The 64601-nt window shown below is 43.6% G+C and overlaps 3 protein-coding genes across 3 annotated transcripts in view; 2 read left to right on the top strand and 1 right to left on the bottom strand.

The window, feature by feature from the left end:
* Nucleotides 1–365, top strand: part of si:ch211-218d20.15 (uncharacterized) — a 2266-nt gene extending 1901 nt beyond the window's left edge. Inside the window, exon 5 of the mRNA XM_068746781.1 lies at nucleotides 1–365. This exon is cut by the window's left edge and continues 41 nt beyond it. Coding sequence (XP_068602882.1) covers nucleotides 1–68 — 68 coding nt within the window. The 3' untranslated portion in view covers nucleotides 69–365.
* Nucleotides 366–4655: 4290 nt separating this feature from the next.
* si:ch211-269e2.1 (cohesin subunit SA-2) lies at nucleotides 4656–19617 on the top strand. Its single transcript, XM_068746142.1, has 33 exons — nucleotides 4656–4684; nucleotides 6061–6075; nucleotides 6500–6593; nucleotides 6868–7029; nucleotides 8042–8138; nucleotides 8202–8278; nucleotides 8362–8433; nucleotides 8536–8740; nucleotides 8825–8961; nucleotides 9044–9117; nucleotides 9204–9327; nucleotides 9429–9527; nucleotides 11342–11421; nucleotides 11504–11611; nucleotides 11675–11795; nucleotides 11882–11993; nucleotides 12236–12342; nucleotides 12430–12522; nucleotides 12618–12704; nucleotides 13209–13409; nucleotides 13632–13708; nucleotides 13805–13892; nucleotides 14001–14081; nucleotides 15077–15169; nucleotides 15247–15421; nucleotides 16091–16110; nucleotides 17463–17579; nucleotides 17845–17946; nucleotides 18565–18716; nucleotides 18806–18934; nucleotides 19014–19204; nucleotides 19283–19355; nucleotides 19436–19617. The coding sequence occupies exons 1-33, from the start codon at nucleotides 4656–4658 to the stop codon at nucleotides 19566–19568; spliced, it is 3525 nt and encodes a 1174-aa protein (XP_068602243.1). The 3' UTR covers nucleotides 19569–19617.
* Nucleotides 19618–20418: 801 nt separating this feature from the next.
* ppp2r3b (protein phosphatase 2, regulatory subunit B'', beta) lies at nucleotides 20419–34673 on the bottom strand. The gene is made up of 13 exons (XM_068746333.1): nucleotides 34338–34673; nucleotides 27165–27350; nucleotides 26783–26886; nucleotides 26097–26199; nucleotides 25115–25189; nucleotides 24928–25014; nucleotides 24530–24686; nucleotides 23939–23987; nucleotides 23755–23844; nucleotides 23496–23671; nucleotides 22875–22993; nucleotides 22704–22810; nucleotides 20419–21201 (listed from the first exon to the last, which is right to left on the bottom strand). Exons 1-13 carry the CDS (start codon nucleotides 34671–34673, stop codon nucleotides 21063–21065), a joined length of 1728 nt encoding a protein of 575 aa, XP_068602434.1. The 3' UTR covers nucleotides 20419–21062.
* Between the last annotated feature and the right edge of the window lie 29928 nt (nucleotides 34674–64601).

The following is a 64601-nucleotide window of genomic DNA, read 5'->3' as shown; positions in this document are numbered from 1 at the left end:
TACTACCGGAGGAGCTGACAGAAGACCTTCACCAGGCTGTGGCCTTCATCTCACAGCTCCTGTTTTGACTCATCCTCGTGAACCGCGCTGCATCCATGAATCCTTTCGTTTGAATCCATCAGGTTCCCTTGCCTCGAAATGAATGGATTTTGTTTTGACTGTGAAAAGGTGCTACACAACGTGATTCAGTTGATCGGTGGTGGGATTGGACAACTTGCTTCACTTAAAATTCATGCCGGTTGTTTTTTTTTTGTCCCAATGAATAGAGCTCTGTATGTCCGTATGGTGCGTTTGTTGTTTGGAATGTGATGCCGATGAATCCGCCCTGAACTGCTGTTATAACGTTGTGACTTTTTACCTGAACAATAAAACTGAATTCAAAATGGAAACGTGATGGCTCTCCTGTTATTGCCCAATCTCTGCCTTCCATTCAGGTGTTTGTACTTTCCATGACGGGCAAAAACACACACCACCACCAATATTATTTGCGGCCTGTATGTTATTACAGCAATAATATAATAGCACAGAGTAGAAGTTAACAAATACTTCTAGAGATTAAGCACTGACATTCTTAATTTGAACACCTAAGTGAATATTTCTTGTTCTAGACTTCAATCTCTGTCATGTTGCACTAAAGCAATTTTGCACAGCTGTTCTTTTTTTTTTTCTTTCTTTTTTTTTTTTCTTTTTACACAGCTGTTCTAAAAGCCACCTTGAATTTTTGTCCTGTGGGTCGGTACAGTATATTTATATGGCACCTTCAAGCCAGTGTTTCGAGTTGCTTATGCAGATTTAATCAAGGACGCACAAAAGAATGTTTAATTTTTATGATGGTCATTATCAATGTGTTTTTATAATAATAATAATGCGTTGGTCTTATATAGCGCTTTTCAACATACCCAAAGACACTTCACATTGTGCATTATTCATTCACCCCACACTTGGTGGTGGTGAAGCTACTACTGTAGCTACAGCTGCCCCGGGGCAGACTGACATCCTCCAAGATGTTTTCTATGCATTTAATACAGTATTCTGCAAATGCATTTCTTTAACACGGAAGAATGTTATACTGTAATAATCAAGGCATTTTAAGCCTGAATATACATTTTAGATGTTCCAACATTAAACAGACTGCAACCTGATTGTTAAATACAGTAGTCCCTCATTTTCCGCGGGGGTTCCGTTCCAAAAACAACCCACAATAAGTGAAATCCTCAATGTCATCTTTATTTTTTTTTCAATTATTATACATGTACCGTTACATGATGAATAATGATGAATATATTTATTAGATAGAATGTTAGAGTACAAGTACAGTCACACAGTAGCATGTATTACAGTACAAATAACGTCAAACATCCTGTCTAAGAGGAGCATTTCAAAAAAGCCCTTGCGGGCTTGTTTCCGTTGAAAGTCCTTCGTACATAAATCATCCACAAAAGACAATACAAATAAAAATAAATCCAATATTAAATTACACATAAATGTTTTAAGGCTGTAAAACCCCTCACCACACACTTTATACACTTTTAACAGTCAGGCATTAATCTTCATAGATTGTTTCAGTACGTATACAAGTTTTCTTATGCTGTACAAGTTTACACATTGGCTTTTTCTTAAATTATATATGTATGAAAAAATCTCAATCGTCTCATAGTTTAGTATCGGAATTAATCGGATCAAATCGTGACCTATGATTATGTGATTGCTGGTGTTTGTTGCCCATCCGTGGGGAACTCTATCTCACCACTGAATTTGATTTGGATTTTGAATCTGTTAAAGAATTTTTCAATGTTAAATTGTAATTAACTGGACAAGTGCATACACCTTGTCCAGTTAATTAGCACCCCTATTTGCAAAATTCACAAACCAGTACAAATGAGGGAGAACTGTTGGCCTGATTAAAGTTAGCAGCAAGAGAGCTCAGAGCCACCATTGTGTTAGCACCAACTATAATGCTAACAGAGCTCATTTCTCTTGGCAGATAAAATGGCCTATATTTTACCATTAAAAAGTCAATATCAGCAAAACAGTAGCTAGAGACATCTCTAACGTGTTGCCATTGATGTAAATATTTGTATTTACATTAATGACAACTGTCTGTCAACTCCTCTCTATCCAGCAATATGTTGTTAGCCCACCAAGCTAATAGTATCATCAGGTATGGACGAACCTCGCCATGTTCCTGTCAAGATGAAAGCACATCGGTTTTTTTACGTCCCTCTGCAACGTGTAGGAACAGGAGTGGGAGGTTGGGAGTGACACTCAGAATATGATTTTCAAATGGTGTAGTTTTCTAATGTTACACGAGGCAGCAGGAAAGATTCCAGATTTCAGATTCAAAAGGTATGTTCCATCATGTTGCTTTGATGTCTGTACCCTTGATGTTTCTCCATTTGTAGTTAAACGTACAAAACTAACCCAACATAAAAGAAGATCAAAGGCCTTCGATGTCGACATAAATACAGACAGTACCTCGAGTACAGAGAGCAAAAATGCATCCAAGCACTCATGAAATAATGTCAAAACAGAGAGATTTTCAGATTGAAATCTACCATGGTGCTAGAACACTAGAAAATGAAGAAGTGGATGAAGAAATTGCATCCATGGAACATCAGTATGAGCACATGGAAAAAGTAATTGAGAGAAACAAGTGCCGATATGAAGAGCACCTGAAGGAGCTTCAGGAAAAAGTTGGGAATGCCGAAGCTATTTATGATAAAGTCAACAAATCTTACATGGAAAATGAAACTGTAATTAAGACATTATCTGATGAAATACAGACCAAAAAAGAAGAACTTGAGACCAACCCATTTAGCCATTACAAACACATTATTTTTAAGTTGCTTTCCATTATGTCTGTGATTTCCTCAGGCTGCAATGATAAAATCGCAATGTGCTACTTGGATAAAGACAGCTCACAATATGATGAAAACGTGACGCTTAGTTTTTTGAATCCCAAGTACATGTTGGACTGTCATAAATCGTTGATTTTCCATGTTATGACGACACAGCAGCAAAAAACCCGAGAGCTTGAAACAGAATTGGAGAGTTTACAGAAGAATTTAGACGCCTCTAGAAGCAACTTTGTGAGTGCCAAATCGTGGATGAAGAAGGCCAATGGTAGTGCTGCCGAAACAAAACAGATTGAGGAGCTCAAAGCAGAACAGGAAAACTTACTACATCTTCTTGTTGACATAAATTCAGAAGTCAAAGAAGTGTATGACTGCTTTGGCAGTTTCACGTTCTACTATGCCAATGTGCGGGACTACTCCAGCACAATGGAAATGTTGACCAAAATTTCTGAATATTTGCATAAACTTTTTGAAGTACTTGACTGCATAGGTGAAAAAGTGCTTCACAAAATGACCGCAGCCATCAATGCTGAGAAGAGAAAAATTGATGCTGCTGAAAAGCAGAGACTGGCTGACGAGAGAAGGGATGAACGAATGAAGAAGCAGTTAGAAAGAGCCATGAGTGAGTTCGTCCAAACACCTCCTAAAAGAAGGCCCATGACAAGATCCTACCTGAAACCTGCTCAACAGGTTTCAGGTAGGAAACCTTGCGTGGGCAAGGGCGATTTGGAGACTTGCGTCTTGCCCATTTCCAAAAAAGGAAAACAAAAGTCGAAACAAATAGCCGTTGTTGAACAGAAGAAGGTCACGGTCACTGATGAGACTGCAGCTGAGAAAACGTCAGCCATCTCTGAAGAAACAGGAGCCTCTCTGGACCTGGACGCTGGTTCCCGGATGAAGGACTACAACGCTGCAAGAAATAAAGGCAGAAAAACATTTGAGAAGGAAATGCAGAGACTGTTGGCTGACAAGTCTCCCGAGAAGAAAGTTTTGCAACGCGTGGGAGGTGAAAGAAAATGGATGGAGGATTGGATATGTGAGGATCCCACGCTCCTTACTGCTCAGATCCAGCATGCCAGGCAATACGAGAAAAGGGTAAGGGTGCCATTGTTAAACCCTTTAGATTATTTAAAGCCTCCAAAATTAGAGTGCTTACGCGGGGCCGGGTCACGTAAGAGACCGCTACACCCTGCGCCGGTCCTTGCGCCGGTCCTTGCGCCGGTCCTTCCGCCGGTCCTTCCGCCGGTGTCGAGGCTCCCTCGGTGTGCGGCGGGGGGCCAGCAGCACTGTGCCGCATGTCGCTTCCAGCCTGCCACCTAGGGCGGGACAAACGCGATTGACATCGAGGAGAAGCCAATCACATAACTTGTTTTTGGTTCGTCAGCCAATCGGGGTGCGTTAGGGCAGTCCTGCCGATATCCGTGAACATGTTTGGTTGCAGTTTATTGAACAGGTTTGTTTTTCAACGTTTACGGTAGTCAACCACCCGGGGAGGATGAAGCGCTTTGACACGGTAAGTTTGACTCTTTATATTTGCGTCATGCTAGCTAGCACAATGGAACGATAGCAACACATCGACGTTTATTCCCTCCCAGCTCGAGGGGCGACGGGTTTCATTTACACGCCCCCTCTCGATGCAGATGATCGGCTTCCTGTCGTAAAGATAGCCACGATAGTAGAACACCCCGGGGATGTTATTAAAATGAATCAAGCATCCATATTTGTTGTTACAGAGGCCGAACGCGGGTCATGATGTGACCCGGATGCAGACACACCTGAGCCCTGTGAAGATCTGAGGAGATGATCCCAGAGGCCACCGCTGCAACCAGGTTGGCTGGATGGATGGACTCTTTATAGATCAGCATCGGAGACATTTGTTACCGGGCCGCACAGAACGTTTGAATTGTTCCCATTTGTGAACAAATCTGGTGAATCGAGCCCGTCCTGCTTCCATTTCTAACTTCCTATTGAAGCGGGATTTTCTGCAGTGACCGTAACTAAAACCAAACTATGGAACAGGCTGGACCTACGGGACACACCTCGGCTGCCATTGTCTTCCACTACCCCTCATGGGACACACCTCGGCTGTCATTGTCTCCCACTACCCCTCATGGGACACACCTCGGCTGTCATTGTCTCCCACTACCCCTCATGGGACACACCTCGGCTGTCATTGTTTCTCATCGAGGGGTAGTGGGAGACAATGTCCCACTTACCCCTCATGGGACACACCTCGGCTGTCATTGTCTCTCATCGAGGGGACAATGGGTAGTGGGAGACAATGTCCCACTTACCCCTCATGGGACACACTTCGGGTCTCCCGTTACCCCTCGATGGGACCGGCTCGTTGCAGAGAAACAAGCTCAGGGCTCCCACTAACTTGATCGATTGCTGTAGAAATGATCAGGTTTTTCTCCTACGTTTAATGCACTGACTGTGAGTCGCTATATTTCAAAATAAACTTCATCAGCGCAGTCACTTGAATCGAGTTTTTTATTATAATTATGTCTTATTAGAAAGGATTTTTGGTCTAAAATAAATTATATTGTTTACAGAGTTGTTGATTATTAATTTATGAACAAAATGTTGTTTATTGTCTGTTGATGTTTGCACTTGACATAAGACCCCACTGCGGATGATTTATTATTAGACTACGCCAGGACGGCTGCGTCATTAACGATTATCGAGCAAATGAAGGCCGGTCCGTGAAAATATTGTCTCAATGAAACCGGGCCGTGGCGCAAAAAAGGTTGGGGGACCCCGCTACACCATACTACAAACATTTTCTGCTCAAAGGGGTCGGTAGAAGTTCAAAGAACTTATTTAAATCACACCCCTAATTCAAACTGTACATCACTCATGAGTTCATTCTACATCTTGAGCATACATTTCCTGAATGCAGACCCCCCCCTTCCTATGCAATAATGCTGGGGAGGGGGGTGCTTTCCAAGGAATTGCATGTCGTACAAATAATATTAAGCTTGAAACAAAAGACAAACTGAAAATGATTAACTGATGATGATGATGAATATATTTATTAGATAGAATGTTAGAGTACAAATACAGTCAAACAGTAGCATGTATTACAGTACAAATACAGTCTAACAGTAGCATGTATTACAGTACAAATACAGTCAAACAGTAGCATGTACTACAGTACAAATACAGTCAAACAGTAGCATGTATTGTAATACGTGTCTAAGAGGAGCACTTCAAAAAAGCCCTTGCGGTCTTGTTTCCGTTGAAAGTCCTTCGTACATAAATCATCGACATTTAACAATACCAATAAAAATAAAACCAATATTAAATTACTCAATTGATGCAAAATAACAATAGAAAAATAAAAATAATTTTACACCACAGATGCAAACTAACAATACATTTAAAATAAATTACACCACAGATGCAAAATGACAATGAATGACAATAAATGACAAAGACACTTAATATGTGCAACGAACTCATGAATAAGAAGGCAGTTTTGAGCCGGAACATTGGAGGTTACCTCAACTATGGTTAATTTCTTCCTTTGCATATTTGTGCAGAAGGTAATTTTTATCAAGGTTTTTGAATTGCAGCAATATTTTTGTCCTCATGAAACCTCTATTCAAATGTCATTTAACTGTGTGTTTCTGACTTCTCAGCAAGAACTCTCACGATGCAGCGAAGTCCTCTGGGGCGGTCGATCATTCAGAGGATGACTCTGGGAATGAGAACAGACAGAAGCGTGAGGTCAGTGTTTCTTTCCTTGAAGTAATTACCGGTATGCTGCATTTTGTCTGGAAATGATCAAAAAGGCTCAGAGATCTGTTGGCATGAAGAGGACTGAAGTACCTAAATGACTCTAGGATAAGCTAATTAATAATCAATTGATTTGCAAAGTTCTTCCATGCAATAAGTCCATTCACCCATTTGCACTTGGCCTGTTTAACATCCAGCAAGCTGGGCGTTCTTCTGCCGCCGTGCACCTGCACCTTTACTGTCATGCCTGTCGCATTATCTCAACCCACAGAGAAGGAAGAGAGCCCACAAGGGCTCAGAGAATGTCACACGCAAAAGTGCCAAAACCAGCCCCAGCAGTGGTAGCAAGCCGAGAGGCAGACAAGTTAAACAGAGGAACGTCGAAGCTGTCACCCTTTTTGAGGTGGTCACCATGGGCAAGAGTGCCATGCAGGTGAGATGAGCGTATCCTGAATTGTGATGGCACTGATTACAATGCCTTATTTTATGTATTTAAACTCAAAACTTTTCATAGAAAATTTTCTAATGTCTGACAAACCTCTTCTGTCTGACCTGAGTTTTTGGTTTTTCTCACTAGTGGTAGAGAAATCACTATTTTGCCCTTGTCTCTAGTGAAAGATCAGCTCTCGATCATTCTGTTTAAAGGGTTAAAAAACGTCAATATTCCAGTTCTAGTTAAAACAGCCCAATAAACAAATGAGGATAAGTTGGTATCAGGTGATATATTTTGACTGGACCTCAGACATTAACCAGGATACAACCCATTGGCAGAATATTAATATTACTATATAAGGTTCCATTCCCATTACCGGACTCGGTTCTAATTTTGTCAGCTTGATTAGAAACGAATGAATGAATTAGAACTACAGGTGGTCCTCACTTAATGATGGCGTTACGTTCCGAAGACCCCGCCGCTAAATGAAACCCCCGTTGACAGACAAGTTCGCTGAAAATTTGGTGGTCAATTTTGTACAATATTTTCATACGTATGGGCAATTTATACTGGACATATTGATCCTGGTATATATATATATTTATTTTTAGACCGTATGTGTTGTGTTGGGTATGCCTTCAGGTGATTTTTCTTTACGTTGATAACGTCGTTAAGGGAGGGACCATCTGTATCAGATTTCTTGTAGCGTGTGAGTGTGAGTCGGTTGTCTCTGTGTGGCTCCACGATGCGCTGGCGACATGTTCGGGGTGTACCCCTGCTTCTTCTGTTTGTTGCCACGCATCTTACCGGAGAGTCAGAACTCACGCTCGGCAATGCTACGAGTTCAAATTTGACATTTATTGTTTGGCGAAGCAAGTTGTCAGTTCTGAGGAGGCCAGATTCGTTCCCATTTCAGCTCGATGTAAGCATGAATGTGAACCGTCAAGAAGGGGGGGCGACGTGATCAAAGCAAAGCGTTTGAACCTGACGGGCTCTCGTGTGGTCTGGGCAGGTGGTGATCGATGATTGGATCCAGGCTTACCGGGCAGACAGAGACTTTTCCCTCCTCAGTCTCATCAGCTTCTTCATCCAGTGCTCCGGTTGCAAAGGTAAGCAGAGAAAACACACACACACACACAATCAGGTCTATGCATACCTGCTGTCCTTCATAGGTGTGGTGACAGCAGAGATGTGTCAGAATGAAGAAGACCGCGATGTCACGAGCAAGATGGTGGAAGACCTGGATGATGTAAGAGGGCTTCAAACTGAGCTTGTTCGTGCATCCCACGGTGCTTCGACACGTAACGCTGTGTGTCTGTGTGTGTGTTTCAGGTCTCCCGGCTCCAGTATAAGAGGTTTCTGGCCTTCCCATGGATCCTCACGGTCACGTGGCCCATGGATACAGTCAGTCGTGACTTTCTGCTTGTTTTTGAATGTATTCATTCAGATAAGGAATGTGAAGATGTAGCCTCAAAGTGTTTTCTCTCCTCCCTCCCTCCGCTGTAGGATGATGTGGAGTATCCCCTGATCCAGTCGGGACCGTACGGCCGCTGGTTTCACTCCGAGTTCTGTGATTTTATTTCCCTGCTGGTGGCTCAGTGTCAGCACAGCGTCATGTTCGACAGCTATCTGATGAACGCTCTCATCTCACTGCTCACTGAACTGTCCGACTCTCATGTACGAGCATTCAGGCACACCTGCACGCTAGCAGGTAAGGAAAGACGACACACTCGGGCAGATGCAAACCCAAACCGTGAACTAATGCGCACCTTTTGATGTGGATGCTGCCGACAAGGCGTGAAGCTGCTGAGCTCTCTGGTGGGAGTGGCTCAGAGTCTGAGTGTCAGCGTTGAAAACAGCCAGAAACTGTACGAGGTGCAGAAGACGAGGACGACGAGGCAGAAAAGCCCACTACAGAAGAAGATCACTGAGGTTAGTCCAGGTCACTTTTTGCTCTGCAGAGAGCGAGGCGTACTTCCTGTGTGTCTTTATGTCTCTACTTGTGCACTTCAAGCTGCAGGAGAAGCGCGTGGAGATAGAAAGCATCATGGACATCATCTTCAAAGGGATTTTTCTCAAAAGATACCGGTAAGTGTTTCTGCCTCAGCTCAGCTTCAGCGTGTGCGTGAGAGCGTGAACGCAGCACATTTGATCTTGTGCGTTTGCCCGTGCAGCGACGTGCTTCCAGAAATCCGCTCTATTTGTGTTGAGGAATTGGGTTTGTGGATGAAGCTCTACAGTTCTGAATTCCTCAACGATAGATGCCTCAAATACATGGGCTGGATGATGTTTGACAAGGTGAACAAAAATACAATGTGAAGTCAAAAAGAATTAGATGGAGATGCTCTGCACGCTCTACAATGATCTCCGCGTTGACATACATGCACGTCGCCTTTCAGATACCGGATGTGCGCCTCAGGTGTGTGATGGGTCTACAGGGTTTGTACGGAGATCCTCTGCTACGCCCTAAACTTGACTTGTTCACCAGCCGCTTCAAGGTAAACGCCTCCTTTTAAAGCTGTCTGTGTGCTATGGCCACCAGGGGGCAGTCATTAAATTATATACAGTAGTCCCTCGATATAACGCGGTTCATCTGATCTTTTTAATGCAATTTTGCATGTTTTTTTTTACCGAGCTTGAACTGCATTGTGTTCTGCTGCAGCACAGCCACGTCAAATCAGGAGAGAATGGACCTTCCAACAGTAAAGATTAACAGTTAACACAACTTATTATTGATACACACAAAACAGAACAGGCTGAATAAATATAACAGCTACGTGTTTTTAGATATTTGGGGCTAATTCCATGTTTTTACGCTGTTTGCTAACTTACCAAACATCTGTCCTCTCACACAAACTTCATGACGGAAGAAAATGACGCGTCGAGTTGAGCGTTTTGATAGAATTCAAGAAAGGGACCAGAAATGTTCCAAGCGATTATGAGATAGCCAAAAAGCCTTTTGGCTTCAACGTGTACAATATAACGTGTGTGGTAAAAGTTTACAGCCTTAAAACATATATAATAACTGTAAAAAAATAAAGCTGACTACTTTGCGGATTTCGCCTATTGTGGGTTATTTTTAGAACGTAACCCCCGCGGTAAATGAGGGACTACTGTACTCGAGTGAAAGTTGTGTTCTACTTAGACGTCCAGTAAACAGACCAGCAGCACATCTGGAGATAAGAAGCCTTTAAGAACATAATGGAACATTAGCAGTTAGCAAGCTCATACAGAGAGGTAAAGTTGGATTTAAATTAATCAGGTGATGATAAATGATCAATACTGTCTGGGACTCTTGCATCAACTAAAAGGGTAATATCTCAATGTCCTCTGTGACCTGTGTTTCTGCAGATCTGGAGCTCACGTACGCTGTGGGGTTCAACACAGCAAACATAATATTGTTTTATATGGTGCATTGCTTTTGCTTAAACTACCAACATATGGCAATTTAAATCGGGGTTAACCTCAAACATGTACAGAAATAAAGTTCTGCATAAACATTAATGCAACAGTAATTTTAACACAAAAATATCTTGCTGGTAAAAAAGGACAGGGAACAAGTGACTACTCTTACTTAATGCTCCTGCTCACTTGGGTCAAACATTTAAACCGTCTGTCAGCCACTGCAGAAATGAAATTCATTGTTACTACCTAGAATATGTCTAGATATGTCTGCCAGTCCAATTTAGAATTGATTTTAAGATTTTACTGATCCCTTTTAAAGCTCTTATGGGTCGGGGCCCAACTTATATTTATGATTTATTAGTGTTATATGAGCCCCCCCACAGCCTGAGATCCCCAGGTCGAGGATTTCTGGTGGTTCCGAAGTCGAGGTTAAAATCTAAAGGTGACCGAGCATTCGCCATCAGGCTCGGCTTTGGAACGACCTGCCTGAAAATATACGGCTTGCAGATTCTATAACTTCTTTTAAAACACTTCTAAAAACTTATTTATATAGACTGGCTTTGAACTGCTGGTGTCCTCTGTTTTATTTATTTCATTTGTTTTCATTTATTATTATTTTTTTTTAACATTGTTTTATTATTTTATGGTTCTTGCTGGGTACCTTGTCTCATCAATGTCCCTTGATGCCACTGTTGCTTTTAAAAATCTGTTTTGCACTGATTTGCTTATTATGTATTTTTTGTTTGTATGGTTCTTGTTTATTTATCTTTTTTGTCTGTAAAAGCACTTTGTGAATTTTATTTCTAGAATAGTGCTATAGAAATAGAGCATATTATTATTATTATTATTATAGACACATGTGCTCCTGTAGGCTAACACTCCTGGATGCTACCGGATTGTCTTCCAGGACCGGATGATCTCAATGACCTTGGACAGGGACAGTGAGGTGGCGGTACAGACTTTGAAACTCCTGGTTCTCATCTCCAAGTGAGTTGCCAGCCCGTTTGTTCTGCTTCCAATTTTCCAAGTGTCCTTCCAATTAGCCTCCAACATCCGTGTGACTCCTCAGAACATGTGACGACGCTCTCCGTCCGGAGGACTACAAACAGCTCCTCCAGTTTGTTTACTCCTCTCAGCGCCCCCTAGCGGCCACTGCAGGAGAGCTGCTTTTTGCTCGGTAGTGTATATCACTTAAAAAAACAAAAGCAATTTCTGTTTGACTAATTATTGTCTTTGTCAGGCTTCCCAACATCGCCGGGCCTGCGTGTGACACTCGGGAAGAAATGAACGAGGACGAGGTCCGTACACGGCAAACGCTCGCCCGACTGAAGGCTCTGCTGCACTTCTACCAGGAGTCAGAGGTGCGTTCACTTCTCACCGAGATGCTGCGTGTCGTGTTCCAGGACTCCATGACGCTGAACTAACGCGTCCTGTTGGACACTTTCAGCTGCACCAGCACGTGGTGTATTTGGTGGACAGCCTGTGGGACTGTGGCGGCGCTCTGCTGAAGGACTGGCCCACTCTCACTTCTATCCTGCTGCAGGACGACTCCTCGCGCCGTGCAGGTAGCGGTGATGTGGCTCCTGGCTGGGATTACACGCCGTAATCCAGGAGGATTTCCTTGGATGTAGTGCTGCTCAGATGATTTTTGAATATTAATGTGATTTCATAAAACGATGTAGAGCATTACGAGGAAAATGTTACCCCATGTGTTGATTAATAGATCTAACCAAAGCAGGATTGCTCTCTAAAGACTGTCACATGCATTAAGTCTGCAGACGTGTGTGTGTGTGTGTGAAAGCAGGTCTTACTCAGGCAGAACAGGCTTTTCTTGTGGAGGTTCTGGTGGCATCAGTGCGTCAGGCCACAGAGGGACCAGCGCTGGCTGGAAGGAGCGGAGCGAAGAAGGTCGGTACGATCCTCCTTCCACTCTGAAATGCTATATTGTCATAATTTAAAAAAAAAAGAAACCAACTCTGCTTCATCGTCTTTCAGGTACTGAGCGTCAGGGAGAAGAAAACTCTGGTCGATGACGGTGCTAAACTCACGGAGCATCTCCTCACGGTACTTCCCAAGTTGCTGTCCAAGGTATTTATCCGCCACGTGGCTGTTGTGATGAGTCGGCTTGATTTCTGTGCTGCACGGTGGATTCAAGGAGTCATGCTGAGGTGCTTCTTGTGCAGTTCTCCGATAGCTGTGAGGTTGTTGCCTCCCTGCTGGAGATTCCTCAGTACTTCCACTCTGAGTGTCCCGACGCTGAAAACATGCAGGTTTGTGTCCCAACAACAACAACAACAGGATGGATTCAATAAAACAATCTGATTATTTGACACGGTTGCTTCATTTTTTTAATAGTTTCTAACACTGAAATGTTAAAAGTAGTTGCGCTGTGAAATGAAATGTTTCTAATTAGAAAAATGTTCCTTTTCTGATTAGCCATTATCTGTTGCTCGTTGCTTTTCTTTGGTCATTTATCATGTCGTCTGTATAAATACCAGCAGAACCAAATTAAAAGTGTCAAATGTGTGTGTTTTGTAAAAACAAACACAAAATTCTATTTGCATGTGATGGAGAGAAACCTCTTTAACTAAACATAACTAATCAGTTTTCAGATTCATCTTGATATTATTGATGCATGTAATCGAGTGTTTGCTCGACCGTGTAACGGTTTCCTTTTTGTCGCGATGGCCTAGACTAGAGTGTTTTTATTGGCTGGATGTGTGTTTAGATGCTGTGATTGGTTCCAGCTGTGATTGGTTCTGGTCTCTCCTCAGGCCGTGTCCAGCCTGATGGAGGAGATGGCCGCTGTTCTGGAGCTCCACCCGGGCTCTGCCGTTCTGGAGGCGGCTGCCCGCACCTTCGTCAGTCTGTGTGGGGCGCCGCCTGCTGGCTGCGCCGTCGCTCAGGCTGCCAGAGACGCTCTGGTCCAGCGCTGGGTGGACAAACTGACGGCGCTGCTGGGGGGCTCACTGGAGGCGAGGGCCACTGATCAGATCAATGCACCCCTAAAGGGGTTCAGAAGTATTTAAAGGATCACCCGATAGTTATGCTACACGCAGTAATGCACAGCTTGTGGCGGTATTCTCCACTGTTTGACATTTCATACATCAGATCGCGTAATCAGAAAGCAAACGTGCCACACAAACAAAGAACAAAGGCCTTCATTTGTCTTCATATTTCCTGTTTTCCTGTTCTAGGAGGACATTTTTTCTGCCGATGAGGAGAAAACTGGAGAAATTGTATCCGTGCTGAAAAAACTCCGAGCTTTTCACAAGTGAGATTTGAATGTAGTTCCCGGTGCCGTTTGAGCCCCGCAGCGTTCTGCCAGTGATGCGTGCTTGTTGTTATACACTGTTTTTATTTGTGTCAGCTGTCATGACCTCTCCCAGTGGAACCTGTTTGAGCTGTTGTCTCCTCTCCTGACTGTGGAGGGCAGCCTGGGAGGAGCCCCGCCGGAGGTGGGAGCATTGAAACTCTGCAGCTTCAAAGCTTTACAAGCTTTTTTGGATTTGTGTGCCTTCCATCTTTTTCCAATTGTTTCTCTGTGCTTTGTTTTTGTCTGATAGGCGCTGCTGGAGGTTCTTCAGTGTCTGTCTTACTCCATGCTCTGGTCGCTCAGCCTGAGTGGGGAAACCCTAACCTCCAGAGTGAGTTACAGTAGCTCGAGTGTAAAGATGTAGAAATCTCAATTAGAAATATGCAGTGCTGTGTCTGTGGTTTGTGTTTGACAGTGGGCTAAGAATCAACCCCAATAAAATATTATTTGTAAATAGAAGATTTTTTTTTTAATCCTCTTAAATAGTAACATTATTAGATGAAAGTATGACGTGCGGGTTTGGTATTTTAGCAGGCATAAATCAATATCGACTAGAAAAGCACTCAGAGAGCGCAGACCTCCGCCGAGCAGCTCATTCCCAATTGGATTCACACCGTCCACATGCTGATCTAGATCATCACCAAAAGGTTCTAAATTGTTCCTGGTATCTTTATACACCAACCATGAAAAGTAAACGTGAACAAATTTTGAATCTGTAAATGGGGTTTCAATGTACAGACTCCATTATGGATCCGATCCGGATGAAATTCGATGGTGAGATAGAGACCCCCTCCCTACATGACTGTGTCATTCCATTCCATAAACATTGGTCAATAATCAACCGAGATAATGAGGAACAAATTGTTCAAGCTCGATTGACTGCAATGTTACCGAAAAATTTCAAACTGATCCGGAATCCAGGATCTCTTCTGGATCATCACCAAAATGTAATAATCTGTTCCTGGTAACATTCCCAGCATGCCCTGCAAATGTAATCCAGATCAGGCCAGGGAGTTTTGAGTTATCTTGCTAACAGACAGACAGACAGACAATAATAATATAATAAGCTAGGAGTCTTGAGTATCCTAATAATATATATAGGCTAATATATCATATTGTGAGTGCTTAAATTGATCAATTAGTTGACTGACAGAAAATTAATTATAAAATTTCTAAAATTTTAAGCATAATTCACCGATTTGAGCGTCAAATCGCCCCCCCCAGCAGGGTGTGTGGGCGATGCAGATGACGGGCGGGTGAAGAGTTGCTCTCTGATCGGTGTCCGTCCCTTATGACGTCCTCTTTGTGTGTGCTTTCTTGTGCTAGGACAAAGCTGTGTCCCAGAGGTCTCAGCTGCGTCTCTTCTGTGAACGGGGCCATCGCTGTCTCTCGCACGCAGACCGCCGTGTGCGGCATCAGGTCGGACGAACAGGAAGTTCAAGCTGACTTCCTCCAGCCTTTCTAACGTGCTCTCTGCTCTCTGCTCGCTGCTTTAGGCCTTCCTGGGTGTCTGCGACGTTCTGACGGCTCACTCCTACCAGCTGCACGTGTGGGATCCCCCATCCTTCGGTCCGCTGCTCTACACTCCCAGTCCCAAACTGCAGAGGGCGCTGTTGGCTTTCGTATGCACGCATGTGTTTGTTGGACCAGACTCGGATGGTCAGGGCAGTGGTGAGAGCTCGGCCTGCTTCTATTACACCTTCAGACAAACATGTTTTTGTTTAGTGTGGTTTTACACAAGGATTTAAGTTTGTTTATCTTTGCATCAAATCTTTGCTTTTATGTAATTGAACACACCCTCTAGTACAAATACACAAAGAATGTATTATTTAATTAAATGGGAGAATTTGGCTCTTATGTATTTTGATATTTTAATTAAGTGTTTTTTAAATAATTAATTAATGAATCGATGGATTATTATTCAGTTGGAGTATTTTCTTATGTTTTACAGATTCTTAAGAATATCTGATTTCCTTTTCAACACTTTTTAATGAAGTTTATTTTTTTGTGTGTGATATATTTGTGAATCTTAGAGGTGACCAGAAATGGAGAATCATGACATCCTCCTAAGACGTACTGGTGGACAGTAATGCACTAAAACTGCACTAAAACCATTGCATTCAAATTCCTCCTTCTAAAGTACAAAAATATCTGCAGCAAAAAGTATTTAAATACTCAGTTTTCAGAAGAATGCCCCCTGTGACTCATTTTATCACATTTTTCATCATTAGATTTTTAAAGCCGGCACATAAACACTCATTTAACGTTTTACTGGAAGCTTCCAACTTGGACCGGCATCCGTCCGTGGGATGAATCCGGATGAATCCGGATGAATCTGAGTGAATGAGAGAAGAGAAAAAGTTCTTGAATTTGTATGGGTTTCTAGATTTTCCTGTAGTCTTTACCGGTACTTATATATACATATGCCACTTTCATTTGCAACCATATTCATTTTATTTTTTATTTCATGAACATATTTTCTTTGTTCGTACTCTTTCAGATTGAGATTTCACAATTATCAGACAAATGCTGTGGATAGAAAAAAGGGACAAAAACTCTCTCTAAAATGTGGTGGAGTAAAAGTATGAAGTAGAAAATTAAAAAGTACACATTTAATCAAGTACTAATTGCAGTTATTGAATAAAGGTACTTCATTGTCTTTGCCTCAGGAGAGCCTTGTCTGAACAGTTTAGACGAGAATCCTGCTCAGATAAATGTCCCGATCGTCGTCTATATTTTTTACAGCGGTGTGCCGGACACACTCGGTAGATGGCAGTCTGTGTCTGTGGGGGCGCACGCAGCACGCTTCAGGGCCATGAGTTGAGCATTGATTCAGTGCTGCTGGTCACCGTGGTTACAAACATGCAGATTTTAAATGCACAGCCACGTATCTGGCTTAAAAGCTGCTGACTGTAAACGGAGTCTGATGTCCAACCTGGCCTGGAAATTGACCCTCACTTACAAAAGAAACTTTATTCCCCTCAGACCGAGACACGCTTGACTAATTTGTATGAAAGGATCTTGGCTTTGTTTAATGGAAGTGAAGCCGCTTGTAAATTTATGGCCGCACTGCATTTCCATCTGGAGCAAAATGAGGGCAACAAGATTGTTAAATGGAATTCTCCTTTTGAAAGTCTTGCAGGGTGAACCCGTGAATTCATGCGTGGCTGTCTAGAACTAGAATATTTTATTACCTTCACCAGAGCTGCGACTTTCAGAGACGTATTACATCCAATCGTGGGATAGTCCAGAGAAGTCGATAGCGGTCCTGGTGGGAATCCCTTAAATGTTCAACCAAATCCAATATGGGATTATTGGTTTTTGAACATGTAATAAAAAGCTATTGTTTTATTGGATTTGCCTGGTAATAGTTTTGCTATAGAGACGGTGGATCAGAGATCACTCCGAGGGCGAGGGCACCGAGTTAAATCATCAAATCAAATCTTTCCGTCAGAAAATGCCATTAACTCTGTTTTATTAGCCTTGAGAAAGATTGAAGCCACATGGTGTCACGACCGTAACTCCAGTCGTGCTATCTTTGATTCCCACCTGCTAAAGCCATTGTCCTGGAACACGCTGGAACTCTCTCCCGCCTCTGCTTTGTTCTGTCCCGATTTCTCATGATTGATCGCTCGTCTTCCGTTCCCTCGCTCGCTGCCGCTTCACCTCCAACCACACATCTCAACGCCATCCGGTTCCCTCAGTCGGCGAGGAAAGGCTGGAGGACTGTCACAGGCGAAGACGTCTACTGTCCGCGTACTGCAAACTGATAGTACATGGAGTACTGGAGATCAGCATGGCAGCTGAGGTCTTCATGTACTACGTCAAGGTACACGTTCACTCAAAACAATATTTTGTCAAAATAGATGAGTGTCGTACTAGTACTGCAAATACTAGCTCAGTGCAGTACTGGTAGTATAGTTACTAGTTCAAGTACTACAAATGCTAGAGCGGTATTAGTACTACAGATCCTAGAGCGGCACTAGTACTACATATCCTAGAGCGGTTCTACATATGCTAGAGCGGTACTACTGCAGATTCTCGAGTATTACTGGTACTACAGAATCATGCCTCCTTCCTGTGTACTCCTTCAGTACTGTAACGCCTTTGGGGACATCATGAAGGAGTTGATGAGCAGGACCAGACAGCTGGATAAGATGGAGAGCGCTCGGATGCTCCTGCTCTGTCTGCAGCAGGTAGAGCAGCTTCACACAATACACGACTGCATACTGCTGAACATTGGAAGCCTTGTTGTGTAATTTAGCTGGTACTCATTTAACGATGACTCGGAGTTACGACGGGCTTTCCGAAATGTAAAAGTATGTGTTTAGCGACAACAAATCGTTGTTACGATGAGCGGAACGCACCGGCAGCGGAGGCATGAGTGAGTGCGTACATATGTACTGTATAAATGGCCGATACGTATGCAAATATACAAATATTTTCATTCACCGATTCATTTTCATGTCCGCTTTATCTGTGTTTCCGCGTTCACGGGTGTTTCTGCAGCCTATCCCGGCGAAATCGTTTATAAATGTGAAATCGATCAGATGCTTTCAGGAACCAAATCCGACACGTTCACATCGCTCACTGCAACAGATGTATTTTCCACATTCAACACAAAATGCTGATTCATCAGTTAAGGTCGTGTTTTGTCACATTTACACAAACTATCGTGAAACTGTTGCATTTATCTAAACTGCTCTTGTTTGATTGGCTTGATGCTAACTTCTGATTTTACCAATAAACACTATAAATAATCTAAACTTTGCTGCTCCACACACGATAACCATCCTTTCCTTCATCCCTCCCAGCTTTTTACTCGACTTCAGCGAGAGCAGGAGAGCGGCAGTCGGGCTCAGCCGGGAATCCAGACCTTCACTAGCATCAAAGAGCTCGCCAGGCGGTTCGCCCTCACTTTCGGAGACCATGTAAAGTTCCGTGAGTGCGTTGTCGTGATCCACAGGTCAGCCCGAGCTCGTTTCTCGTCACATGGGTTTAATATTTGAGTGGTGTTTGTGCTTAAACTTTTTATTTGTGTGTTAATATGAACAGGAATGGCATCGAGTTTGTATTTCAGGAGTTCAGTCAGACCCCAGAAACACCGACGCCCCCCTACCTCCCCTACCTGACCATTCTCAGTGAGTTTTCCAGCAAACTGCTCAAACCAGACAAGAAAACGATGTAAGTGCTGCGCAGCGCGTTGATTTACAGACGGTGTGATCCTCAACGCGCCTCTTTGTAACTCTATTCGTCTGTGCAGGTTCTCCTACCTGCAGAAACACACCGCGGAGCACATCGTCGACCTGGGGGAGGAGTGCTGGCAGCCACTGGCCTACTATCGTGCTTCTCTATTGGCTGCAGCCGAAGGGGAAGACGCCGCGTCCTACGTCAGCTCTGACAGAAAGCTGGGTATGCCCAATCGCTCTCCCCACGCCAAGCAACAAGCGGAAGGTAGCAATACCAAAAGAAAGCAGGTTTCTGTCCTTACTGTGCCGAAGCGCCACGTTTACCAGGCGACTATCTTTGCAGGAAGCAAGTCCCCTTGCTTGTTCAGCCCTGCTGACTCCAAAATCAGAGTTCAGAGGCAAAGCTTCAGTCCAAGGTGAGGCTCGCATTCATAATCTTATCTATTGTCTTCACTAAAGTTGTCCAGCAAACCATTAACCTCATCTCACTCCTCAGCCACCCAGAGAAGACGGCTGATATGGATCCATTTCCTGTCCTGATGGACCCTCGGGCACGCCTGAACGTGGCGGCGTCTGTCATCAGCACGGGCAACGAGGACGATGGTGACACCGTGGAAGTTGAAATTTAACTTTTGCTTTTTCTTTTTTAAATGTCATTGTTTCACGGTGGTTGTAGCAGCCTCCCACTGGGATCAATAAAGTATTCTGATATTCTAAAGCACAAACAAAAAAGGCCAGATTCTTTACAAGTCACAAACTTCTGGATTCCGTGTGAATGCAGCACGCTTTGTGTTATAAGAGGTCATACGTTTTATTCTTTATTGTTTTAGTAGACTGTAGCTTCTACTACTGTTAATGGTCATATGTATATATTATTGCTGCTGTTCTGTATCTCTACCTTTCGACCCGTCTCCAGCATTGTTCTCTCAGGGTTTCATTCTGCTTAGGCAGCTTCTCCTCTTGCTCATGAGGTAACTCAAACTTGGGTGCTACATGATTAACCTTTACATGGTTAACGTCTAAGATGGAAATGTTTTGGTGGAGGCTGATCGACCTGTTGATGTGCAGGGCAGGGAGGATAGGAAAGACTTCAGACTTTGGTTTTAGACGTCACATTTCCAGCTGTGTCTACTCTCCACGATTGAAAGTCGACACCAAGTGATCTGTCTTTTTAACTTTTTGGCTACCCTCTTAGACGGTTTCTTGAAGTACATAATGCATTTTCCCGTTCCTTCTCCTGAATTGTCCTTCTGGGAAATAGTTTGTAAAAAGCTAATGTATTTATTAATTTAAAAGTGTATGTGTGCAGCATCAGTATGGAGACACAGTAGCATCATTCACCAATAAAGTTCTTTTTGTACTCTGGAAGTATTTTATTCCTAGGTATTCGGCCGACACACAACTAGAGTAACATATCGTTACTCTTCATTTAACCAAGCTTTATTCATTTAAATAGAATAAAAAACACTTAAACCTTCCTTTTGTTCTGTCAAAGTGTTTTCCAATGACATACTTTATTACATAGAAAATAAACTTGCCCAATTAATTTACAACACAGCAAGCAGCAAATAAATATTTACAGATATTTATAAAAGCATCTAATAATTTAGAATCTCACCTCACACAAACATTCCATGACCTGTACAACATACTGTGTGTTGGTGTGAGCGGTGCTGGGTTTGGCTTGCTTGGCATTCACAGTCACGCGTCCATTGATGAATTTACAGCCTTGTAGAAAACATTCAGTTGTGATCACTGGAATGTAACATTTAGCCAAAGCTTTCAGACTAATGATCAGTCCGGGGCGCTGCACAATCTGATTTAGTGATGCTCGGTTGAAATAAAACCACAAACGCTAGCTGTAGCCAGGTGAGGATGGCCAGCTGTGGTGACGGGGTGAACATTTGATTCAGTCCAGTATGAAGAACGTCCTCCTCAGACCACTAGACATGAGTGCTAATGTGTGCTACAGAACCCACTTCTTCACCGCCACCAGTGGTCAGAGTCCAGCCCGCTTTATGGAGTCCTGTTGGGCCAGAGGGGAACCGGTCCGGAAGCTTGTGATTCTTGGCATTGCTGGTTGATCCGGGCCTGGGAACACAGAGCTCCCACAGGATCGAGTGTCATTCAAAGTCATCCTCGTATTGGTACTCATCCAGACCCAGGTTGCAGGGTGGAGTGGGGATCTCAAAGAAATGTCTCTTGGTCAGACCCAGCTCGCTGGAGAAGTGCTGCCCGACGGGGCTTAAAGGAGGTTCATACCTAAATGGAGAAAAATAGCATTTAGAGCTAAGAGAAAAAAGAAAACACACTTTCTTCCTGTGAGGAGAAGATAAATCCGACTCCCATGTTATTACTTGAACTGAGATTCCACCAGATCCCAGTTGGATTATATTAGTAGGACTGCAGCGCGAGCCTGAACTTGTCCTGTGGAAACACGCGGCCTCCAGCTCACTGATTATACACGGATATCTTCTTAGCTTAACCAGAACAGAAACTGATTTTCTAGTGACCTCAAGGTAAAAGCAAAGAACAGATGACCCAGCACGAACACTCGTTGAAACAACAAGCTGCCCCATCAATGCTTAACATTTTTGAACGGATCAAACAACACAAGGTGTGAATAACAGAGCTTAAGAGGCGCCATTATGAACACTGTGTCCACCAGTCTTTTATTTCGATCTGGATGCTGGACAGATGCTTCTGATTAGACTCACAGCATTACCGGTAGTCTGCAGAAAGACACAATGGGTTAACTAAACGAGTGACCGAATGGTTTGGCTCTGAAATCTGCATCTAATCTATCAGCCTCAGTCTTCGTGCTAAAACATGCTAAGTGGCTGCTGGCAGATTCATGAAAAATCAGCTATTTTCATTTACTTTGGCAAGAACGTCAGAACCGTCTCCAAAATGTCAAACAGATCCTTTTAAACAAACCCGTGTGACTGAAACGCATGAAGGAACGGACAGAGGTGGTGCAGCTCACAAACAACACCGCCGTCTGACGCACGGCGGCCAGAGGCCCGGGGGCGGGATCAGGACGAGACCCGCCCAGAGGGAGGAGGAGGAGACTGTGTCCTGCTGGTACCTGCTGGTACCTGCGCTGGGTCGATGCTTAACCTTAGATGTCGGTGGTGCTCCTAAAACCGCCACACAACACACCCGTCAACAGCTTCATCTATGACTGACACACTCTCACACAACGGCCGGGGTCAGCAGGGCGACAGCAAGCCCCGTCTGTCTGCGGCGTTCACACGCAGCCGGACAGCCGGGCGACTGAAGCCATCCTGCTCACAACCGGATCAGAAACGCTGGAAGCATCACTGAGCTTGACTTCACGCTACGGCACCGCTGTCTGACTGCACAGAAAATATTATCACTAAATTATTATCAGCCTGCCAAAAAGAATAATGAAATCTGTAGTATAATGTACATGATCGAAAACATGACTGCGTTTTCCATTTGCTAACACTCACCATCATGATGGATATTTACCTTTTTCACCAAAGTTTGTTAGCAAGGGAAACAAAAACTAGTGAACAGACTTCTAATGTACGTACTTATAGAAAAGCACGACTCCATTCACATCGAGTCAGTTCATTTGATTAGGGACACGAGAAGCTTAATAAACTGCAGTCAGAACAGTTTGAACAGGAGAAACACAATAAGTAGCTCGTCTTGTGTTGAAGTGACAGACTTCTCTCTTCTTGAAGTGCGAAGTTGTCTGATAAATCATATCTGAGACATCTAAGACCCCGACTTACGCGTCGTTGCACTGATCATTGGCCGCCTCCTCAGCCACCAGGATTTCGTATTCCTCTGCGGCGTATTTCTCCCAGTCTGACATCTCCTGGCCGCCGGGCTCAACCTCCTGAAAGCCACGACAAGTCATGCAAACGGCCTGACCTCCAAGGAGAAGCCGCCCGGAACCTTACCCTGATAACAGAGAATGGGTCCTTCTGCTCGTGGTCCAGGTACTTCTCAATGTTAAAGAACGTGTCGAAGAAGATATGGGACAGCTTGCACCTTTTAAGGTCCCGCAGCGTGATTTTACCTGGACCGGACGAAAGGGGGGCTTTAGAGAGGTCGGCATCGACAAGGCATTTACCCGTCGACGCGGGTTCGAGCCCCATGCTAGCTCTGCCTGTAGATTAAGGATGTTATCTCATAAATAAATTATGCGTTGACAGTGGCATTTTAGGCCTTCTCTTTAACCTCGATAAAAGTCCTTTGATCTGCACATTATGTCAACCCAATCTAACGTCTCTACAGGGCTAATAGACAAGCTAGTGTTCTCGCAAGTTTAACGTCAAGTCCGAACCGATTCTAAAATACGGATTGTTGTCAGAAAGAGGAAATGTCTGCCTTCTTCTAAAAGGAATAGTGGGAGCGAGCTAAGTGCAGGGGGGGGGGGGGGTCTGTGGCGTGGTGTGGATCAGCCGCTCCGGTGAGTCCAGGACAGCCAAAGACCAACGCGCTGTCCTGGAAGAGCGCCTCTTTAAAGAGGCCGAGTTTGTCGGACTTTGTGGAGCGTGAACATGTGAAATGGGTCTGACCTTCGGCCTCGGGCTTGACGAGGTCAAGCATTTGGCAGAGGCAGTCCTCGAAGGGAAGCGGTTCAATAGCCATGGCCTCCAGCTTCTGACACTGCTCCTCGTAAAAGTACTCCAGCTCGTACATGCTGAGCACACCGTCCCCGTCCAGGTCCATGCAGCGAAACCAATACTCTATACTGGAAACACATGGAAGGAGCGGCGGGCATGTGAGAAAAGACGGGAAGCGGACGATGTGACGGGTGAGTCCGAGACTACACACCTGGTGTCCGTCTTCTTGTCCTCCTCAGAGATGAGTAACCAGACAAAATCAGCGTAGCTCAGCCGTCCGTCTTTATTCACCCGCCTGTCTCTGTTTAAATAAATAAATCAGGAAATGAAGTCATCGTCTTTCCCTTAAAAACTTCATGACACAACAGTCAACCTCCGTTAGATTGTTCCGTTACCGTGTGACTGTTCCTGAGAATACTCTTTCAATCATCTTGTGGGAAATGGCTGGAAGAAAAAGACAGCAAAGATTACAATCCATATTATTCAGGGGGGGGGGGGGTGTCCCCCCTCTCCCACTGCAGCTCCAGTTAAAGCACAACACATGTAATCCATTCTCACAGACTGTAAATCGGCACTGGCGAGCTGAGCTCTGTATCTTGACGATGCTATAAATCCTTTGGTCATCGTTTTGACCGTACAGCGGTAGAAATCGTTCCAGACATGGCGTCATTTGAGCAGAGAGTACTTCGCTGCTTTCTTATTGATCTCGTGTCTCATTTCCCCTGCCTCACTCACAGACCATCAACTCAGAACATGTGGCGCTGAGTGTGCGGGGAGGAAGCGGCAATGACAAGTCGTTTTCCTGACCGAGTGTTTGAGTGCAACCAGTGAAGCTCGACCAAACAACATTTACAAATGCTGTTTCTGGATTTCTGGATTAAGCAGCATTCATTTAGCGAGGACTTCCTGTTTGAGCTGTGAGTGTTTGCAGGATATGAAGCTTTCCCAAATGCAGTAACGGGTCACCGTGAGCTGTGCTCATGCACCTTGGTCGTTGTGCTGTGCCAGGTCTTTCTGGTCTATGTAGAGGTCATGGTCTGTGTCCAGCTCCCAAAACTTGCAGTAGATAACGTAGAAATGTTCATAGGAGAAGAACTCTGTCAGCTGGTTCACGTCCTCTTCCTGCTCCAGCAACGCCACATTCTGAGACGGGACAGAAGGATCAGAAAGAATCAAAGCTGATTCGAAATGGGATTTACCTTGACCTTCATCAACGCAACCTTTCCAGATCAAAATGAGTAATTATGAGCATTTATAATTCAGGAATCAACATTCCTATTAAAACCAGTGAGGAAATGTTTAGCAGGTCTTCAGATGAAAGTGTTTTAGAATCCTCTTTTGTAGCACAATATACACAGATAGTTGTATTTGTACAGTCGTGTACCTGAAGAAAGTTACTTTTCCTGAGCTCAGAACATGTTATTTTCCCGGTCCATGACCGATTCACGTTGTAGAATATCCTCTGGATCACCTGAACAACAGTTAACAGTATTAATATACAACTACACGATGAACACCTAATCAATGCAGCACCATATTCATTCTCCAGCATTTTCAGTGTCGGCCGTTACCGTGGTGATGTACCGCGAGTGAAAGTCGGGAGCGTCCTTCAGAAAGGCCAGGCCTGCATGCGAGTTCACCACATCCTGAAGACATGAAGTCGGTGCATTCAGTGTCGTTGCCGTTAACAACACACAACGGCCAATCAGGTGCATTCATTACCGCCAGCGATGAGGGCGACGCTAAACTACGCCTCTCTGTTGGTCGACCGAGCATATGACACTCAGAAAGGAACGCACATTATGCGTTCTTTGTATTTATAGGTTGTGTTTCGTAAAGAAAAGGCTTCAGGCCTCGGAGAGAGAAGCCTTCACTGAAATATTTCTTTCAGCGCGAACCTGTTCTGAGATGAGCTGAAGCCAGAAAAAATAAAACGCCTGCTGCCAACCGTCGAAGCCTTTGTTCCTCGTGCCATGAAATCACAGGGGCGGTGCCGCGTTTCAAATAAACTGTAGCTTTATTCCCGCAACGCCTTTCGGTTTCCATTTTGCTGGAAGGAACTGTTGAAATGAAAAGGCCTTACTTGGGTCAGCCTCTTTGACTCTTCCTGAGAGGAAGTAAATCATCCCAGCACAGGAAGCAGGCGGGGACAGTCACATGCGTTTCACTGAGCGGGACCATGCTAATTAAACAGTGTGTACCACAAGGCATCTCTGATGCTAGGCTAACAGGTGCTCGGCCCCCGCCTGCACGCACACGCATCAGCTGTACACCTGTGCTAATATGGAGCACCAACATGCTCAGACTGATCAGCCTGATCAGCTCCACCCGTTCCATCAAACGACCTGATGAATCATTTCTGAGATTAACTGGCTGCTATAATCTGCGTGTAGAATCTAAGTCCGACACCAATGGATCCCTTCGCTAGGTTGCCGCAGAGAAAGGTTCCTCCATTGCTTAGGCAGGACAGTTTGAAACTGAAGTCCAGTTTCCACCCCCCCCCAGGTCAGCCTCGCCCCTCGCCCCTCGCCCCGGGGGGGCTGCAGCCGGTACCTGCAGGAATGGAATAAAGTCGTCTTGCTCCAGGTAATTACAGCCAGGCTTGGCCAGGAGGTGCACAAATTTAGAAGCATCGTCGTGACAGGTCTGCAGAGTTCTGGAGGAGGAAAGGGAGAACAGATGGTTGCAGGGTTACTCCCTCCTCTGCTCACATGTTCTGTCTAGTAGTTAGAGTGTAGGAGCGGCAATAATACATTCTGAAATTAGGATTCCGTATTGCTGCCTGGTTATTATTATAAGTGGTGAATGTTATGGCAGCGATGTGGAAATAATGCAAGGGTCTAGTGTGGTCTCCCATCAAAGAACGGTTCAGTCATGAGCTCAAGTCAAAGGCCAGTTCACAGCGTCCCTCTGGAGGCTCATGCATTAATACAAGAGCATGTCTATCGCTTCCAGCAGCTTGAGTCAGCATTACGAAAGCGAAATGGCGTGCGTTTCAGTTTCACGCAGAAAGAACCGAAAACGCTGTTTCGTTTGTTCTGAAGAGAAATGCTGTGAATAAACCGTGAACGTTCTCTCCGGGTATTTGTGAGGCTGAGATCTATGATTGTTGTTTAGAACGGAGAAGGAACATTTTAGGACGGGAGGGAGTCCCAGCCAGTTGTTGCCATTGTTCTGAAGGGACTGCGTGAACCACTGTTCTGTTGATCCAATCAGAATGAGAGGAGCGATTGTCTTACTTCCTCCACATAGCCACGAACTTGTGAACGGACACGAAGCCGGTCCTGTCGCCGCCAGCTGAACAGAAAAATGCCATTTTCCAGTGAAGAGGGCACTCGCAGGCCTACGGAGACAACAAAGGACGGACAAAAGACAGAGACAAAATTAACCTCTTAAAGTAGAAAAGAGTGATAGCCTAAACCCTAACACACAGACACAACTGGGTTGGACAGCGGCAAAGACGTCCTTAAAGGAATCAAGGTGAATTTCTCTCTGGCCATTTCTCAGATTACTCAGGAAGGAGATAGTTTTATAATTAGTTGACATTCTTCAGGTCACGAGTGAAATGCCACTAATTTCTGGGTGGCAGCTAAAACTTGATGCTACAAATCACAATCTCACCTTGGCAACCTGCCCCATGTCCTCAATGGTGGCCCTTTCATTTGGGAATTGGGAAAATAGTTTTTCAATTTTGGAAATGAGGCCGTCGATGTTGAGGTCGGCTTGGGGCCGGCCCTGTGGGAAGTGAAACTGTGGAATGCTTTCACTCAGCGCTGTGGTGACGGGCGCTTCCGTCCTCACCTGGGCCTGAGAAACACAAATAAACTGTTAGCCAACGATGCTAGCAAAATGCTATCGCCTCAGAGATCAAACATTCCAGCATGAGCCAAGCTTGCTGTAACACAAACTCTCGATAAGTAGCACGATAACAACAGCTCTCAGTCATGGATGCTTAAAAAGATCATTTTAATTCATCTGTAATAAACACATCTCTGACACATTTCCCTCTGACAGATGGCCATTCAGTACAGATTTAAAATAGGAGCCGTCGACTGATACTAATACGTGAACAATATGTCTGCCCTTGATAAATGTCATCTGTGGATCAAATTATGTCTAAAAGGAATCTATGGACTAAAGAACAAGATAAAACTGAAGGGCTCTCAGAGAATGTCACTAATAACTTGCTGTGTTCAGCCCGGGGCAGAGCACACACGACGCAACGATAACGCCTCTTCACTCACATCAACCAACGAGCATTTAGAGTCATGTGACCACCAGCATCAGCTCTGGATCCATCACACCACCAACTCTAGAATAGGCTGTCTGAGGCAACGAAATCTGTAGTAGTAATCATTCCTGTGCAGTACAAACACAATTGAAGACGAGCTATATTGATGTTCTTAAGTACACCTGTGGTTTTTCTGCTTTGAAACCATGCACCAATACAGACTACGTTTCTCTTTCATGGTAATACACATGTATGCAGTGATTCCCAGCATGCGCAGTTTTACCGCATGGATGATATAATGACATATGCATTGATATAATCTCCAACAGGCTTCTTGCTGAGGATATTTTTATATCTTCAACTATATATATTTTTAGCAGCATGGCCAAGAAAACACTATCAGCTCACACCCGGAGACTATTTACACAACTAAGGAATTTTCTAATTGGATAAATCTCCGTGGCTGTCAATGATCAAAGCCTCAGTAAGGAGATAAAAATACCAATTAAATTGATGTTGGTCCAAAATCTACCACCCATTGTTCTCACCTCTTGTTAGGTGTCACAGATCGGACAATAAAAACCCGAAACTTCAGCCCGGTCCGTTATTCTGCTGCGGTCAGTCAGCGCCAACCTGCTCAATTCACCGTGAGAGATGCTTCTGTGCGCCATGTGTTGGTGTCAGCCATGGCTATATAAGGACATAAACATCTCCTGTTGCCCTGCCCCACAATGCCCCCCCACCCTCTTTCTTCATGCTAACCGCTAGCAGAGCCCGTGAGCACAGCTGCCGAGCCCGATGACATTTTGCACAATGATGACGACGGTAAAGCAGCCGAGTGCAACATACCACACAAACGCACAACTCATCTCTCTACACACAAATAACGAACAACACACTCCTCCAAAACAACCGCACCCCTCATCACTGACACAAAAAGAAAGTCGCATTTGATACGACACAGTGAGCTAAATAGAAGAATGCTGAATGATAGTGATGCAACCACGTCCTCACCTGCCCCGGCTGGAACAGGCTCCAACAACACAACTTACACTTTGAAGATTATTGGGCAACAATAGCAGCTACATCTACTGCAGCTTGACACCAGCCTGCTATCGATTTGTGCAATGCACGAGGCCCACCAATCCAGTCCTCATTAACGGACCCACCCACCGCGTTACAGGCCAGCACAGCCAGTGCAGTCGCGGCTGAACTCAGAGAAACACCTGCCTGTCCTTGTTGGAAGGCTTTGAGCCTCTTCTTGAACCGAGAGGGCAGAACAAAGTCACAGCCACGTGCCAGCAGAGCCAGCTCCTTCCTCAGGTCCGGGTCCTGGCGCAAAGACAGCTCCCTCATCCTCATCCTCGCTCCAGACAGGGCTGCGAGCACATATGAACAAACACCACACGGAATCCTGCGTTGTCCTCTTGACTCAGTACCAGGGAGCACTGAACAGAAAAGTTAGTGGCAGCATTCAAAGTCCTCTGTGTCCCCGTGGTCGTCCTCTGTGTCCCGGTGGTCGTCCTCTGTGTCCCCGTGGCCGTCCTCTGTCACAGTGAGAACCACTTAAAGCCCGCCAGCAGCTGTTACTGCAGCTCTTCCTCTCCCATTCCAGATCTGGTCACACAATATTAACTCCAACGGCAGCTTTGTCCCAGTCTCTACACAACGTGCATGCAGACACACACACACACACACACACACACACAATCCACAGGGTCAGGGAGCCCTTGCCTCGAAGCTGTTGGGGAAATAAGAAATGATGGGGTGTATGTGTGTGGGAGTCACTTAGTGCATGTGTGGGAAGGGAGGGGGGTGTGTGCGGTGGATCTGCCCTTTCCAGTTTGCATTCCTCGGTGCTCATGGAGGGTTTTGTAAAGAGACAGACCTGTTGAGTCACAGAAGCCAACTGAGGATGCACCCAAATATCAAGACGCGCTGCACGCCGTCAACAAGCTTCCCTTCAGGGGATCTCAAACACAACACAAACAAGCGTGGGCTATGCAAGCACTTATAAGCACAAGTGCATGCGGAAGGTAATAAGAAAATATCAAATAAAACTCTCGAAGTGGAGTAATAATAACAGAAGCATTACTCCTGATAGATCTGCCTTGACCAGTTATTATATCTGTAAAATACGACAACAGCAGGCGGACAAAATAAACCGAACGAGAAGCTGGCAAATAAAACAAAGAACCAACACATGACTTAATAATAGAAAAGCAGAGTGCGGGTCAAATCACCAAAAGATATGCACATGACAGAAAGACATAAACATATAATCAACTCCACGGTATCTGATCTTATGCTGGTCTTTGTTTTGCCTTCCCTTTGCAAGCTTGAGCTGCCAGCCATTCCATGTCTTATTATAGTTGATGGGCGATAGAGAGGAGGGAGGGAAATGTCAAATTCAAAGAATGATGACCGAACCAGCCTGCGCCTATTAAAAGCACCAGCAGACACTGTTTGGGCGATCCGAGAAACGGGATCTGGAGAAACTCGGGTCCATCTTTATTCCTAAAACAAAGATCTGCTTCCGTTTGTTGCCGTCCAGGAGTGACGGTAATTACATCAATTCTCCAACAGCTCTGGAGGTGCCTTCTCTGAACAGATTATATATAGGAAATGCCTTATTGATGAAAATATGAATCGAGCACAATGGCTTTGAGACGTGCACGTCGGTGAAATATGCTGGTAGTTTTACATTGGTTCATGTTGCTGTCCGTTTCCACACGGAGCTAAAAGCAGACCGGCTGCATTGTTAGATGACAGGGTGACAATGCGTGCAGTGTTCCAGTGGGCTCAGACAAACCCAGTTCCTGTTATCCCTCACACAGGACACTGCACATGCTTGATAAGCTGTTTATATGACGATTTCACAGTCTGCTCACGCTCATCAATTCTAACCAAATATGGAAAAGGAAAGCACCCAGGTCATACTGAAACCGAGATCGCATGAAACGGTCAACACATTTGGAACTGTGCTTCGTGTTTCTGTATTTGAGCAAACCAAATGTGACGTGTGTTTCATAAACGGAGGGACTCGCAACACAGCAGGGATAATGATGTGTTGGTTTATATGTGGGGGGGGGGGGGGCAACCTCCCTGATGTTTGGTGTTTTCAAATACAATCACTCATGGTGGGAACAGCAACAGCACAGATAAAAAAAACAAAAAAACAAAAAACACAGGCACTAAATAACCAGTTGGATCAGTTCTATCAATAAATAATTACATAATCACAGCAAGAAGACTGTCTAAACAAATGCACCAAAACTATCTATTATTCTGGGTAGACGAGTGTGATGTGCATACTCGACCGGATCACTGTGCCAGCCTCAAAACACGAGAAGGCTGCAGGCCCCCCTCCGTGGGCGATCTATCAATCTATCTTCAGTCAGACTGGCATTCACCACTGCTGCCGACATTCAACGCTCAACATGGAAGACAGACCGGCAACAATAGTAGAGAATAGAGAGCAAAACTGATCGACGCTTCTCGACACCGTCGACACAATCACGCACGGCGTCCCTCAAACGCTAGCTGCAGCTGGCGTCCCTCTCTGCGCTACAGCAGTGACACGCATCACTCTGAATCCACAGGTGACAAAGGGGCACAGCTGGTTCACAACACGAGTACAGAACACATGCTGCTGTGAAATCCAGAAAGTCCTGGCATCACGCGTCAGACATGTGAACACGATACGGTGGAATAATTCAAAATAAATGCAGAGTCTATATACAAAAGTGGAAGACCAAACAAATCAGCAGAGATAAAGTTTTATTGCATCATCTTTTTTTTTTTACCTGTTCTTTTACTTCTGTGAGGAGTTTGCATGTTCTCCCCGCGTCTGCGTGGGTTCTCTCTGGGTTCTCCTGCTTCCTCCCACCACCAAAAACATGCAAATTAGGCAACCTGGTTCCATAGGTGTGAGAGAATGATTGTCTGTCCCTGTGTGGCCCTGTGATAAACTGGCGGCTTGTTCAGGGTGTACCCCGCCTCTCACCCGTTGACTGGGATAGGCTCCAGCACGACCCGGTAACAGACAAATAAACGTTCTTTTATCTGCCTTTAAAAAAACACACACCTTCCTTTGTGCCATTTCTCATAAATCCTAGTCAAATCCCAAAGATTCCGATGGTTCATTTTCCCCTCACAGATCACCACCAGTCCAAAATGGACTTGTGGGAAATAGTTCAACACCTGGTTCTGTGCGAGGCAACTGATAACATGACTCCAGCTTCAAATAGCTTCTATGTTGCTGAGCCTGACTCAGCGTGCTATAAAAATGCCTCTTGAGAAATAACCTTATAATCCTAAATACATAGCTTGGAAGAGAAGAAGAACAACAAGCGAATTCATTTCTACTGTTCTCCATGACTAACTGCTGACTGTGGGCGAGGGACCAAGCACACGCGAAACAGGAAGGAAATCCAATCCCCCATGTGGAGAGAATATTTACTCGACAGAGTAAATAAACACTCTTAAACCACATATTCACACAATTAGCAGAATTGTACAACGTTTGTTAGAGTAAATTACACGGGGCGAATATGCTGCCACTCCTCGCCTCGATGTGCACGTGATGCCAACAGAAGGCAAAAGAGGCTATCTATATCAGTGTCTGTTGTCAGTCAGACCAGCTGCTCCAGCCTGCATCAACGCCACGTAAATGGAATGTTTGAGTAACCCTTTAAATAATTCGTCTTTATGCAGGAATTTATTGTATTTTCTTAAAATAGAAGTATTACTTTATACAACATCACAGTTCCTTTAATATTGCGTGACACTTTTGCCACATGCCACAATACATCACAACAAAATAGACTGTCCAGCAGTAGCTCTGTGCTAATCTTGGGGGGAAGGGTGGCATTTGGGGCCAAGGGCCAAAGCTTAAATACATCTGTCACACTTCATACCGTTGCATCACAGAGACATATGTTAAATAAAGGACATCAAAGCTAAAATAAAAACTTTACACATAGCTACATTTTTTGTTGCATTGAAATCCACAGCAGCATTTGAGAAGACCTTCCTCAGTTGGAGTCCTCTTCCTCAGGTATGAATCACTTTACATGTTTGACCTCAGATATTCTCTAATGGAAGTTTGAGAATAATTTATCCCATAATGTGGGGGGGTTAATGGGCTGTGATGTTTGGGGTAACCAGGTGGTCTCAGCATAAATCAAAGGAACTGGAGTACCCCACCCAGAACAGGGAAACCTGGTCCACAGCTGGTCAATTTAAATTGGAGTTCTCCCACTTCAAAACTTTGACCATTGAAAATATACTACTGGTCATTCTCTCATTTATGCTGAGACCCATGCAGGCTCACAGTCGTACAACATGCTGCCTTACTCGGAGTGGAACATTAGGTCCAGCCATTCAGCTGTGATGTTTCAGTCAGCAACAGAACACATGTTCCACCAGTGACCACTCCAAAGCCTCGTCAGGCATGTCTTTAGCGTGTCAGCAACGTATAGAAGGCAGAGTTTCCAAGAACGCTTGTTCCCAGCTGCCTGTCTCACTCCTATCACGGTAACCTCACATGTTGACCAAATCACGATTATGAAAAATACATTTAAGCCTTTAACAACTTCATATATCTTGATTTCTTCCACAAATCAACAAAGCCAAAAGCAAAAAATATCTGTTTACCACTGGAGATGAGACACAGCAGCACACAGGATGAATGAATGGAGTAGCCAGAGCGCCAGGCATGAGCTAGGTTGAGATGTAACACCTCATAAGTATGCAACTAATATTCACAACATTTACCCAAAGACATAGAGGTCAAACTATGATGGACTCAACGGAACACTTCGTCGCCTTTGGTCCTGTGGTGTCCTCAGCAGCCTCTGGTGGTCTGCCTTGGAAAATAAGTATCCAAGAGTTCCAACAGGTTTGATTAATTACTACAAATTTACATCCGTCAAAATAGTCCAGACAATTAAATAAACTGAGGCCAGTCCCTGTAAGTAGGATTTTTAAAACGTCAATCTTTTATCGCTGGTGTTAAAAAAAGACAGCAATCCATGTTGAAACAAACCTGACGCATGCCATAATCAATATATGAATATGACAAAGTTTAAAATAATTATCTCTCTGAGTCTGAATGTTGGAATATCTCTGTGAAAAAGGCTCGTAGAGACCACTTCAGTGCACAAGCGACTAAAAACACAAGGGTTCAAAGGTAACTGCTACAGATTTGACATAATATGGAATGTACAATGCAAATTACTTATAAATCACTTACATTTAAGTGTAGCTTAAAAACTGCTACAGAACAGTCATGTCTTATTGATAGTAACAAAGTCTTAAAACATTGATTACCTTATTTGACTCTGGGTAGTTAATCATCTTGATTTTTGCTACACGAAACCTAAGACGACAGCCCTGTGGCATTCCATGTTTTGAAAATCCAAATCCTGTTCAAACTTGTAAGAGTTTGTACAAAACGCTCAGGAATGATGGCCATGAGATCCATTTCTGTACTTATGCAAGTGTGACAACCACATAAATATTGCTGAGTCTACAAATGTCCCGTTTCACTAAAAATTTACCTTTTTTGCGCTGACAGACCGACGTAGTGCTCGTCCATTGGGTCTAATCATTCTGGTGCTGCCACAGCCAGAAGGGAGGGTACTAGTAGACGGGGAGCAAGCGGAGGAGCCCAGAGGAGCAGCTTTCTTCTCTGATGTCACATTGTTGTTTTCATTAAAGGCCAACGACCTTTTATCTCGGGCGGCCCCACTAGTCAAATCAACGCGCTGTCCACTTTTGATTAGGTCAAGATAATGTTCGAGCTGTGACTGGGTTGCAGGATCGCTCAACCAGGTGACGAAGAGCTCGTCCACCTTCATCTTTAGAACCGGCTGGAGGACTTGTGGCGACGGCATTTTGAGGGATGTTAGCCTATGTAGAGGAGCAACAAGGAAGGTTAACGTCACAAAACACACAGTATTTCCAGCACAGCCAAAGAGGAGACTAAAACACTGGCAGCAGCTTACAAGCTAGTAGTTTAGCCACAACACCAAACAGTCGATGTCCTGGACCACACGCAGAAGTAAATGTAACTTAGTAAACACCACTAAGGTTAGCTACTATTTAAACAACAACAACAACAATACACTTTACTTTGCTAACATCACTCGGAGCCGGAGGACTCTTCAGAAAATAAATGCCGGAGTCTGCAGGGGAGGCGTCGAGGTTAGCCAGAGTGAAACTTGTAGCAGTATTCTGTTAGCATCGGTAGCATTAGTGTGCTAATGGCTAATACACCTACCTCAGAGTGAATGGACGGCAACGACAAATGCGTTGATACGAATGTTCATTACGTCCACTAAAAGCGAAGTTGTCGCATGCATGTCTTGTGCTCCATGAATCACGTCTCGTATCGCCGGCACTCAAAACAAACCGGGGGAAAGGACAGGAAACTTCCTGCGCTGCGCTCACGTTCCCCTAGTAACCGGTGAGAAGATATCGCGAGATCTTGCTCTGCTTGAGACTTGGCTCATCCCACCCTTCCTCATCTCTGCACTGCTAATGTTCTGGGTGGTGAATTTATTTCTCCACGCAGTCCGCACTCAGATAATAAGGAGGCCTCTGCGTTCTCACTTCAACCAAATGTCACCCAGAGAAGGTTAACCATTGTTAAGAAGTAAAATGATCACCTGTTTCCTCTCCAGTTAAGAGAACCTGTTCGAGATTCGATAAGCAGCTCATAAGATGCTCACAATATCTAGACTGGAGCCTTAAAAGAATGCTCTAAAGGCCCTGTATCACCTAGACCAGGTTATTAGCAGTAACCTAACAAACTAGTTCAACTGTGATGGATGAACTTTGTAATTAGCCACAATGACTAAACTCTTGTACCACATAAAAGTCAGTGAATTGTCAGCAGAAGTCTTCTTATCTTACATTTAGGTTGGTCAACATTTCCTTCCTACTGTGTTCACGATACAAGATGCTGTGTGAATAACGGCCACTTTGCACTGAGCGTAGACCGGCTGGAGTCGATAATGGTGAGCAAGAGCGTGCTTCTTTTCAGATTATCTATTTTAAACAATATAAATTGCGACAAAATCAGCACTGACTGTTTGAATAAAGAGTGGGGAATGCAGGGGACAGATGCAGAAAGTGTGTGTGTGGGGGGGTCAGTGTCCTCTAAGATTAAATACGAGTGTTACGCATAATCCTAAACTTCTGTCCGAGGCCCACATGCTTAATATGTGAAATTTGTGAAATCTGGATTATATAATCTAGTGCTGTAAAAATCACAACCATTCCCTTGACATGGAAGGAAGTGAGGTGTGAAGGACGACAATGCTCAAGATTACCTCAAAATTGTATTCAAGTACAGCAAACTAAATGTTCCATCGTGCATACACACTGCCCATAAGGCACTTATAAAGCGTTCGATGTGGTTATTCTTGATTTTTAACACGTGTTCAGCACATAAACAATTACCGGCTACATAATTTATTCTTACCTCATAATCACTTAATTTCTGCAGTGCACAATCCAAATTTTAATTTGGATTCATTACTGCAGAAGAAATGAGCTCTGTGAGTTCAGTGTAGCCTCTCACGAACTCCATCCTGATTCTCTTTGAATGAATAACAAGCTGCACCTGATTCCACACCCGTTTCTCCTCTGGTACGCTCACTCCTCCAAGCTGATAGGGGGAACACCTGGTCTGTGTGGAGTTGGACATCCTTATTGAATAGTGTAGGGAGGAGTGGGCACCCCCCCCCAGCAACAAACTACAATGGTCAGTAAAATAATCAACACCATATTTAACACCAGGGGCAATAATGGAGTGGATTGTTTTCAGCATGCAAGGGTTTTTGGGCTATCATTCCAGATCTAGAAAGCAGCTTTCAACTGTCATCATATTATTAATCTAATTCATCTTTAACAGTTGAAGAAACATTCTTTCGGTCACACTTGATAGGCCTGCATGCAAAATAAATACTGAAAGAGATTTTAACGACCACATTGGAGCCATTTGAACCAAAAACAACAGCGTAATTGCTCAGTGTCTCTGTGAATGCAGTGTTGCTATGGAATTATTCTTATTATGCAGGCGACATTAAAATGTTGTCCAGACAAATCTGTCTCTTTTCATAATCACAAATCCAGGGCTAAACTATATTTCCAATCAAGACCTTTGGATTCTTATTAGTGTTATTCCAGCGATCTGGCGTTATATCTCATGCTGCGCGCATTCTTGAGGATCATTTTGAAACAAAGAAGGAAAATGTTTCTGACAAAGACCATTACATAGTTGTATTTAACTTCACAAACCTGACACGGTCTTGATATTGATATGTACTGTTTGTCTTTGGTTTCAGCACCAAGGGCCCCACAGATACCTATCACCATAAACCGCCAGCTCATTAACGACCACATTCAACATGCCTGGAGCATTTTTGTTTAGAGCAAATTAATGTAGGTTTCACGGTTCTGAGAATTATTGACTGAATTCTCCTGATTGCTTCCCTTGATAACGCCGGCAAATCAAATCTGAAGCATTAAAAGTTGTCTGAGGGGGCAAGCACGTAATGCGAAACCTCTTTGTTCTTAAGAACAGCATGTGTTTTGGAAACATGTGTTTTAGAGCCTAATCAATATCAGAAATGAGAAGAGAAAAAGTGAAGGTCTTGAAACTTTAAACTTTTGCAACTTTCCAAAGTGTAATTACAGTGTACAAATAGGATTTTACCCAAAGCAGTGTGCATGTTGTTTTTTCATGCCTTGAAGGACATTTCAAAGGTTTGGCCGAGGCCGAAAACCACAGGGGGACAGCTGGTTAGCGTAGGAAAATGTTAGTGAGGAGTTCATGTGTGCAGCTCTCCCTAACTGCTGTCAGCTATGCTATATGGGTGCTCTGTGAAGTTGGCAATAAGCAATCTGCTCTAATAAGGAGAGTGAATAACGGTGAAAGTGTTGTGTTGTAGCTCTGCGCTGTAGAGTGATTCACTACAATAGTCTCTGTACGTAGTAGAACAAACATAAGCCATGGCTATTTTAAGGTGAAAGTATGGCTCATAGTGTAGATAGTTTGTTCTTATTCTTGTTGCCTGCAACTTTTGACTTATCCTATAGTACTAAAATATGAATTTATATATAAATAAATAGTATTTCAGAAAGTACTTTTTGCTATTACTTTACCTTAAAATAAAATGTACCGTAATACTCTATCCCAGACAGTTATCATCGCAAAGGTTGCAAGGCTTTATACTGTCAAGTGGTCCTGAAGTCATTTGCAAACAGGCTGTTTGTAATTTTGCATTTGAATGAAAATGATTATTTTGCATTTAAAATGGTTGTTTACGTAGGACATGAAGATCACATCTTGACAAACCGTAAACTCTGGCATGCCACACCTTTCTTATCTGGGCGCTCGTCATAGCTATCTTTCTGACTGTTTGGACAAGATTACGTTTTTACATTTTTGTGCGAGCCACAGATAGTACAGTGAAAGGAATATTACTGTAATATTCTATTTATATCTAAATAACAAAATAAAATCTGTGTATCTATGTAAAGTATGCACCGGTTGAACACTGACTCTGGAACCAAGAGTGACATGATTGTGACATTTGATTTCAGTGATATATATACTGCACAGCTGTGAAACATGAGACTATGCATGGTAATACGACGCTGAAATGATTTAAATGAGGAAAAACGGACACAAAGATTTGAGTTGTGATTACAAATAAAAGTAATGGAATGGATTGCATGAAAATCAAAAACGTCTAAGTGAAACACACTCATTCTGTAAAGTAAACTGGAAACAGGAATTCTGCTGCATATTATATATATTATTTATATATAAATAAATACATAGAGAACCACACACACACACACACACACGTATATCAAAGAGTCTGGGATGTAATTATACCTCAGCATTTGAACATTTTAAAACATTCAGCTTACCTACAAATACATGGATATTATATTACCACTTTTTAAACTTGCATTGACTGTATATGGGGAACATCTGTCTCTAAGTCGAATCGTAAAATTTATATTGGCATTAAAAAGACATAATTTTATCTGAATACAACAGCTTTCATGAAAATGTGCATGTAGTATTTAGAACTATAGTCATGTTTTCATCATCCTCAGTCATCTTCTTCTTTTATCCGGACAGGGCAGACACATCTTTTTATTTATTAGCAGACAAAAAAATAATAATTAAAAATATTAGTTTTAAAAATATTTTTCCACACTGTTTGAGCACCTTTGTGCTCTTAAGTATATTTTGCTCTACTTTTACATGAAAATATTTATATTATGTTATATACGTATATATGTTATTACTGAAAATACCAAACTTAATTTTAGAAATGGACTGAAATAACATAACATATATAAAAAGAAATACAAATATTTTTAAAGTAAGAATCTTCTTGATATTTGAAACACCAATCTTCATAAATGTAATTGCATTATATTCAAAACTATATTAAGAAAATAACCCAAAAGCAAATATTGTATGTCTATTATCTCCAAATGACATCCACTCTGCACTTATTAAAAAAACAAGAGCATTCAAAGCTAATTTAAAATGCCCTTTCAGGACCTTGAAAATCTATTTTTGAGGATGTTTCTGCTTTTTGTCACAAGAGAATGAAGCATCACGCGCTGGCGGCTGTTCGAGGCACATTTAAACATCGCTTTCGTTTTTTTTTTTTGCAGCTACCCTTTGTGTATGCCACACTTTTACAGTACGTTAAGAGACAGGGCAGATTTGTAAATGTTGCTCAGCGTCTGATTTCCAGTAATAGTACGACGCTGTTGAAATAACTGTTAACATAAAGTAACAGTTTTACAAGAATGTAGCTGCTCTAGTGATATTTTCGACCAGAAAATGCTTTGATCTTGGTCTTAAACATTCTCTGTTTGATATGGCTTTCAAATGATCCGTGGTATGAACCTCACTTTCCGCCTCCCAAAATGGTATCGGGTGGTGATGAGCCTTCCCATAACTCTTTCATGGCGGCAGTGTAAACACGCCACACTGTTTTTATTCCTGAAGAAAATCACAGCCAGAGAATCAAACTGTCTTCAGTCAACATTTAGATTCCTAATATGCCGCACGAAATGGGGCCACAGAGGAGGAGACTTCTTTCATGAGACACTTCGCTAATGCTCTGAAGTTTGATCCTTCCATCTGAGATGATTTTTAAAAGAGGAACAATGCCTCTGCAGATTGGAGTCTTTGGAGGGTTTCTCTCTCATCAGATATTAATGGAAGCGGTGGCGTGGATGTGGAGGAGAGCTGTTCACAGTTTACACATCCAAATTATGTACATGTGGATATATGCTGTTACTCTGGAAATTATTACTATTATTACTGATTAATTTTTCAAAATATGTGTAGTTTTCTACCACAAGTCACCGAAACAGAAATGCAGAAGCGTGTAAAGTGCATAATATCTGCCTGCAGAGGGCACACGTCGACTGGGATGCTTCAGGGCGACACCTTTCCCAGTCTTCTGCTCTGTCTACACACACACACACACACACACACACACACATGCACGCACGCACGCACACACACAAGCAATATTTATTAGAGTTCAACCATCTCAGGGCACGCAGGCAGTATGAATTAGACATGAGTTAATGCCAGTTATTCTGATGAATGTACTGTACATCATTTTCCTCCATTGGCCTCCATTCCTCTTTTAATGAGACGGGGCCCATCAGGACGGAGTGGGAGCTTTTTGATATCCCCAGAGGGGGGAGGGCACGCATTAACGCTCATAATTTATAGCAAATCAAGAAAGATTTTGTTGGAAGACGGGAGCACACTAATTACTAGTTGTTTATTGTTTGCTATTGTCATGTTTACTGCAGTCTAATCACATTTAGAGGTCAGCCACAGCACTGCCTCAGCTCCAAGAAGACGGTCGTTTGAAGACTTTCATTTCACTGTGCCATATTAGCTGCACTGAGCATGCTGCCTTTGCTTTCAAGATAAATAGAAACAAGCATTACATCACTTTCTTCAGTAACGTCACAAATTACGGAAATGACATGTATAAAGTGGTCACCTAAATAAAAAAAACCAGCCAGGCCATTAAGAAAAATGTGTTTCATCTACTAATTTGCTTTGAGATGATAATCGTTTAGATAATTGCTTGAACATGGAAACATGTGTTTGATTCTGGGAAAATGTTGTTGGCTGCTCATATTCAGCCAGACGAGGCTCCCTCTTTTCCCTTCTTGTCCCTCATATGGAAAAGCAGATTCGTGGCATAAAAGCAAGAAAATCATGGAATCAGTGAGGCCTTATTATACCAAGGTCATTACAGCTGGCTTTTATCCTCCCCTGTACTTATAGGAGGTAAAGGAATCCCGTTCTCCATCACCCAAGGCCTCACCTTTGAACACACACACACACACACACACACACACTGGTCTTGCTTTCATTTGGCCCCCTTGAATTTCATCATTCGTTTCTACATTACATTAGTGTGCTGCGATAGTGGTCGGCATGTAGAAGGTGCTACTTCAGGAAGACACGGAATAATGCACAGGAAAAGGCTGGCAAAGGCTCAAACGGAGTCGGCAATGGCGTAGTTAGTTGATTGCTGCTCTATACCATATCGGTTTGAGTTTACCTGTATGTGAAGGGTGATAAATGCATCATTGGGGTGTTTGGATTTTGCATTACTGGAGTGTAGGTTAGGCGATAGGAAGTACAGCAGGGCAGTGGTTTTAAGTGGTTGAACCCTTTGAAGTGACTGAATAGAGCCAGTTCAGCCTTGTTTTTTATGGTCATGTACTTCCACAACAACACATTTCATAGATCAGGAGATGAAGGGAACAAAGTGAGAGCTAAGTGTCTGGAGTGTTTCGCCGTTTTGTATGCTAATGCCAGATTCTTAGAGTTTCTGTTGAAGGAGTTTTGTTGGGAACTTGCACTTGGACATTTGGAAACAAAGCAGTTAAGATGATCGTTTTCATGAATCTACAAATCGGTTATTTTTGAAGTTGCATAATCACACAATTTGGAGCAAAAAAAACAAAATCTCAGTATCTAATGTTGATATTTTTAACGAGTTACACACACACACAAAAAAAAGATGTAACTGGCATCTTTGTTCTGTTATTGCATGCCAAAGACGGTCTCGTCATGCTCTGTTAGTGGCTGTTTCTGTTTCAAATCTCTCAACTGATTGGGGACTATAGAGAACCGGCCAGCATATTAAACCAATGCTGTGAGACGGCCCCTCGGAGAGAGATGGATTGTGTGTGTGTGTCTGTGTGGGCTTGTGGCTGTAGTCCAGATTAAGGGTATTGCTAAAAAAAATTAAAATGCATTCAGAGTTATGTGCTGTGTATTTATAGTCATACAAACTGTATTTCACAGTGACAGATCAGAACCTGCCAACACACATGGACCTTCACTTCTGATCCTGGCATTTAAACTTTAGAAGGTTTCTGTCCCTTATTGATCTGGCTCACCTCACAGGATGAGCCTGACTGTGTCTCATCAAGTCGGGACCAAAATGAATAGACGTACCTTTTCTTCCGTGTCTTTTACGTAATGGAGCTTCTCAATGCTTCAACCCATCCGGAAAACACTCAGAGCCTTTAAACATGAACACAATCGTCCTCGTCTGGCCTACATGGGATCTGACAATCCTTCTCAATGTAAGTAGCACATAAACGCAAGAGGAAATGCTCGTTTCCAAGGAATCATTTCCACACAGTGCGAAAGCAATCCTTCGCTGCCTCTTTGTTTTTGTGTCCGGCTGCATTACAGGAGCAGAAAAAGAGATACACTTCTCAGATTCGGACTGGCAGAAGTGCTCGGAAGAAAAGGATGACCATCAGGCACTTGATCGGACAGGATCAATGAAAAGCAATTATGAGCTAAGTCTTTGGGAGCAGCGCAACGTGACCCGAGACCTTTGCAACAGCTGGTAGAATGAAAGGATAAACTGCCACAGTGCGTCAGATATTAAAAAACAATTGCAAAAAGGATGAGCTTTTTGATGAGGGGCGCTGACGTGCATGTGTACAGTGTTGCTGTTTGTTTGTCTGCGTGTGTTTCTATCTCCTCGTGTCATTTGCATATGGCTTATGTGTTTTGCCTAACATCTATTGTCACATAACGATGTGCAGTTATTAAGGGAGCAGGGTTTTCACAGCAGGGAAAAAGGGGCTGAGCTGACAACAGGTTGGGCCTCCCTTTGTGTCTTTGTTTGAACGCTAAGCAAATACATATTCATGCCCGCAATATGAACACAATTGCATGCATTCGTTTATAATATTTGCCTATTTTCAGTAGCACACAGGTGTAACGCAAACTGAGGGCAAATGGTAATAGAGCAGAAAGGTTTCTTGCAAAAGACGTGGACGCAGCCTCCAGGTACTAATGCCTTGTTATTTCAGTGGTTTCCCTGCAAGAGGTTAAGCTCTTGCAGCAGGCTAGCCATTAGGCTAAAACCGGGGTGTGCTGTGTTCTGTGTGGGCTGAAAATGTATTTTGACCATTAGTGTACCTCCTGTGCCTGCTTCTAGACTACAAAAGCGTGTCTTTTTCCTCCAATTTGTTGGTGTAATGATGACACAGAACAAATATCTTGGCGATTATAGCAGGTTTTTTAGTTTAGAGTGATATTTTTTGCATTTCTTTTCTGACATAAACATCATTGTTTATTGGCCTTAGAGCCAGGTGAAGGTAAAAGCACAATGCATGTACAATATAGGCACCAATGAAGTGCCTTTCGCCCGTCACCCGTTCATGCATCTGCTTCTTTCCAACACTAGATGGCTGTCTGTTCTACGTATGCATCCTCTGTGTCATCGCGTAGCCTCTTCATGCCGCTTTTATTGGCCCTGGAAATGCAAGGCTGAGCAAAGGAGTTTTGTTAATAATTCTTTGAGACACTCAGGTTATGAAAACCCACAGTTGCACAGACATAGCACCCGACTTAATGTTTTGATATTTGAATTTGCCGAGCCTTCGCTTTTGTATGAAGTCAAGAACAATGGATTAAATGTACTGTCATTACAGAAGTCAGATAGAGACGCACGCTCGCTGAGGTGAAAGAGCATTGGAGTAGGTTTAAAAATAAACTCTATGTAATGTCAATTTTAATATATATTCCACAAATCTATTTTTTGGGCGGGGAGCAAAAAAAAAAAGACTTCACTCGTAGTGACAGATTTCAAAACAAGTCAAGGGTAGTTGCGCTTGTCTAAAGAACCAGCTGAACACTTTATTTATCAGGGTCATATCATCATTCTTTCTTCTTCTTCTTCTTCTTCTTCTTCTTAGGACATCCGTCTCTTTTGCCTGAAGCTCCTAAACCAAGCAACCAGCCTTTCGTTATGATGTCAATACTTTGCTTAAAGAGCATTCAACACCTCCACACACACACCTCCACACACACACACACACACACACACACACACACACACACACACACACACACGTGCTGTGTGGCTATTCCTCATAGCTGCTTAGTTCATCTGCTCATTGATTTAACCGAGAGTGTAATGGAATTACAGTAGTAGTAATTATTGCAAGCAGACAGGTTATTTGTCGTGATTGCATCTACACACTGGAGTGTGGCGTTGTCACGCTTGCCTTGAGGAGGCGGGCAAGTAGACATACCCATAGATGCAACCACATGCATTCAAATGCACTCACACACCTTCCTTCCACACAAGTGCATGAACCAAGCCTATCTGAAGTATTTGAAGCAAACAAGAACATAGTGCAGAAGCTCCTGAGGCAGAAGCAGCGCAATATACAAAGAAAGGAGGAAATAAAGGGCAGAAAAACAAATGAGAGCAACAGTGGGGTAGAGGAGGAGCCCATTATGCCCGGTCTGATTTGGCAATCTGGAAAACAAGCATAGCTTTGTGAAACCGTTGCACAGAAATCACCCACATAAATCAGGGTTTGATTACTTCAGGAGCCGGAGTTATTGGATGTTAACATTGTTGTGCTCACTATGAACACGCTTAATAGTGAACGGCAGCTTGTAACAGAAGCCTCGCACAACTGCTCGCTTTTATAATCTCAACAGCTGGAACGGCAACAAGACACTGAGAGAAACGCGTTCATTCAGCCGTTAGCCAGTTTCATCTTAACATTGTGGTCACGATGATGAAATCTGAAACCTCCAGCGTTTAAAGCAGTTCAACGACGCCATGCTGAATGCTTTTGTCTGCACACGCGCACCTCCACATCTCAATCTACTGCTGCATTTCTGGCTTTGTAATTCATGCAAAATGAAATGAAAACCTTCTTAGCAATATGCAGATTCCTTTATGCAAAGCAGCGTTACCTATGGTGCACGGACGGCAGCTCGCGCCTTTGATCAGCCGCTGACATTCTCTAACTACTGAGAAGAAAAGAACTTAAAAATTGTAAAGGCTCCTAATTGAAGTGAACATAAAAGAAGATACATGGTGTTAATTGGTATACGCTAAGAATAATCTAGACCTTGGAGACCACTGTCCCTTACCGGCCCCCCCTGCCAAAGTGTCAGGATTTACATCTTTAATTCAAGATTTCCCCACATTAATTACCTCACAGGCAGCCGAAATGTGGATCACTTCATTTTAAAGTATAATAAATATCCAAATAGTTTCTCTCCCCTGTCCCCGTCCATGAATAACAATTTTTGTTAGTTAGCAAAAGCCTGTCTCTCCTGTTTTTAGGTGGCAGAACACAAAGAATCAGGTTATGAATATAATGCAGTGATTTAACTGTAACACGGAGAGCAAAACACAGGACAGAAACACAAGTCTAACCATTGTGGCCATTTACATTTAAAAAAAAGATGGGAAATTAAAGAGCAGCTATATATTCAGAGGTCACTGAAAGATGCTGCATTGGTGTTATGTAGCTGTTTCAGAAACAGAAAGAAGAAAACACGCAACCTGATTTAGGCTGATGCCTGTTCCAGAACAACACATTTGGTGTATCGTCATTTAGGCTTGACAACTAATCTCTGTGTGTGCGCGTGTTTGTGCGTGTGCGGGTGTGTGTCTGTGTCTGTGTGTGTTTGAGCGTCTGCCTTCCTGTGAAGTAAAGCAATCTGAACACTGGACCCCAGTATGACCTTTGATTATGAGAGAAATACAGCAGTGCTCATATCCCAGGACTCCCAGTTCCCTCTCAACATGATGAATGAGACATCCTGAGCTGCAGGACAAAACAAGCATTTGAGGATTCAGGTTAACACGCACACACACACGTGTACACACACACACACACACACAAGCAGATATATGTATACAAGCACACAGAAACAATGACAGGCAAATGACACACTGATGTGTACAGCACTTTTAAGTCCTTAAATAACACACACACACACACACACACACAGTCTGGAATATTGCAACACCTTCACATATCTCCTCTGTTTAAAGCCCATTTAACCCTGTACTGCCCTTGGAAATAAACAGCTAAGCTGAGGCTTTTATCTGTGAGCAGGTTCATGTATGGATTTATTAGTAGAAAATATGGAAACACCCATTAAGGCTTATTGAATCCGTTTCAAACATAACCCAATGTGGTTAATATTATTCAGTTCATTAATCAACAATAAGCAATTTATGTAAACACAGCTCAAAGGAGTGCTACACCTTCAATCCCTCCTTTTTTGAAGTGGTTTTATTTTGGGGTTTCATTGTAATTTATTGGCTCAAAGTGCACGATACAGCATTAAAATTGATTTGATATGGAAACCTGTAGGGACATATTAATTAAAATAGCAATCTAATTAGCATTCCACTGTGACCTAAAAGTTGAATATTATTAGAGCTGCAACCATCGACTGATGAAACGGGCTTACATGACAGTGAAATTGAAATTCAAAGAGCTGGAGATAATGTACACACGGATCAAGAGAACAAACGGTGGGGAGAAAAATATCAACAATAATTCTTTTCATTTCCTCACAAGGGGGAAATCCAGTGTCAAAACACCGTCTGTTTCAGTATCAGGTAGTTAATTCAAGAATCTGCCAGACACATATCGCTGCTGTGATGAGTTAACCCCAGAAAAATAACTATTATAAAATACTTGGTTTCAAAAATGTATTTCAACGTATAAGTACACAAGCGTTGGCTGTAAAATATGTAATATACGTATCAAAAATAGAGGCACTCATTACGTCATGTCTCATAAGACCACACATTTAGATTGACGCGTTTTAATTTTAAAAGTAAGTTGCTAATGCTCTCAAATAAATGGAGCAAGCTGTTCAATAGTTCCCTGTTCAATGTAGTAGAGAAGAAGAAATGGGGGGAGGGGGAATGTTCAAGTATGGTAGAAGGTCCTTGTTATCCCACACCATCTCCCACAGGCCCTGATTTGTGAGATCCTGACAATCAAACCAGGCCTCCCAGGTATCGGTGCATTCCAGTCGATTCTGTGTTAATGTGTTTATCCTTGAGAACTTCTGCGCATCACTTTAGGGGCCGCTGCATATTCCTGCATAACCCTGCAAAGGGCCTGCACAATTCTCTTCAAGCTGTGTTAGCATGTGTCCCCGCAGTGGGGCCGGTGCACCGACCAGCCGCCGATAATTATTCATTAGTATTCATTAGTGTGAGGTGCTGGCCGGTGCAGGGCTCATGTCGAATCAGTGTTTTGACGAAGCCTCGGCCCGGCGCAGGTCAGAGAAGAGCCAGTAATTAGGCCCACCAGTCAGGAGGCATTTTACTAAGCACAACACGCGAAGATGGCGAGAGAAGATGCAACCACCAGGAGAGGGTCCTGAAGAAAGGGATGGCGAGCGAGTAGGAAGGTCGAGCGTAGCTGTCTGCCCAATTCAAACAAAACCAACCTTGGTCCTCTTGCTTTCCTGAGAACGCCTTTAAACTCCTTGACCTTGAGCCATCACTCGTTCAGTCTGAAACAAAAATCTGCTTTTTTTTGTCCTGTACCCTTTCTTCTATCTCTCCTCTCCTCTCCTCCGCTGTGTTTTTCTTTTGTTGCATATTTATTGTTGGGGCGTTGCGTGCCTCATGGTTGATAATAACATCAGTTATTATCACTTACACACATAATCGCGTAACGGTTAACATGACGGAGTGGCCTCCACAGAGGAATGCTGTTACTATTATAAATGCGTCTGGGGCCTAACTGAATCAATCTAATCGGAAGATAATTACACTGGCTGGAACAAGCCTGGACCAGATTTATCAAGCCATTTCCTGCGCCGACGAGCCATTAGAGGAAGCCGATTCAGGTTAAAGGCACCCAGAGCGCCTCAAAGCTGGCTGTGCCACAGCTGTCACTACATATCTGACATGGAAAAGAGGTTTTGACGTTGACTGGCAGCAATTGAGAAAACAAGAGGTCAAGTGTGGAGCTTTTGTGAGACAGGAGAGAGGTAGGTGCAACCCCCCCCCCCCCCACCCCCACCACCACCAGATCCAAATCCCTGCGGAGGACAGCAGAATCTGAGGCGATGAAAGCTTGTCCTGTCAACACGCGACGTTGACTTACCGTGAATTAAAACAAAGAACAGTAGCAGCCTCTCTCTCTGCATTGCTGTCTTGGTTTTGGTCTTCTCATTCACTCATGTACATTGTGGATACATAAGGGAGTGGCAGAGAGTACCTTGCGTAGCCTCTCTGTATCCTGACATGATTCCAGATTCCCAAAACCACAAGTGCATCATGGCATGCCCCCCCCCCCCCCCCCAAAACCAAACCCCTTCTTTCCTCCTCTACCTTCTTTCCCCTACTGGTCTCTGGTGTGCACATTTTTCCCTCTTTAGATTCATGACATCGGCATATAGCTTGCACTTGACAGCTCTCGAAGAAGAAGAGGAAGATCCCAAAGTGAGATGGGTTAGCTGGGTAAATCTATCAGGGGTCCGTCTGGGAGGAACAGGAGGAGGGGAAAATGGGGGGGGGGGGGGGGGGGGGATGAAGGGAGCATGTGTGTGTGTGTTTGTGGCTGGTTAGGCAAGGGATAGGTGGAGAAGAGGAGAGTAGAGCGAGGGAGAGAGGATCGGTGGGACCCTGCTGAGCACATAAGCTTCCATGCTGAGCGCAACCATGGCTGGCTGACAGTTGTGCTCAGCCTTCCCTGTAATAATGAATAAAAGGAAACTCCCTGCAGATTACACATCTTCCATGTTTTGACATTGACCTTAATACATAATTTAACCACAAAGCCCGAAGAGTGTGTAACGAGATAAGAGAGGACCAGAGGAAAGAAAAAAGAAAAAGAAAGAAAGAAATGCCTGGGCTAAAACACACAGGCCAAAGGGAAACGCTGCTGCTGTAAAGACTCGAACATGATCAAGACTTAAAGCACTTTTGCCACCAGGATGGGGAAAATGTTTGGGGCTGGGACTGTAATATCAAGGTAGCAGAATAATACTGAAAATGTGTGTGTGTGTGTGTGTGTGTGTGTGTTGAAAATGCAGTGATTTCCTGCTTATCAAATTCCCAGTGGAAGGAGAAGGTGGTGCCGCTAAACCTCAATAGATTAGTAAAGTGCCAGCCCCGGCTGGTGTGTGTGTGGGGGGGGTGTCTGTGTGTGTGTGTGTGCGTGTGTGTCTTACCTTTCTTCTGTTTGTGTACTCTCTATTGGTGTACATGCAGACTGGCTCATACCTGAAAGAAGTATTTGTCACTATCAGTGTCACTTCTTGGTTTGTGTGCGTGCGCCCACATGTGTGTGTGTGTGTGTGTAGCTGTGCATTTGGGTGTTTTCCTCAGGGCGAGTGAGTGTTGTGATGTTTTTAAGTGACTGTTCTGACATTTGCTGAGCCAGCACTCTCCGACGCAGGTTATGTCACTCCAGCTGAGGTCACAGTGTCACACACTGTCAGGAAATGCTCCCTCTTGCTGCATTACTCAAGGGGAATACTACCCGACTCAGAGCAGAGTGGAATATGTCCACTGTGTCCATCAATAAAACTCAAAGTCGGTCCTTCACAACAAATATGTGATGAGGAATTCTAACCTCATTCTTGTCTCGCTGGTTCATTTAGTGCATTTACTTGAGAGGTTCCTGTCTAATGGGTAATGTTGCTGCACATGACTCATGCATTAAAAATCATTGCTACCTAATTAGGGAGGTGATTACGTCACTGCTGGCCTGCTAGGTGCTGTGAGACACAGATGCAGATATTAAATATGAATTATAGAGGCCGTATCTGCCCCCACCCCCCCCTCTTTCTCTCATCCCCTTGACTCCTTTCAAATCCTTTCGTCTTCGGGCTCTACAAAGACAGACTGCTCTGTAATTGAAGCAACGTGTCAAAGCCATCTTCCTGTCCGCATGTAACCCTCTGATTCTCGCTCTTCTCATTAGCGTCATAATTAGCGAAAGGCGTGTTCGGGCCCCTTGGTGAGAGCTAAGGTGAAAGTATGGGTACTCTCAGCTGGGGGGGTTGAGGCTGACCTCCATCCCAGCAGGGGGCAGTAAAGATGTACTGAACCCAGCTTACATGTTGTCCACGGCTCATCTTTAAGGCTGCATGTCGCTTTGAAAGGTAACAAGCCGTTTCGAAGGGAGGACTGACTGACTGATGAATGAAACATCCATTCCTCGATGGAATTGATGAGCTCTGCAACTTTTTCTTCACATTTTCTATTTCTTCTACCATCCATCACCTGCGTCTGCGCCCCCTTTACTTTGGAGCTCCACTAAGATTCGCGCACCTGTCAGCCTGTCCCCAGGCCTTGGCCTCAGCCTGTGTCTCTTGAGCTGTTCTAGCTCTTTAGAGGATTTTCTTGCCTGCCGCTTAACCAATCCAGAATTGTCTCCAACCATGTCCAGCTGGGCGGCATATCTAGAGTATGTGCGTGCAAGTGTGCGTATGGACTTGTGCCATCGTGGCTCATTTACCACACCGAGCCACAGCTCTGACTGTGGTGGCAGTAGCGCTTTGGCGCTTTGCCATCAGGCTTGCCTCCGGGGCTTGTGCCAAGGCGGGGAAAGTCTTGGTCAGATGCATTCGTGTGTGTGTTGCGTGATGCAGGGCGGTGCTCCTCTTCTGCAGCAGTAATATAATGAGCCTGTAAACACACTCATTTGACATCATTAATTGGAGGGAGATCAGAGATTTGTGTACCGCTTGTGTGTGGTAGCGATTGGAGGGTTATCCCATCAGAGAGGGTTCTCCCGGATCAAAGATGGAGAGTGTGAAATCCTTGATTATGCGACAGAGACACATTAGTGGCAGTTTTCTGCCAAGCTGGAAGAGCAGCAGAGTGTTCGGTCAGTGCCAGCAGGGCCTTGATTTCCCCAATGAAAATCACTAAAAGCAACACGCAGACGCTGCCCTCTTTTGTCAATTTGAACAATGAGTGGACAAATCAAAATTGGAAGACAGGGAGTTTATCTTGTTACAGTTTATTGACATTTAAGCTTTCTAACAATTCCAAGGCTTTATTTTGGATGTGTAGTGACAACGCACCCACTGGCGCTTTAAAAAAAAAAAGTTTCCCACATCTTTGAAACTGTCACAGAGTGCGCTCCGTTACTCTAATTGTGCTGCCATACTGGTTCAGTCGCATTTGTCAGCAGGATCTAAGCTGGGGAGAAACAGGGGTGCACCACTGGAGTTGCTAGCTAGTAGTCCTCTGCTCTGACGGTAACCCAGCCCCATCCTTAATGATCTTCCTATACCACCTGCACAATGGTCCACACTGCTGTTCACGTTCATTTACAGAGTTCCAGTCTCTGAAGTCACTTCATCAACCCTTTGTTCCTGGCTCTTTCATGTTTTTTTGGGGAGCGCTGAATGGCAAGCTGTGTACGGGATACTTTTGAATGAGTGGCTAAGAGAAAGGCTGCTAGTGCAGGAATTTTCCGCTGCAATGCATTATGAAGTTTTCACTCTCTGCCTTTGATTCTGAACTGACAGTTGTCCTTCAGCCCTCCTTTAAAGTCTCACTTTCAATGCCTAATGGCTGTCATGTCGCTGCGCTCTTGGACTCTTACTCAAAGTGTCATTGGCATAATGGTCGGCAGCCGTTGGCCTCTTTTGATCAAACATGCCGTCTGCGAGAGCAACTGTAGCTGAAACAGTGTGATGTATGAGGTGTGTGTGTGTGCGTGTGTGTGTGTGCGTGTGTGTGTGTGTGTGTGTCTACGCTTGCACCTCTGCTCAGCTGCCATTCCCAGGCAAAGCGCCACAACCGGAAATCTAAAATTCACTTTCAAATAGTTTTCCTCCTGTTCTTGGTCCCTAATAGCAAAGCAGTGCAAAGAGTGTGTGCATGTACACGCATGTGTGTGTGTGTGTGTGTGTGTGTGTGTGCTCATTAAAGGGATAGTATAGCTTTCTACTGTATCAGCATCTCAAGCTCAGCCTCAACAGTTATGCAAAATCCAATGGGATAAAGGACCACAAGGGAATGAGAGAAAGACCAAGAGAGAAAGTAAAAATGTGTGTGTGTGCTTTGAGCGTGAGCCTGACAGTCACACCACGCACAGGTTCATTCAACGAGACCCATGTTCAAATGCATTAAGCTAAGGTCCACAATAAATTGACAGACACCAGGCCAGAAAGGAATTATCTGAGAAAGATGATCATGGACAGAAAACATGGAGACGAGCTCTGACAGATTCCAGCAGAGACATGCAAATTGAAAGCCAGTGTGCATTCACAGTAAGTTCAGACATCCCGGACTTATCAATCCTCCAGGACCAGCATCCTCTCCTTTCCTACCCGGACCGCCTGCCCCACAGAATCCCAGACCCTGGTTAAGGAGCTAGCCGACCAGGCTCCGTCCAGACCCAATGGAGCTAACAATGTAATTATGCAATAACATTCACTCATAACAGGATTACTAAATTTAACAAAAGCCCTGTAGAAAAGTATCGTCTGACACTGCTAATTATTTGATGATGCCTTTTCTTGCAGCATGAACGGCTTTTTTCCTGTATCCACAGTTCCCTTTTATTCTCTTTGTGCTCAATTGTTCTCCCAGCATTTTGCTTGCATGCTTTGTTCCTGCAAATCCCCATTCAAACTGTAAGATAATATTGAATTATACAAAACTCACTGCCTCCTACAGCCTGAACTTTGATGTCAGTATATCAGCAGCAGTGTGTGCAATATTGCTCCTACATTTAATACATTGTTTTTATTGTGGTAGCTCGATAAAACTTTATTATTTTTTATTCTTCCACAGAAAACTTCTACACTTCTGAGTTAATCAATTTGTCTTTGGAGTTATTTATTTAATGCACACACTCACACACACATGCATGTGCAGCCCTTTCCTCCCCTCTATCCACAGAGGGATCTAGATCAGAGCGCTCGGCCAAGATCGCGTGTGATGTGAAGTTTTGGAGAATAAAAGTTGTCTCTTCCAATAACATATTTTCTGTATGCATCGAAAGACTTGTCAATTTCAGTTACACCTGTTGGAAAACAGAGAGCTCTTTGCTTCTAAAAAGACAATGCCATACCAGTCACTCCCTACCTGAATAACTGATGCATTAAACATGCAGAAAGCAGCTGGAGGGGGGGCGTCTTCAAAGACAAAAAACAACGCACCTAAAAAATAAAATAAAACTATGTTGCATGTCACTGTACTATCCAGCTCAGCAGCCTGGTGCTGCAAGCGAGCAACAGCATCCGATTTTTTCTAGGAACACAGAAGGATTTTATTTGAAAAAATGAGCCAAAGTCAGAAGTTTCAGACTCATTTAGTTTTAGCTTGAGTGGTCCATAAATTGTCACTCATCATCCAGCTGCCACGCAAATCTATCTCTGCATTATTCCAGCAGTGCTTGAAATGGCAAAAGTGAGCATCCCCACCTGTTTCAGGGAGGCAGCAGATCACACAGACTTTTGTATGAGGAGATGAGGAGCATCTCTGCCCTCTAGTTCCCTGACAGGACTGTCAGAGTACATGTGGACGCTCTAAAATCCACAGTCCTCAGCGTGCTCATGAAATGCTGACACAGCTGCCTTAGGCCTGGCCTGTTGTAGAAAATTAATTCAGGCAAGTCAGAGGACACCTCAGTCAGTGAGACAGACAGACAGAAAGGGTTCTGTAAGGCAAGCAGTGTGAAGAGGTGTAGAGTCTCTGGTCTTTGTTCGCTGCTGGACACGTTAAGACTCCATTATGGAAGCCTGACACACAGGACGACGGCTGCCTCTGTTCTCACTGAGCAAGCACACGACTGCTCTCTCTCTCTCTCTCTCGCTCTCTGCAAGTTGAATTGAAATCAATGAATCCATCCATTCTATCTATTTTATTCTGCTTTTCCGTTTTGCGGCTCACGGGTGTTGCTGGAGCCTATCTCAGCTTGCTCTGGGCAAGTGGCGGGGTACACCCCGAATGTGTCGCCAGCGCATCGCGGGATCACACAGAGACAAACAACCACTCACGTACACACGAAGGCGAATTTAGACTTAGAGTAATCAATTCACTTCAATTTTGGAGGTGAGAACAAAGCGGCGTACCCGGACAGAACCCACACGGACTGAAAAATAAGAATATTTGTCTTTAAGAGGGAAGTGTACCGGTAATCGCCTTTTAGTCAGTTAATTTAGAGTTTTTTGCTCCATACTTTGCCCAAAGGATGGTGTCACGATTTAACTCAGACAGACAGAATAGTTGAAATACTACAAATGGAATTACCGGTAATGTTGAGTGAGAATCTGTCTGTGTTTCAGTATTCACTTGAAATAATTTTATATATTATAGTACTGGAAATAAGATCATTTTAAATCTCGGTAGGACAGCTAAAAAGTAGCTCATTACTTTATTCCAAACTTCATGGATGGTCACCATCTTCAAACTGCATGGCTTTTCATCAAAATCACCACAGAGTGTTTCTTGCTCCGAGTAATTTGATCCAAAAGTGTGATTTTCTTTTCTCTAATCAGCTAACAGCCTGTGTTGCTCGAACGATCTTCAGATTGGAGTCTTTAGTCAGGCCTTGGGGAATCCTTGTTAATAGATCATCTTGCCGAGGGCCTCTGCCTCAATCCTTGCCATTTACTACTTCCTCTGCTAGTTTGTTAAACACTCGATTGGGGCATTTGAGTCGCTCCATTTTCTGACCATTCCTCCTTTTTTTCTGTTCATTTTTTGAAGTGCCCTTGTTCTAATAGACATGACCATGATGGCACCGCGATGTTTCATCTTCACCATCTCTCTGGATAAACTCCCAGCATCAATTAGCATTCTGCATGTAGAAGGGTAATGAGGAGCCAATTACAAGAAAATATACATAATCAATTATTTATTCGTTCTTAATTACAATGAGTTTTACCCTGTTACGGAGGCGGCGGTTCAATTAATGACCTTCAGCTATCTTCATTTGAAATTGCAGGGGAGCGGAGGAATTTACCCAAAACCCACAGTGAAACAAAGCAGCAGAAACACACACACACACACACACACACAAACGTGCACACTCTCACACAAACTGAAAAAAAAGACTGAACAAGGGAGAGCAGGAGAGAGGAGGAGGAGGAGGAGGAAGGGCAAAAAAGAGATGTAGGGAGAGCGAGATAGAGATAGAGAGGGAAGAGAGCGAGCAGAGGAGGGAAGAGACTGGCAATGTCTGTCAGTCAGGTGCCCAGAGCGGCGGTGTACACGGTGTCACCCATACAACCGAGCCGTCTGTCGAGGCCACCTGCCTCATTATGGGAAATGTATGCATCTGGGGCAGGCTGGCTCATCCTCAGCATGGGCAGGGAAAACGGCATACTGGCAAATACTACTGCATTATGGGAGCAAGCTGTACACATTGTGTGCATACGCACCGCACTGAGAGACCGAAAACTAGCAAGCTAAGAGTTTTACTGAATGGGCTGGAAGATTTTTGGAAGACTTGGTTGGGATTGGGATGAAACTGGTGCCATATTGTGGACAGGTGGTTTTAATGCAGGAAAAAATACACGATGAGGTCGAGTTTACAGAATCAGAAGACAAATATTTATTTAAACTGTGTAAAACTTGAGGGATCATTGCGTAAGTCAGATTATATAGTAGTTTAGTGTGTGTGTGTGAGGGGCGGGGCAGACAACAGCATGTCGGTGACTGCCGGGACCCTGTGTTGAGGTCCTCTCTGGCCACAGGGTTGAACAAATGGAGCAAACTGATCACAACATAAAACTTTCTCCCTGTCCATCCCTGCCCCCCCCCCCCTCCTCCCGCCCATACCTGACCTGAATTCCATTAGACCTAATGGAGCGCAGCGTGAGGGACAGCCAATCACGATGGCGTCCCGTCAGTGACACCGACATGTATCTTGGTGCTCATTATCATCCTTGAACAGCACCAATTTACATCTGATGCTCTGACTAATTCTGCTCCAGTGTTGTCAAGAGGCATAGGAAGTGGCCTGGCCATGATGACAGCATGGCTGTCAGGAGCCTGTGGATGGAGGATTCCTCGGGGCATGATTTAATGCCCATGTCAAGCCCCGCTGTCAGCCTCTCTCTCTCTCTCTCTCTCTCTCTCCTCGCTCCCTGCACTCCTTCTCTCCATCCAGCCATTAGGATTCAGCCAGCGGAGAGATGGAGCGATGGAGCTGGCGATTGGCCTGCTTAGGATTCACACTCTGGGTAAAAAAAAAAATAACACGCCCTGCTTCACAAGTGATTACCCTTTCCCTGTAAACTGCAATTAAGGCTAGAAAAGAAAAGCGGCGTTGAGGTGATGGAGAAACAAAACGTGCATGACCGCCAAGTGAAGAGAAAAACCTTGAATATTGTCTCTCGCTGGTTCATGGTTGCTGTTTGTGTGTAATTTCCACAGACAACTTTTCCATGTTGTTTTGTTGAGTTGTTTTGCTTTCTGTTTGGCTGTATAACCCACGGTTTTCATGGCCCCTCGCCTTCCCTCTTGTGGAGTAATTAACATATTGCATGATGTCTCTGGATAGTTCATATGCAATATGCAAACATTTCCTGCTCTATGCTTGTTTATTTGGTTATGATGGAACAGATGTTTAGCAGTTGTCGAATCTTTTGCAGGGCACAGGCCAACCATTGAATCTCCACAGTTCTTGCTCACTTCGAGATAAAACTGAGCATGTGTCAGAGTTTTTTGGGATTGAGGCAGACGCTGTCCACTCATCTGAAACAATAGCCAAACTTGAGATGCCTGACCTGTGTTGACCTCTTCTAAAGGTCAAAGTTGAGAGGGGCCACAGATGGCTGTAGACAGCTAGCCAGGTCAGAAAGGACAGAGGGCCGTCGCTTAATTCACAACCAGACAATAGAAGAGCTGCAGGTTATATGAGTCAGTAACATATCTGCAAAAAATATACATGGTTCCTGAGAATGTCGGGGCATTCCAACAATATGCTGGTGCAATATGTTCCCCACCCCTGGCTTCCTGCCTCTATAACAAGGAAGTGATGGATGACCACAGAGTTTTCTCTCTAATGTGAGAGAGTAAGGACAGATGGCTCAGTTTGGGCTGTCCTCTTTAAACTCGAGCAGCAGAGCGCTGCACACGGCGGAGCGCCACGGCTGCTGCAAAATAGAGGTTTTACGTGAATCATCAGGCTGTTAAATCACAGTAGCAGAAATTAACCTGGCCGTTTCCTTTGCTTGAACTTTGAACATCAATTAGATCGGGTCTGCCTTGTGCGTGTTTTGGCTCGGCTTCATATCCTCCTCGGCCGCATTGGGCTGGCGCTCGCAGACACCGATTGCAGTTTTCGCAACGCCTCGGCTGTGTGAGGAATAACACATTCTGTTTCAGCGCATTAGCACTGGAACCCAGTCATAAAACAAGGCATGTTTGTGTGTGATTTAGGTGATAGATGATCGGCATTTTTTTTACGAAGTGTTTCTTTGGCATAGCTTTTTGCTTCGGCACAGACTGAAGACGGCTGAGGCGCTGGCGCCGGTGCGCCTTAACTCTAAACTCCATGCAGACACTCCTCAGTGTACATTCACCACAGAACTGTAAGATGCCTTTATACGTCAATAAAGGATCACCTGAAAACTAAAACTTATAAAAACAATTGTTACTTCATATCACTTAAAATTCCCAAATTAGAAAATAAGGAAATAAATGTACAGTTTTAAAAAATAAATAAAAATATATCTGAATTTTTATCTCATCAATGTGTTTCTTCTCTGTTTACTTTTTCCATTTGCCATTTGGTCTTTAATTTGACACCGTTGAAGCCTCATTGATAATCAATTACTCACAATCACGCATCTCCAGTCTCCTTCAACGATGAGAAGACGAGTGGAAACACTGGGCGAGCGCATCATAAAGAATATAGAGTGCACGGATGCATGCCTCAGTATTCACGTTGAATGACACATCCAAGATTCAAGATTCAAGATTCTTTATTGTCATTATGCTAACATAACAAAATTGTGTGAAGGCCCACGGCTTAAGGCACACATAGGAACATAAAACGAAAAACAAAATCTCTTAAAACAACGAAGCACCCTGACCGTGATACATAGTGATGCAGTAGTTTAACTAATCGTGATGTCTCTGAACAGGACGACTGTGTCCTCTGCATCTCTGCATTCTCACATAATCACTCTAAGCTTCCAGTTTGTCTGCATCCACCTGCCTATTTTAGGCTTCTCCACAACCCCAGCATGTCAAACATAAAGGGTGATATGAAGCCCTATGGAGAGTAATGAAAACTTTACCAACGACATAACTACAGACTCTTTATATAAACCGCAAAACAAATCTGTGAACATTTAAGTTCTGTGTGACACCAAGTGGATCTTCACAAACCAGCATCTGCTTCGTAGTTTGGCTCTAATTTTAAGACATCGGCAGGATTAATGGCAAACTGGCCGATGTCTTTTATGAGTGTTTTGATCTACAGGTAGTTTTCCTAGAAACTGTGTCAATCACAGCACAGCCAGGGAAACCATTTGTGAGATTTAAAATGATTTATTTTACTCGTTCACGAGGATGTACAAGGTTGCCAGGCCGCAGAGAGGATGCAGATTATGCATTTTGATAAGTAAATGCAAACTATGGAAGTTCACAGGAAACACTTTGAGGAAAGTTTAGAATAGAGGAATAGAAAACATTTGTATAAAACAACTGTTTTCCTAGTTGTTGCTTGTGAGTTGAATTGCATATCCTTAAAGGCTATATCTATCTATCTATCTATCTATCTATCTATCTATCTATCTATCTATCTATCTATCTATCTGTCATTGTCAACACTGTACTTGTACTGTGTTGACAATGACAAATAAAGATTTCCATTCCATTCTCTCTCGTCACAGCTTTAATAAAAGCTTTTATTCTTTGTTACAAAGTAGGAAGGAATTTTTTGGGGGTATCATTTTAATGTGCTGCATAGTTAGCACGTTGTCGTTGCGACAGCAAGGCACCCATGCAGATATTAATTCCAGTTTGTGGTTAACTTTTTGTCTGAGAGTGGCGATTGATGAATTCCCAGAGTGCTCTTGTTCGTCTTGATGTGAACTATTGATCATTGTAGCTCCTGGTTCTAGTCTCCATTTGTTGATCAGCACCAGACAGCCCAACTGAATGGACCATAGAAAACGACCGCAGCGCTTTATAATAATGAGCCTTGCAGAAATAACCCGATTCACCTGCTAACAGTCCGGCCGGCGGCAGCTACGCGCCAGATGAACACGATGCTGGTGTTCAACGAGTTAGAAATGGCGAAACGCTTCTGTGTTCACAGATGTGTGCGTGCACAATAATTGCATCAATTTTGATAATGATGCTCTCAGAATTTTGACACTTCAGCTCTCCGTTCATTTGGCAAATTGTGTTTAGTGTCATTTTTTATTGCAATTTTCATCAGTGCTTTTTTTTCTTCACTTCTAGAAGCGGTGGGATCATTAGCTCAGGACGATTCAACCATGCACAGAGGAAAAAACACCATCAAAGTTGACACAGAAAATGTCCTTGTTCTCTAATTTATAAACAAAAAACACAGATTTTCCCTTTCATGTGGCTTCTTGGAGATAATTATGACAAGATGAAAGCAGTTAAATTCCTCCCTCTGTTCTCCGCGCTTCAGATGGTTCCCCCATTGTCAAAAATGGAGATGAGATTTCACGTGGCTGTCATTGCCTGTGTCTCTGCCTCTCTCTTGCTCTCCTGTCTCTTATCCTCTTCTGTCCCGTCTCTCTCTCACTCTGTCTGTCTGGCTCACTCTTTCGCTCATCCTTGTCACTTTTTATTGAACTGTGATAGCCGAATCTGTAATGTTTTCAGAACTGTCTATCAATCAGTCAGCGTCTTTCTCAGAGGTTGCTGTCCCCTAATGGAAGAGAGTGATTGGCTTTTATCAGCTCACTGATTTTATGGTTTAAAGCTCTTGAGCACAGTCAAAGGGATGAAGAACTCGTCTTCTTCACACATATGTTTCTGCGTGCACTCACACACAATGTTGATGGGATGTCTGCAGACCCCTCCCTCCCCGACACACTGTGAGGCGACTGGCTGGTTCAGTGTGTGAGTGTCATGCCACGCTGTTTTGTGTGTGTGTGTGCATGTGTGTGTGCCCTCATGGGAGGTAATTACCAGAATAAATACAGTAGAGGCCAGGGCTGCTAATTTATGCCTGATTGTTGACAGTCAGAGCATTGTTAAACATGCACAGCGAGGGCCCTTGGTGCTGTATTTCATGATCCTCCTTGTGTGTGTGTGTGTGTGTGTGTGTGCGTGTACTAGTGTGTGTGTGGGAAAGCAAATTTGTTCATCCTCATTTTCTGTGATTACCCTCTACTCCTTTCTGTGTCCGCGACCCTTCTGGTTAAGTGGCCGTGAACACATTTATTAGCCTCATTGGTTCCCTTTTCTCTTTATCCACTATCATGAACAAACTGAGGACGGGGTATAGGAATGGGTTCCGCCCACCTGTCTTGTCTTAAAAAAAAAAAATCACAAAAGTTTTTAAACTCGGCTGGGGTGTTTTGCTTTTTAGGAATTTTTATTTTTATTTTTTACATTTATGTGGTTGTAAATTTTATTTAGGATCATTCTGAGAGTGGGATTTGAGCTTATCTAACATATTCCACATACTGTATTAGAGAGTTGCATTTTATTATGGAAAACATAAGGGTTTCATTTTTATTATTTATTTAAATGTAGCTTTTGTCACAACAACTTAAATAACCTCTATCTAATCAACAAAGTTAAAGCAAACAGTTAAAATTGATGGATAATTCAGCACAACCGGAATATATTTATGTGCCACTGTTTTTTGAAACATGCTGCTTGAAGCTCTTTGCACAGACAAAAAGTATTAAACAAAAAGGAAATAATCTTAGGACTAAAAAATGACATTGATGAAACAGCAAAATGTTAAAGATCAATTGGTAAAAGTGCATAAATTACCGGTAAAATAAAAACATCAGGGATAATATGTTGTTGATAAAAACAAATATTAAAGCTAAAAATGAAAAGCAATAACATTAAACTAAAATAAAAAAGACATGTCTGTAATGTCCCTTTAAAAACAGCAGCACTGAGTTCAGTTTAGTCTTGACTGCAGAAATCGCTCTCACCACTTTCCCGAGTGACACATGATCCAGGATCATCTTGAAATGTCTTTTCATTTAATTTCATTTTTGGATGCTCGGTGCATTGCGATGAAGAGGGAGATGAAAAGAACACACCATGTTGGACTGAGGCGAGGTGCAGAACCAGCGCCGAAAACGTAAAACAAGTCGATAATTCTTCTACTGAAAGCAGCCAGGGTGAAGAAAGATGATAGTTACTTCTACTTTTAGTGTAATTCACTTTTAAAACAGCATGTCACTAAAGTCTTCTTTTAATACACAGTTCACATGAGGCTGTTATCCACAGCTGCAGGATCTAATGTGAAAACCATTTATTTGTGAACCGGTTTACACGTTTTATGATGATCCTCTTCAACTCGCTGTTCCCTGAACACCACACGACCACTTCCTATTGCCTTTTCCTCTGTTCCTGGACCGCACTACAGTTATCAGACAGGCCAGCTGTGGTTGCTTTAAACGCCTCTTAGACACCTCGTGAATTTTACGAGAGGATAGAGTTCACAGAGCTGCAATTGGAGAAGCTGGTAACGGCCAGTGGAGCCCAAATTATCTGCAAAAAAAAAAAAAAAGTTGCTTGTGGAAGTTCAGACGCTCCTACCCAAGAGAAAGTCGAATGAAGTCGACTCGGTCCAGAACTTTTAACGATAGCCTAGGTCTATCAAAGATATTGGATATTAATCCATTAATAATAGATACTAATGAGCTTTGAAGAGGATGTACTGTTGGACTTGAGAAGTCCCCAGTGACTAATGAAGCCTGTGAAAACACCTTTGAGGTGCTGGAGACTGTGGGGCCTGGCTGGAGGAAACACTACAAGTCTTTGTATTAAGCTGATCGGGCTGGTCTGTGGCCCGGCTTCGTTAAAGCCGGCCACTAACACGCTCCAGCTTCCACGGAAGGGACCGCTGATGAATTAGTTTAATTGAACGTAAATAATGAATTCCCAAGGAAGAGATTTGGCCCAGTTGTAATTGCCAGAGATCAGACGGCACAATACCAAACTTCAAAAACTCCGAGCCAGGCGGTGGTAAAAGCCATAACGATGACTTCGAAGAAAAAAGAAGGGAGCGGGGGACAACAGAGACAGAAGAGGAGATGAACTAATGAGGAACAAAGACCTAACGAGTTTTGCAAGGAAAATGAAGTGTTTCCAAAGTCGTCTTTAAACTTGGTGAGATGAAACGTGGGAGCGGCAGTTGTTTTTGACAGCTCGGGACGAGACGGGCCACAACTCAGAGAGAAAGGGGTAATTCCCTATTCCTTTATATTACCCGCTCACTCTCTCCATCCCTCTCTCTCTCAGCTGGGAGCCCCCTCATCCCTCTCTCCACTTCCCGACATTGATTCTTGAATTAGACTGTTTTATTGAATAATTAATAGGCCTTTTCCCATGATTGATGATTTGCATGGTTTGAATATTAGCTTTTCAATCAGACACGGCTTGTTCTAATGTAATCATATTGAAAACATGTCAAACACTGTTTACCCACTTTGTGCACAATGTTGTCTTAAGTTCCGGCTGCTGTCGCCTCGGCGGTGGGGAGCGGCCCGATCGGCCCGATTACAAGGCCCCTAAGTTCTGACACTCGAACTGACTATGCAAACATGCACAGAATACTATGTGCAAATGCACATGTAGAATCAGAGCAAAACAAATTCCAGGCATACATCCACGAGTAGATCTACGTGTACGCACCCCCCCACTGTGAATGCAAAGAGCCACAGGAAAAAACCTACACAAAAGAGCACTGATAGTTTTCTTTTCGCTGGAAAGCCATCATTTCCCCCAAAGAGCCCGTCTAATAGCTGCAGCGGCGCTCTGCTTAGCTTGAGTGGCAGCGAGGCCAGTCTGGGAATAGATTGTCAGGCATATTGCCTCTACCATCTCAGAGAGAAAACACATCAATGCTGGGAGAGACACACGCATTAAGATTCCCTTTTAATTTGACTGGGATTGAAGTCGAGCGCTAAATTACACCATCACCCCCCCCCCCCCTGCTTGGGCTCCCCCCCGCCCACACCCCTATCGAAGCTTGTTTTTTGTTTGTTTCACTTATTTATTCATTCCCCCGCCTTACTTATTCATTCATTCCAAGAGTCCGATTTTCTGAGAGAGTGTCAGCACGTCGCTCGGCGCTTGAAAGCGCTTTGCGTGGCGTTGTGTCTAGTGTGTTTAGACGGTTCCAAACATGTGCACGGCTAAATAATTTACAGAGCAACTGACTAATGACAGGCAGTGATCGTGTCGAGACGAAGAGGCCTGGGTGACTGCTGATCAGGGACGGAGCCTGTCTCTTCCCCTCGCGCTCACTGCTCCCGTCTTTCTGCGTGAGGCTGTTGATATGGTGTGGGAAGAGAATATGTTTGTGTTGGTGTCTCGGTGCTGCAGGAAGCTTTTCAGACTTACGGTTCACTTTGCTTTAAATGGAGAGGCTGGATGCCTCCCAAGACAATTTGTGGAAAATTGATTCTGAGTTCTATTCATCACTTGGGTTTTGTGCGTGGCAGTTCATTCACTTTATACAGGATGCTGCTATATGAGCGCCGCACACTGTAAGTTCCCCAGACAGTTCAGCGAGAAATCCATGCGAGCCTGGGATGGCGTGCTGTGAATAATCTCATCTCTGATGATATGGTTGTTTATGATAGAGTCATACAAGCAGACAACATGCATCCAAAACCAATACCCTGGATGCTCACCTTAATGCGTCTTAGCTAACAATTAGGGCGCATTAAAAACGTTCATATGAATATATCTTCATTGCTCATAAGTAAAGAATAGAAGAATAATTTAAGATTGAATTGCCAAAGCCAGGGCTGCAATGTTCTAAATATTTATTATTGTTGACTAATCCCAGAAAATGGTAGCTCAAGCCCGTGTGTTTCTACAATGGTAGAAACACACGGGCTAAATATCAACTTTACATGGTAATGAGTCACAAGCACTAACATTCGGAGAGCACAGACCTCCGCCAAGGACCTCAATCTCCCTATATTGTGATTCACGCCAAAGATAATGCCTTTACATTTATTTTATCTATATTTTTAGATTCCTTAACCATAAAAAAAAAAACCTGTAGCAATTGGAGTCACGTTGATATCATTATTAGTTGAGAAGTTATTCACACAAAGCACACTCAGTTACAGCGGATTCTCCTGGGTCTGGATCCAGAGCTACTAATCCCACAGCGTCAACCCCTCACATGGGGTTTAATGTTAAAATGTCAGATTATTTCCTGACCTCATTCTGGATCAGATCAGATTTGATGATAGTGAATATCGGAGCCCTTTATAACTGTGTTTTTTGTTGAGTGAGTTGAATGCA

Source organism: Brachionichthys hirsutus, chromosome 12 (genome assembly GCF_040956055.1).
Source record: "Brachionichthys hirsutus isolate HB-005 chromosome 12, CSIRO-AGI_Bhir_v1, whole genome shotgun sequence".
NCBI classification, from domain to species: Eukaryota; Metazoa; Chordata; class Actinopteri; order Lophiiformes; family Brachionichthyidae; genus Brachionichthys; species Brachionichthys hirsutus.
This window is presented reverse-complemented; position numbering and strand designations above follow the sequence as displayed.

Bases quoted from the DNA above. Each gene is read 5' to 3' on its own strand.
- si:ch211-269e2.1 (XM_068746142.1), top strand. From the start codon at position 4,656: ATGATCCCAGAGGCCACCGCTGCAACCAG. The intron at 11,796-11,881 runs GTGCGTTCACTT...GGACACTTTCAG, and splicing joins ACTTCTACCAGGAGTCAGAG to CTGCACCAGCACGTGGTGTA. The intron at 13,410-13,631 runs GCGAGGGCCACT...TTCCTGTTCTAG, and splicing joins TGCTGGGGGGCTCACTGGAG to GAGGACATTTTTTCTGCCGA.
- ppp2r3b (XM_068746333.1), bottom strand. From the start codon at position 34,673: ATGCCGTCGCCACAAGTCCTCCAGCCGGTTCTAAAGATGAAGGTGGAC. The intron at 25,015-25,114 runs GTAACGGCCGAC...ACTGTTGTTCAG, and splicing joins ACTCGCGGTACATCACCACG to GTGATCCAGAGGATATTCTA. The intron at 24,687-24,927 runs GTACACGACTGT...GTCCCGTCTCAG, and splicing joins GGAAAAGTAACTTTCTTCAG to AATGTGGCGTTGCTGGAGCA.